This window comes from Pantherophis guttatus, chromosome 1 (assembly GCF_059756535.1).
Source record: "Pantherophis guttatus breed Tessera chromosome 1, ASM5975653v1, whole genome shotgun sequence".
Lineage (NCBI taxonomy): Eukaryota > Metazoa > Chordata > Lepidosauria > Squamata > Colubridae > Pantherophis > Pantherophis guttatus.
This window is the reverse complement of record NC_142063.1, coordinates 206,914,822-206,986,910: the sequence shown is the minus strand read 5'-3', so window position 1 is coordinate 206,986,910 and position 72,089 is coordinate 206,914,822. Positions and strand designations below refer to the sequence as shown.

Below are 72,089 nucleotides of genomic sequence, written 5' to 3'. Positions count from 1 at the left end.
CTGGCTGGCCCCAGAGTGGGGTGGGAATGGAGATTTTGCAATACCCTTCCTCTGGAGTGGGGTGGGAATGGAGATTTTGCAGTATCCTTCCCCTGCCATGCCCACCAAGCCACGCTCACCAAGCCACATCACACCACGCTCACCAAGCCACGCCCATAGAACCGGTAGTAAAACAAATTTGGATTTCACCATTGCTTTGAAGTTCTCTTTATATGAGCATTCCTACCATGTGATTTAGTTTTTATCATCAAGCTATTGTTGGAGTTTCTTAAACTGTAAAATCTGTTGTTTAGTTTCTGCTTATGGTAATGGATTGCTGCTTTCAAGCCTTTGCTTTCTTACGTTATGTTTGATCTGACAGTCATGATTTTATTTGTGTTTTATTGTACAGCCTCTCTAGGCTTTTGTTATTAGTCATTAGCAGGATGACTAATATACTTTATGAGTAGAGTACAGTACAGCAGAACAAAACAAAGCAAAACAAAAAGTCCTGTTTGTAAGATGAACTGAAAGCAGGAATAGTGATATAATTCTCTGAAAAAAGGAAGGCGTCAAAATCTGATACAGTAGTATGGAAGTCGGTCAACTTGTTTCGGTTCTAGATACCTGAATATCCCTAGAATTATACGAAAATAGCCTAATTATGATTCATTTTCCTAAGCCCAGATATTGTCAGTAATTAGCTGACCAATTAAAAAACATATTAACAATTTTTATCAGCGAATGTATCGTCTCACTGGATGGACATCAGCAGGCACATTACCTGTTCTTTCATTTCTCAGGTGCCAAGAATGATGTAGTGTTGATTATCCAGGGTGAATTTTATGCACGTTTTCTGCAAATCAAATGGGAAGCCAAATAAATACCATCCCAAGGTACGGGATGAACTTTGTAGTATAATTGCATGCACTGGCAATATGGTACTCCATTAATACCGCAATAAATAAAGCATCTCATTTCGCTTCATTCATTTTATAGCTACTTGCATTTTCCAATTGATAAGAATTGGAAAAGCATGATAGAATTAATTTGCCGCTGGCTAATAATAGAGGTAATTAAATCCAGACTTTAAGGGCAAGCCTATATAAGTTGCAAGCACCCTCATTATCTGAAAATTGGGGAAACAAAAGCCATGGAGAGGTGATGCCATAATTCAGCAGAGATTGTATCTGGGTCTTCAAAGCCCGTTTAAGCTAACAAGATACAGCTTGAAATCATTGGCATCACTTTCTTGCGTTTGTATTGATACTGAATTCTGGCAAGACTACAGGTAGATTAAAATCAGTCTTGCCACAAAGCAAGGCACCCCTGGAATTCAACAGCGTTTACATATGCTAAATTCAACTGAAGTTTGTGAAGAGATATGCTGTAATTTATTTTAGATGGCTACTTAATAGTGGCTCCTCCCCCACTCAACCCTTCTAACAAACAAAGAAGAAAAAACCCTCTAGCAAAGGAGTGTCAAACTCAAGGCCAGCGGGTCGGATTCAGCCTGTGGGGTGCTTAGATCTGGTCTACAGGGCCACCCTGGAAACAGCAAAGGATTGGCCCACGGTGCCTCTGCTGGCAGAGGATTGCAGGAGGCCATCGCAGCCAAAAACGGAGCTCGCAAGGGCCATGGGCAGCCCTCCTGAGCTCCATTTTTGCTAGCAGAGAGTTGCAGGAAGTCGCCGCAGCCAAGAACGGAACTTGGGAGAGCGCCCGGGCCACCACAGGTGCCCCAGACATGAGTGACATTGAGCTGGCCACATCCACTCTGGCCACGTCCACCCCGGTCCCCTGAGATAAACAAAACCCTGATGCAGCCCTCAATGAAATCGAGTTTGACACCCCTGCTCTAGCATGACAAAAGGTATGCAGTCTCAGAAAATGCCCAGTTTCTAAACCACCAGTTCAAAGGAAGATGCCCTATTGAGCTTATTTGCCAGGCTAATTCTGAAGCAAAGAGAGAGAGGGGGGGGAGAGAGAGAGAGAGAGAGAGAGAGAGAGAGAGACTTGTCTGGGCAGCATACCTAGGTGTCCATTTTTTCTGGATCCAAGGACTGAAGGAATGCAAGCCATGTGGTTTTGAGGAAGCCTAGTTTTTGTTTTTCCAACAGTCCAGGCAAGGGAGGTGAAAAGGATGAGCTTTTTTAAAAACTAAATTTGAGATATTTCACTTTACAGACAAAGGAAAGCCTGCCTTATAGATTTTCTTTAGCGTTGGGGTTTTGGGTTGCGATAGAAAGAATATTTGAATTGGATTTTTGACTTCTTTTTTTTTAAGTAAGAGAAATTATCTTGTTAACTGTCAACCGTGAAGGGAATTGGGAGCCAGCTGGCAATGTGCTTTCCTCCCACCCTGAGTTAGGAGAAAACAGACTACAGGTAGACCTCGATTTACCATCACAGCTGAGCCCAAATTTTTGTTGCTAAGCGAGACAGTTCTAAAGTGAGTTAATCTTTTAATGATATACAGAATTCCAGACATGCTACAAAGCAGAATTCCTTTGGATGCCAAAGGCATTGCCCCAAAATAAGAAGGGTGGGTGGCTCTGGCTCAATGTTCTGCTTTGTTGGGAATTTAACCAAATATAAAGATAAGGGAAGATCTAAACTGAGAGGACTGGTAGTTAGGAAAGATGGCATAAATGCGTTCTGATATATGAATATGTTGAATATGTCATGACTGGTCATCATGGCAACCAAATCCAAATGTTCCCATCACTTACCTTACCTCAATTGTTCTCCCCTTTCCCTGTGAATTATGTGAATTATCACTGTCTGATATATTATATGAAATAATACGGATTAGATTCATGTGTGTGTGGTGGTGATGTAATTCTGAATAGTGCTCTGTCTCTCTGTCTCTCTGTCTCTCTGTCTCTGTCTCTGTCTCTGTCTGTCTGTCTCTCTCTCTCTCTCTGTCTCTCTGTCTCTCTCTCTCTCTCTGTCTCTCTGTCTATCTCTTTGTCTCTGTCTCTGTCTCTCTGTCTGTCTCTGTCTGTCTCTGTCTGTCTCTCTCTGTCTCTCTCTCTCTCTCTATCTCTCTCTCTCTCTCTCTGTCTGTCTGTCTGTCTGTCTCTCATGTGTTAGTGTGTGTGTGTGTGCATGTGTTACTGCGATCAATTCCTATTTCTGTCCAGGGATCAGATATTAACACAAAGACATCCATTGACAAATCTCAGTAATTATCAGATGATTGACAATGATTATAAAACAAGAAATCAGATCCAACTTCAAGGCTACCTGGGTGTGCCTTTTCAACTGCTCAAAGCAGCCTCTGTCCTAGTTTATTATTTAGCACAAACACTCTCATCCTTCTTCTTTTTTTTCATGTATAGTTTTAGCACTTATTGATGTTAGAAGAGCTCCACCTGGGCTTGATGTTAAGGATAACTAGAAAATGAAGTACTAGCAGCAGCAGTGGTAGTAATATTGATTTCCACCATTGGCTACACAGACTGAAATCATTATTAAGAGCTATGGACTGGGATGTATTGTAACTCATTTTAAGTGACTAGCTCAGCCTTCACTGCAATAGTTGCTTGTTGTTATAAGCCTTGCTCAGTTTAGGTTCTGTTGACAATGTCAGGATGGGGGAGAAGGGCAATTGCAGCTCTTATGTTCTGTCTGGGAGTCATCAGATTCTGATACTGATGATAGTAGATGGATATCAGGGTATTTTATTTATTTTATATATCAAATTTGGAGACTGCTCGTCTAACTCATAGAGAGACTCTGGATAGAAGATGAACTTACACTGTGGCTTCTGGAAGACTTATATCGGCTAGTCAACACTGAGAGCCATTGCTTCTCAGAATCTGCTGCTTCATTGCACTGACAAGACCAATTTAAATTCCAGAACTTATTGCCTGTATTGGCATCTAACACTGTGCCATGATACTTAATACAGATTGAATGTTCTGGTTCATGGTTAATGGGTTTGACCTTAAGACAATAATAAACAAATGGTTATTATGGTGTAGGATGATGTCTACACCAGTGGTGGGTTGCTACCAGCTCACCCCGGATTGGGCGAACCAGTAGTGGCGGTGGTGGGAGGCTCCGCCCATCCACCCGGATGCTTCTGCATATGCGCAGAAGTTTCTGCGTATGCGCAGAAGTGTCATGCATGCATGAGCGACCTGGTGGCAGACTAAATTGAAACCCACTACTGGTCTACACCCATCCTTTGTGTTCACATTTGAAACATGGGAATGCCAGGAAAATTCCCCATCCTTTTTTATCTGCTGGCTGGCAGATGAAATAGATCTATTAGATATAATAGCTATGATCTAAATCTACATCTATCTGTCTATGTTGTACCACCCATTAACTGGCCATTTCACGAATCTTTTTAGGACCTTTAGTTCTGTTGAGGAATGTGATAATGTTATTTCCTACTCCCTGCCTCACTATTATTCTTTTCTCTTAATGTTAGGCAGAATAATAACAAAAATAAACACTCGCTCCATATATTTTTAACCACTCCACTAACGTACACATTAAAGTTTGCTTACAAAATGTGTACTTGGAAACTGCAGGATTCCAAGTAAGTTCAGCGGTAGAGGATTTCTTACTAGAAACGGAAAACAAATTGTCCCATTGTGGTCAAAACATGATATTTCAATTCAATTTAGCACCGAAAAGTTTGGGATCATAATTAAATTGGAATTTCTGAACTGTGGATAATGATCAGCAGAATAGCTAAGCATGCAATACAGAACCATTGGAAGAATTTTAAATAGCGTGAAATCTTTATTTATAAGCGTGTGATATCATTAAATTGGAGGGGAGAATATAAAATATATATTTCAGGGTTGGTAACTCGGTATTTCCATTAAGAAATATTCATTTTTATAAACCACCCTAATCTACCCTTCTGATGATTTGGATTTTGCATAATCCATCAGTCAAACGTCTGGGGTTACTAAAGTTCAGCTTCAAAATAACTGGAGGGCACCAGATTGCCAACCACAGTTCTAAACCATCCCTTAAAACATGTACCTAAAACAGAAATTGGCAGAAAATCAAAAGCGGCTGATTCTCTCTAATGGAAGAAAAGTTTTTTTAATAAGTTGAAAGTGCAAGTGAGTAAAACCACCCACGAGTTCTGTCAAAGTCAACTGGTCTATGCGAAAAGACTTCTCTTGCTTGACAAGGGAAAATGGGAAAGATTACTTAGGTTGCCTATATTCTAGACTGACAAAAGAGTCAGGCGGCACTTTAGAAGTCTATAAAAATCAGAAGTTTGCATGTTTACTAGAAAGCATTGCAATTTTAAATGGCCAAATCCTAACTTATTTTTGGGGGGAGCATTACCACAAAACCTTTCTCTTTTAAAAAAAAATATATGGCTGATGTATCCAATCATTTATACAACTTGGATTGTGCATACTTTGAATTGTTTTAACCAACATCCCTTCGTATTTAAGGTCTGGCATTTGTTGAATTGTATAAAACTTCCAAATAATCCAAGCCTTTACAAACAAGGTATCAGATGTCAGTATATTTGATAGAGAAAAAAAAATAGAAACTCTAGGATGGATCCATCCTTTTTACTAAAAATGTCTGCTCATAAGCAGGAATTATCTCGGTGACCTCGTTTTAATACAGCCACTTTATTTGATCCGTGCAGTGATTTTGGAGGCTCAGAGCCTCCAAAGCTCTAATAGCTGTAAGTGAGCAAAATGGAAGTAGGGGTGGGAAAATATTTGAATCCTTTATCCATCCATCCTCCTTTTTTCCTTAAATCTCCACAATTCATGTGGGTTGCAGTTTATCATGTATTTACTGCAATACTTTGAAATAAATGCCAGGCAAAACAATTCTTTCAGCCTGTTTCTAGCATTGAGAGGGGAAGGGCTGCTAAAAGAACAGTCCCCTTTTTTACTGCCCTACTGGGCGCCTTTTTCCTCCTTGACTTCCATAGACTACAGTACAATGGAAAGAATTAAAAACTTTACTGAGTTGCCATAGAGATGGGCCATAGCAGCAGGTGTCAGGAAAAACAATGACATTTTGCAAGGAGCAATAGGCACGCCCACTGCAGCTCATCCTTTTCCCCCTTGTTCCACTATTAGAACAATTGTGTTGTTAGATCATTTGGTCAGCTTGCTGGGGAATTGCTCACAGCTTGGTTGTCGTTCTGATATACTTAGCTTCTACAGCAGAGTAACATGCTTTCCTATAACCTCTTAGCCTGCATTTTGTAAAGCTTGGCTCCAACACTAACCCACACGCAATTTCAAGTTTACTTTTCTTAGGAGAGGCAGGAGGACTGTCAGGCCAAGCCCAAGAGCAACATAGAACAATCAAGCCAGATTTCAATTCTTTATTTCCTTAAGCACAACAGACAGAATCTTGCCAGACTAAATTTCATTAGTATCACTCCACTTGATATATCCTGGGAGATTCTGTTTCATATCCAGCTCTGGGCTAGGTTGCTTCTTGTCTCTTTCCCTCCCCTCCTTGGAATGTGCTCCCTCTTACCTGCTGCTTCACTGTAGACCATCACAAAGACAGCTTGAGGCCTCAGAGTCTTACATGGCATTTACAAGCCCTGAAAATTCCTTTATAAATTACTATCTAATTGTAACTTTAAGGTAAAAGCTTATAGTATTTAAATAGCTTTAATTCCAACTAAATTGTCATCACATTTAGATGACAATCCATGATCACTGATTCTTTGCCTTCCTATTTCTTTGGAGTACCAAAAGTCTACATGTCCCTCTTGTTTTGAACAGAATGTATTCATGATGCTGAGACTTTTCTTCTAAGCTCTTAATTGTTTGGGTGGAAACCAGTGGTGGGTTTCAACATTTTTTACTACCGGTTCTGTGGGCATGGCTTGGTGGGTGTGGGGTAGCTTGGTGGGTGTGGCTTGGTGGGCGTGGCAGGGGAAGGATACTGTAAAATCTCCATTCCCACCCCACTCCAGGAGAAGGATGCTGTAAAATCTCCATTCCCTCCGCAATCCAGGGGAAGGTTACTGCAAAATCCCCATTTCCTCCCGATTAGCTGGGACTTGGGAGGCAGAAAATAGATTGGGGTGGAACCAGTCAGAATTTTTACTACCGGTTCTCTGAACTACTCAAAATTTTTGCTACCGGTTCTCCAGAACTGGTCAGAACCTGCTGAAACCCACCTCTGGTGGAAACCAACCTTCAGATGGGGGCATTATCTTCAGGTTTGTGGTAGATTAGGACTGCTGTGTAAGGGACCTTTGATCATGCTGCACAATAGATCATTGTCTAGGCATCTTGAAGATACCTTGGGAAAAGTTTAGAAGCCAGAGGCTCTGGAGCTGTGCAAGATTACTGGGAGAGAAGCAACGGAGACATGTTGGGAACATATTGGATGTTCTGTTACTTACCTCAAGAAGACTGGAGCCTCTTTCAGATCATTTTTTTTCACTCACTGGTGATTTATAATGCTAATGTTATTCAATTGTCATGCTGCAATGAGGACAGACTTTATGTTCTTTCAATGATGGCCGGGTATAGCTGTAAAGACACCGTAAGTGCCTGTAAGTGAGGAACTGGCCTAAAATCAGCACTGGCTTTTATGTACCTGTTTGTTTTCCAGCTGTTTACTCCTTGCGGTTGTAAATCTAAGTGAAATCTTTCAGGAATCTTGCCTTTCTTTGGAACAATCTCTGTTCTAGTGATCCTGTAAAGAAAAAAAAAAGCTGTTTGCCCACTTGGAAGAATGTCAGACATAACCTTTTAATGAAATTCAAGGAAGAATCAGAAGATTAGAATGTGAAGGACTCTTCTTCCTTTTAGAGAAGCAACAATTTATTCTTAATGGAAACATGAACATGCTTATAATCACATTTTTGAATGTTGCAGGGATCCTGCCTTCTCTTGTCTCCTTCATTTTGAAGGATGTGCTTTGTTTATCTTTTTGGAGGGTGTCTTCCAGTCAGTGTTGATTCCTGGCTCTGTGAGTCCCCAGTTTTCTTGGCAAGATTTCAGAAGTGGTTCACCCTTGCCTGCTTACCAGGACTGAGATGGAGAGACTGGCCCGAAGTCACCAGCTGGTCTTGCACTTAAAGCAGCACTAGAACACATGGACTGCCACTTTCTAGCTTGGTGTCTTACTGCTATTCAAGCTGGCTCTTTTGTTTGCCATGCAGAGTGACTTATTTAGACTTCAGTCCTGCAGGTTATGAGCCTCTTTCTAAATAGAGTTGGAATTAACCCAACTGGGTTTTTGCTTTTAAAAATCAGATGCTTAATACCACGACTGATATTTTTTTCAGAAGAAGCGGGGAAGACAATCTATTCTTTTCTAGTGCAGGACAAATTCAGGTTATTTTGCTGCCTAAGGCAATAACAAAACAGCACCTGTCCCTCATGGTTTGTAAAGTGACTGGATTGGACACTTGGTTGAATCTTAATTCAGTTTTGTACAATATTGTTTTATTGCCTAAATACCAAGGCAGAATGGATTAGATTAAGAGAGCTGTGGCCAATTGTGTCACATGCCCTGTTCTATCCCCCTTGCACCTTGCTTCTGTCCCCACCACTACTGTCCTTTGCCACCAAAGATGCCAATTCACCATGGACAACCATTTGTCTGCAATGGTATGGGGTTTCCCGGTTGATCAGGGGGTTGGAATAGAAGATCTCCAAGGTCCCTTCCAACTCTGTTATTCTGTTATGGTTAATAGTAGGCATAATGGGCACATTGCAAAGGCCCTCTGCCTTCTCTAAACTCTCTTCTCGTAACTCTACTGTGTCTTCTCACAACTTCTGGGAAGAACCTATTTGATTGTGCACTTACTGCCATTTTAGTTCAAGTACATCCTTCTCTAACCCCAGCCAATTCAAAGGAGACAATCAACAATCCTCATGACCCTTTTTTGCAAGAGCTAACTGGCCAGTAGAATGTGTACTAAGGCTGTCTGCCTTTTGTTCTTAGTGAACATCACTATTATTAAGAATTCAAGTCTTTACTATGTTTAGCAAGGTCAAAGTGCTAAAAGGGAGTTGGAAAAACAAAGGAGAAAGGAAAAGGAAAGAACTGAACAATTAGTTCTAAAAAAAACTAAATTGAGTCAGCCTTTCCAGAACATATCACACCCAGCAAAAGACCCAACATTCAGGTCATAGTCAAATCAAATTCTGTTCCACATCTAGACTTCCTAGACTTCTTTATATTGAATAGAATAGAATAGAATAGAATAGAATAGAATAGAATAGAATAGAATAGAATAGAATAGAATAGAATAGAATAGAATAGATTTTTTTATTGGCCAAGTCTGATTGGACACACAAGGAATTTGTCTTGGTGCATACGCTCTCAGTATACATAAAAGAAAAGATACGTTCGTCAAGAATCATAAGGTACAACAGTTAATGATAGTCATAGGGTACAAATAAGCAATCAGGAAACAATCAATATCAATATAAATTGTAAGGATACAAGCAACAAAGTTACAGTCATACAGTCATAAGTGGAACAAGATGTGTGGATATTGTTGGATATATCTACTCCAGGTTTCTTTTTAAAAGCCACCTGAAAGAGGAATCTTCTATTCCTGATTGGTTCCTCAGATTTTGATATTGGTGGGGTTTAGATGTCCTTGTCCATTTATTGGTTAATCAGATTTGATTGACAAGACAGGCTTTTCCCCTTCAACTCTTGCAATGTCTGAACCCTATTCACTATAGTAGGCCAACCTTGGTTTTCTAATACATTAATGTTCATCTAGCACTTAAAAGAAAAGACATCTTTCAAATATCCCATTGAAATAAAAGGGGAGAGTGACATATCAGGTGTAAGTATCAAAAAAAATTCACCCACTCTGATCTATAGGATTATCTGAAAGAAAACAAATATTTCATGAAATACGTAGCTTCTGTTTCTTGTGATTTTTTTTAATTCTTTGCTTTTGCCCATAATAAAAAAAACACTTTCTTCACTCCTCTTTTTCCATCACTACATGACTGATCTGAGGGTCTTAAGCAGCATGATTTATACAAAAAGACATATTTGTAAATCCTACAAAAGTCAGGGTGATATATCAGCACTTAGAAGAGTAGGGGAGTTAAAACAGTTTCTGAGCTCTCAGCCCATAGATCATCCAAAGTTGTCAGAAATATGTTCCTATTTTTCTCAGAAAACATTTATCCAAAGCTTCTGCTGTTGGCCATTTTTGGAAACAGATTGAGAGCCGGGAGGATTATTGTTTTTGCTGATTCACACCAGTAAGCCTCATGTTGAAGTGTCAAAAGGGAGCAGAAATGGCTTTTTCCTCATGAAGGAAGTGATAATCTTCTCCCTCCACCTTTTTATTTTTGAATTGCATTTATTTTTCTATTGGATTTGGGCCCTTCCTTTTCCTAGATAAGTAGGCCTATGATCTTATGTAAGATAGGGTCTTTATCTAATTTCATCAGAGTGTTACCTAAGAGAACCTCAAATGTGAATAGGGATTTGGATTTCCTAGTTCATCTTCATGACCACTATTCTATCTAATTTTCTTTCTGGTTTCTGACTCCATCCCCATACATAGAGGATGGGTCAATATTAGCAAGATGGTGGACAGCACATTGTGATGCAAGCTCAGAGTCTTTGAACATACATGCCACATTGACAGATGTACAAAAATGATAGAGCTTGTCTTGTGATGCTCTATTTACCTCCTTGCTGACTTTGACCCACTTCTGCAGACACTGCTGTCTGACACCAAATGTAGTTCCAACCTCTCAAGCCCACATTCCATCTTTCCATCCCTTATCTTGTTTTGGTAGACATTGTTGGTTACTTAAGAGGCCAGAAAACAGAGAAAAGTAATGTATTTTTTTCCAGAATATTCGTTTTGCCCTTCAAACAAGGGGGCAGCCTGCATGTGGCTCCCAGGCCTGTCTTGGAATGCCTTCTGAGGAGAATTATTGAAAATACAAGATAGACATGGAATGCCTGAAAATCTGGGCTATAAACTGTAAAATAGGCTTAATCTGAAAAAAAGGGGGGAGACAAAGAGCTGTCTTTCCATCTTGTGGGAAAAGGCCTTATGTGTGAAACAACTTCCCCCCTCAAATAAACATTTGGCTCCTACTCTCTAGGCATTCAGAAAAACCGTCTTTTTTGGGGGTGGGTCAAACTTTCAATTGCTGATTAATTTTATTAATAATTTATTTTGTAGTCTTTACCTTTTGTACTATGAGTTTCTGAGTCCTCCCTATAAATTAGTACTCAAGTCAACTAAAGTTATTTGAACAAATAATAAATAAATATCACATACTCCTGTCCCCAAGCCCAAAGAAACCCCCAAAGCCTTCCTCAAAACCATAAAAATCAAAGTAAGTAGAACTACATCATATGCCTAGGAATGAGGGGAAAAATGAAAACCTTATTCCTGGTCATGTATATGTCATGCTTCTACTTATTTTGTATCATTCTTCTATTCATTACAGATCTTGACTTTCTCCAAAACGTTAAATGTCGCCCCCAGCAAACAAAAAAATATCTACCTCAGCTAAATCACTTGCAGAATGTCATAGAATGGTGAACACAGTTAAAATCATTGAAAGTTTTCCAGACGTTCTCTTGGACTGTGAACCTAGTACTATTGGCAGAAGTCCTTTAAGATCTTCTGCCAGCATCTCGTTTTCCATGCCAGCTGATCTGTGGCTCACTATATGTATTTGGATGGGGAGAATACGATGCAGAATTGTTATTCTCAATAATGGACATACTGTTTCCTTAACTCAGCCTTCCTGATCTGGTGCAATTCAGATGTGTGGAATATTAATTCCTGTAATTCCCAGCCAATGAAATCATGAATGTAACAGAGGATCATTGAAGGTACTGACACAAACACAGTTGAATCAATGCGCATCAGAGCACTATGCAGTGACGTGTAAGTCCTGATCAATAGGAGCTCTGTATATAAACAGTCAGTTGAACGGCTGGTATAGTTGAGTTGCAGAAGGCTGGGCAACTGCTGGGTGGCCTCAAAAGAGATAGAGAAAACTTTAGAGTTACGCTCTGGATTTTTGCAGCCTGGATCTGGTAACCATAGCATCGACTTTATACCCGAAGTGGATAAAAGGTAAAGGTAAATGTTCCCCTTGCACATATGTGCTAGTTGTTCCTGACTCTAGGGAGCGGTGCTCATCTCCATTTCAAAACCGAAGAGCCAGCGCTGTCCGAAGACATCTCCGTGGTCATGTGGCCGGCATGACTAAACACCAAAGGTGCACGGAACGCTGTTACCTTCCCTCCAAAGGTGGTCCCTATTTTTCTATTTGCATTTTTTACGTCCTTTCAGACTGCTAGGTTGGCAGAAGCTGGGACAAGTAATGGGCCCTCGCCCCGTTACACGGCACTAGGGATTCAAACCGCTGAACTGCCAACCTTTCAATTGACAAGCTCAACGTCTTAGCCACTGAGCCACCGCGTCCCCACTGAGCCACCCAAAGTGGATAGCAGAAGTCAAATAAATTAAGTCAATTTGAACAAATAATAAAAAATCACACGTAGGATGTAGCTCTAGGATGGTATTCTTTCTTAGCCTAATTTTATAAGTCCTTTGCAAATTGAAAGCAGAATCCTTCCAAGAAAGCTCTCTTCTTCTCTCAGTAGCCTTTGAAGAAAATCAGGGTGGAAAATGCACATGAGAAAAGAAGGTGCCAGAAATGACAATAGTGGATGATGATGATGATGATGATGATGATGATGATGATGATGATGATGATGATGATTCAGACCCAGTACAGACAGGCATCAAGTTAAAATGTGATCCTTAAACGAAAACAAAATACTGTCCATCTGTGCCTTAAACAAAGACCTGCAAAAAGAAAATGAATAAATCCAGGACTAAAGGTGGTGGGAGGAACTTGCCCTAATGCAAACTTAATGCTTGATTGTGAACACACAAATCCAAGTTTTTCCTCTGGGCACATCAGCAAAACTTACATACAGAAAAAGCTCTGGGAAAAGCAATTTCAGTTTAAGCCGCTGTCACATCCTGCTCATCTGAAACAATATATACATTATATGAGATCTGTGTTCATAAATAAGCGAACCGAAGAGGCTAAGACTGCAAAGTGTGCTAGAACATGTTAGTAAGCATTTGGGATGACAGGGATTTTGAAAACCAAAATAGTTAAGAGGATGATAATTTGCTTTGCCACAGTGACCGTGAAGAATCTATTCCCAGTTCTTATTACTGCTCTGCTCCTATTTAACTAATAGCTTGTGGGTAAAATGTTTCGTCATTATCCATTTTTGTTGCAGACTATATTCATTGAACTCTTTTTGTCAGGGGCACTGCATTCAGAATTCTTTGTATTCCATGCAATGGACTTTAAGTCTTCATATTCTTTTTTGCCTTTAGTCTTAACTGTGATGTATATTTGTTTAGTATCAGGAAGGAAACATGTAACTTCCACACTTTTTAAAGGTTTTGGCACACCAGGCCACATTTATTTCAATGTATTGCGTCAGGGGTTAGAACGGATGCATCCATGGGAGGGAGGGAGCTTCTTCATTCTATAGGTCAGAGGTGGCAACTATGGCCCCTTCACAACTTGTGGACTCCAATTCCCAGAATTCCTGAGCCAGTTGAACTCCACAGGTCATAAAGGGGCCATAGTTGCCCACACCTGGTATAAGTCATTGAATGCTATCATTTCTCATTGTGATGATAGCTGATGGGCAATTTTTTTTATCCACACATTATAGATGCCAAAATACTCCAACATCTCTTGATAATATCTACAGAATGACCATATTAAAATAAGTGGTCAGCATCTCACAAGACTGCCAAATCTTTCAAGATTTTATTCCTGATGTCTCACAAACCTTCAGTAGTTTAGCACGAATCTGTGGAGGATATTTGATGGAGGAGGGTGATCTTACAACATATGGCAATCTTAGGAAAATTTGGTGATTCTTGCAGATCTTTATAATATCAGTCTCCTCATTCTCAGCTTGATAGTTGGTTGCAATGGGATTTTTTCCCCCTATCTTTGTTGTTATCCCAAGTGGAGTAAGATAAAATAAGAGTTAGAATGGAACATATATGACTGGAGTAAGGTAAAATAAAAGTTAGAATATGAACATAGTCTACATATAAACATATGTGAATGAATGGGTGCATGTTTCTATGTGTTTTTTAGGGGTCAATATTTTTTGGTTTGAAGTATGTATTGTGTGCATAAATCTGTGCAAATGGGCTATATGTGAAATAACAACAATGTTTCCATGAATCCAAATGTTGTAGTGGATAAAGTAAGCTTTGTGAACCAAGCAAATTACTATTTATTCAACAAGTCAATACACAAACCATGCCTCAGCATGTGTGATTACAGCTTGTGTTTAAGTGTGGAAGTGGATGTGGAAGTGTGCATGTCTGCACATAAAAATGTGTAAATGTCCCTCAACATCTTTATTTGTTCATGTGGCCTCTTCAACAGAAATATTTCAACTAGGTTGTAAAAATTGCTTGCACCTCCATATTTCCATGAAAATGCATAAAGTAACTAATGTTGACGTGCTTAAATTTGATTGATGAAATATATACTATGCATGCCAGCAGTGTGTAATAGACATGCCCTTTAATAATCTTCAGATGATGTGGAACTATGAAAATTTCTCCACATTACATGGATATTTTAAAACAATGACATAATATGACACTGAGCCCTGGTGGCGCAGCAGACTAAAGCACTGTTATTAATATTCAGCTGCAATTACTGCAAGTTCAAATCTCCTCAGGCTCAAGATTGACTCAGCCTTCCATCCTTTCTAAGGTAGGTAAAATGAGGACCCAGATTGTGGGGGCAATAAGCTGACTTTGTATAAATATACAAAAGTATGAAGGCTATTGCTTAGCGCATTGTAAGCGCCCTGAATCTCCGGAGAAGGGCGGCATATAAATCAAATAATAATAATAATAATAATAATAATAATAATAATAATAATAATAATAATAATAATAATAATAATAATAATAATAATAATAAGAAGAAGAAGAAGAAGAAGAAGAAGAAGAAGAAGAAGAAGAAGAAGAAGAAGAAGAAGAAGAAGAAGAAGAAGAAGAAGAAGAAGAAGAAGAAGAAGAAGAAGAAGAAGAAGAATTTGGACAATTTGGACAGAAAAACAAGGAAGCTTATGACAATGAATCATGCCTTGCACCCTAAAAGTGATGTTGACCGATTATATTTACCAAGAGCAGAGGGTGGTCGAGGACTCCTACAAGTAAAGCAGACTGTGGAAGAAGAAAAATGCAGCTTGAATGGTTACATCCAGAAAAGTGAAGAACCAATGATTAAGGAAGTAAATAAAGGAGGCCTTTTAAAGACAACTAAAACAAAAGCAGAATTTAAGAAAGAAGTAACTGAGCAGCGAGCTGAAAATTGGAAACACAAAGCTCTGCATGGCCAATACCTGAAAAGTATTGAAGGCAAAGCTGACCAGAAACTAACTTGGAACTGGTTAAGATCAGGAGTACTGAAAAAAGAAACAGAAAGCTTTATTTTGGCAGCTCAAGAACAAGCCCTAGCCACAAACTGTATGAAGGCAAAAATTCAACATGTTACCACCAACAGCAAATGCCGCCTCTGCAATGAAAAAGAAGAGACAGTTGACCACCTGATCAGTGGGTGCAGCAAAATTTCACAAACTGACTACCTACAACGCCATGACCGTGTTGCTAAAATCATTCACTGGAAATTGTGCCAGAAGTTTGGATTTGAGTACAGCAAAAACCACTGGGAACATCAGGTTGAGAAAGTTTTAGAGAATGAGAAACTCAAGATCTTGTGGGACTTTAGGATTCAGACTGACAGGCACTTGGTCCACAACACACCTGACATAACAATAGTTGAAAAGAAAAAAGTATGGTTCATTGACATTGCAATACCTGGTGATGCACGAATTGAAGATAAGCAGCAAGAAAAAATCACAAAGTACCGGGACTTACAAATTGAAGTTGAGCGACTGTGGAAAAAGAAATCGTGTGTTGTCCCAATTGTAATTGGAGCCCTCGGAGCAATACCCAAAGGGCTACCCCGCTATTTAGAAATTCTAAATTTGCCGGACTTGAACATTTTGACTCTACAAAAAACCACCTTACTCGGAACAGCTTACATCCTCCGACGATACCTTAACAGTTCCTAGGTCCTTGGTTAGGACTCGAGCTGCTGAGCTATTAACCAGCCTCAAAGGCTGTGAATCTCACTAAAGATTAACCAATAAATAATAATAATAATAATAATAATAATAATAATAATAATAAGAATAATAAGAATAAGAAGAAGAAGAAGAAGAAGAAGAAGAAGAAGAAGAAGAAGAAGAAGAAGAAGAAGAAGAAGAAGAAGAAGAAGAAGAAGAAGAAGAAAAATAAGAGCATAATATACGCTCTTGTCCACTGTCTCAAACTCAGGGATGTTGTTTTTATATCGTTTGTATTGAAAGTTTTAAAAATAAGAAAAGGTAACACAAATCAAATTCAGAAGAGAAAATGGTTGGTGAAATAAAGTTGTAATGTTGTCTTTTCCTCATTCAAGTCCACAAATGCCCTGAAATCAATCCACAGCTTCAAGTCAGAACCTGATTTTTGAAACAGTGTTTATCATTAATAAATAGGATGCAACAACAATGCCAACAAACTCAAATCCTTCCTATATGGTTGTCTCAGCCTTCCAGCCTTCTGAAGTCGGTAAAATGAGGACCCAGATTGTTGGGGGCAATATGCTGACTCTGTAAACCGCTTAGAGAGGGCTGTAAAAGCACTATGAAGCGATATATAAGTCTAAGTGCTATTGCTATATAAGGAAATGGTAGCTCAATAAATAATTCTTTATTAGACTAAATCCAACTTTTCCTCAATGAACTCAAAGTTGGCCACAGTTCCACCTTTATTTTCCCTCCAGAACCAGTGGTGGGATTCAGCCAGTTTGCACCTTTTCAGGAGAACCGGTTGTTAACTTTCTAAGCAGTTCAGAGAACTGGTTGTTGGAAGAAATCTTATTTTGTTTTTTTCCACTTTACAGGGCTAATCCTGTAAGGAAGGCAGGAAGGAAACATTCTGGTATTGTTTCTAGCCTAATCTTTATTGCCCTGCTTACAGAAACTGCCTCTCTGGGTAACCCTTATTACATTGTAACAGCTAAGGCGAAGCATCCATCGACATGAGTAATGTTGAGTTGGGCACGCCCACACAGTAACATGAGCACCAAGCCACGCCTACCCAGCTGGTCATTAGGGCAGAGAACCGGTTGTTAAATTATTTGAATCCCACCACTGCCCAGAACTCTTTGAGGTCCATTGAGCTGAAAGGAGTACTTAGCCCAAAGATACCAATGAGTTTCCATGGAGGAGGGGCTTAGTACCTTCACTGCTCTAATATGAAGCAGTATTTCTGAACCTCAGCAACTTGAAAATGCATAGACCTCAACTCCCAGAATCTCCCAGCCAGCATGCTTTAAGACATCCATGAGGTTCAGAAACAGGGCTAAAGTCAAGTATTATGAAATGCATGAGACAAAAAACCAGGAAACAAATTCAGAAAACCCTCACTGGTTTCAGCCTCTGCACTACGTCAGGGATTCAGTTACTGGAATGGTTTTGTAGCCTCATGTTAATCTCATGTTTACTTTGTAAGGGGACTGATACGATTCTTGATGCCATGTTTATTTTTTCATTTTCTCAAACCTTTAGTTACAGTACAGTATTGGAATGAGTAACCCAAGATGAGATGCCGAGAAAACATATGTGCTGTTAAAAAAAGATTGCACTGAAAAATTCACCAATGTGACTTTTCTCATATGGTGATGGAAAACTGGCAAGCAGCAATGCCCCTTCTCTGTCTCTTCTAAGTATTTGTTTAAGAATAGTGCCATCCTCTAGCACAGGGGTGCCAAATTTGATTTCATTGAGGGGCGCATCAGGGTTGTGTTTGATCTCGGGTGGCTAGAGTGGGTGTGGCCAAGGTGGGCATGGCCAGCCTCCATGTGCAGCCCTCCTGAGCTCCGTTTTCGCTGGCAGAGGAACCGCGGGCCAGTCCTTTGCTGTTTCCAGGGTGGCCCCGTGGACCAGATCTAAGCACCTCGTGGGCCGGATCCAGACCCTGGCTTTGAGTTTGACACCCCTGCTCTAGCAGAACTCAATAATACCACCTAATGTCTGCCTGGGGCACCGAGTCTTTTAATCTATCCAAACATTAGGATCATCAAAAAAAAGTTTATTTCATCTCATGAAATGAAGGACACCCTGGCTATTTGATAAACTGATAACATTTAAAGAACAAATCACAACCAGAATGCATCACTACTTTGTTCTAGAGCCTATTAAAAGTCATTTGGGCATGTTATTCCCCTTAGATTTTCAAGAAAAGTCTCTGATAGTGGAGGCTTCCCTTCTGTTGAATAAAATAGTTTTCATCAAAACATAGCAAAGGAAAAAGAAAAAGACCTTCACCTGGTTTCTCACAATTCTAAGACAGCTCAGTTTTTGTTTTTTTTATCCAAATAACAGAACTCCATACTAAATGCATTTGTACAATCCTACCTTGTCTACTTTGGCCTATATAGCATCCCATCCAGTAGTGGGTTTCAATTTAGTTTGCTACTGTTTCGCTCGTGTGCTCAACACTTCTGTGTATGCACAGAAGAGTCTGGCTGGGTGGGCGGAGCCTCCCGGCGCCGGCAGGAGGCTTGGATTGGCTACCGGTTCACCCAATCCGGGGCAAACTGGTAGCAACCCATCACTGATCCCATCAGTTCAAAATTTATCTACAATAAAATAGAAAACAGTGTCTGGGTTCTAAATCAATTTTATTCAAACTATTCTGCACAAGGCCGGTGTCTCTACTGGAAGTTGCAAGCAGGATGTAAAATCAGTGCATAGGAATCTGTTATCAGGAATGAGTGCTGGGTGTTAGCATAAACAAAGCAGGTGAAATCAGGAGATACAGTCACAGATCAGTGAAGCAAAGTAAGGTCAACATCCAGGAATCCATAGCTCAAAAAGCAACTGTAAGAAGCTGAAGTACATAATGGAGATTGAGTTTTGACTTGTTAATTCTTGGCACTTGACTGAGTTTTTAACAAGACATACATAGGTTTAGGACATCTCCTGCAGCTATAGCTACTCTGGTTCCAGCTTGTTCTGAATTGAATTAACTGTTTTCACTTGGCTGATTTAGTTGACTGAAAACTTTCCATCTTTGGCTTTCTATCTTTATCCATGTCTTTGTTCTTATGGACTTTGGGGCATCTAACTTTTTTTCCCTCCTTTGGGTCAGATATAAGCCGATTGAACTCCTCTTCCGCAGTTTCCACATCAGATGGCAATTTATCTTGAATTTCATCCTTCATCCAAGTTGTCAGAGTGATGTTTGAAACCAGCACAAGATTGCCTCAAAAATGTCCTCCAGATGTTTTTTTTAAAATTCAACTTTCATGATTTCCAGTTGCCATGGCCTGTGTCCAGAGATCTGGAGACTTGTGGTCCAAAATGTCTAGAGGGCATAAAAACGCTCATTCTTCATAGTACAGCCAAGAAGTTATAGTTAGGAATCACCCTTCTGGAGTGTTTTGACATATCTGCTGACTTCAGAAATGGGATGTGCACAGTCCCATAGTCATTTTTAAAAATGGCATGTGCTAAACTTTTGAGCATATAAAATGAGGTACTCAGCAAAGGTGATCAAATAAAGGCTTAGCTCTTGCAAGTTATTTGAACATTTCTTTCTATGTAGGCATAAATTGCAGAGAAGAATGAGTAATGCCTCTACTTGCCCTGCCCCCCTAATATTATAGTTCCATAAAATTATGACTAACAAAGGAATAAATAGCACATCTGCTGGGATCATCAAAGCAGAGTCAAGAACTTTATAATTGCATTCTTAAGTGCCCATTGAACACATCAGGGTTTATTTCTGGGCAAATATGCTCACTGTTAAGCATAGGTGATGCAATTTTCCATGCAAGTAGAAGAGTTATGACAACAAACAGTATGATTAGATTTTATCATGCTTCTTTGTTCTTCCTATATTTTTCAAGAGCTATAAGTCATTGTTATTCCTGACTCTCTTAGTTTTTAAGTTTGCAGTTTTCACATAGAATAATTGTTTTCTTATTTCTCTTATAGCTTTTACAGTATCAATAGAACTGTAATTTCTGACGGCACAGAAAACGACCCAGTATATTCAAAAGTAAATTATTAGAAAGCAAATTTGCAGTGGTAACAGTCAAGAAGGAGGGGATTTCTTTCACTGATGGAAGCATCTCATGAATAGAAATCCACTTTTGATACCTTTTCAGCAGGAACAAATTCAAGGTCCTAAACATTTATGCTTTTTGCTCTGGCAGGAATGGGCAAGCCATGACCATCCAGATGTTGTGGGGCACAACACTCTATCACTGTTATTCATGCTGGCTTGGAGAGCAGACTTAAGCTATTATTTGCTGTCCAGAATGATATAGCTGAGCAAACCAAGAAGCGTTGCCACTAATTTTGATTTATTTCTGAGTACCATTTATGGCTTAATTCCACGTCTGCTTAAGTCGTAAATCATTAGTGTCAGTGAGCCATTGGGGCTCTTTTGGATGCCAATAGATATAACTTTAGGAAACTGTATTCCTCTCTCAGCTCAGCAGTGGTTGTCTTGGGAAATAGTTTTTTTGGCCTTAATTCCCTAGCTGCAATGTTAAAGATTTATTTTATAATCCTGTTAGCCAAAGGACCTATAACAGAGAATTCGGGCATGAAAAACTAAGCAGTGTTTGATCTTAAAAGGTCTGTTTTTCCTTATTCAGTATGATTAAAATTCTTTGTAGGAAAACTGCTGAGTTTTCATCCATTTTCTAAAGGAAGCCTTGCTGAATTCAGAGGTCCTTACCTTTTGGTTCTAGTAGTCTCCGTTCTAGTTGCTTCACCATTGTAGCTTGCTGTTATCACTTTGCAACACTTAAGAGTAACGAACCACAATGCCTATTATCATCTTCTCCCCAGTTACTTTTCTGTATTTCACTTCCTTTGAAGTTTAAAATTGCTGTAACAACTAACTGTCCAACAATCGTTCCTCCTGTTTTATTTTAGTTGATTGGCCAAATAAACAATGGAATAGCCACTTGACTTTTAGGCATAGTTAGCCGAATGTCATGGATGATGTTAGCATTTTTTTTTACGCAATGTATGAATTAAAATCTTAAATCAGGGAAGGAGAGGTTGATGTGGGCATGTTGTGTTTTATGGAGTTAAACGACACTTGCTTTGTAAGTCTTAAAACAAAGTCCTTTTTTGTCTATATGGGGAAAAAGGGGGAAACCAGCAAACAATGTAGGTAGTCCTTGACATATGGCCACAATTAAACTCCACATTTTCATTGCTAAGCGAGACAGGTAAATGAGTTGTGCAACCTTTTGGCCACAGTTGCTAAGCAAATTGCTGAAGTTAAGTGAATCATTTCAGTTGTTCCCCTATTGACTTTGCCTGTCAGAAGCCAGCTGGAAAGGTTACAGAGGGTGATCATGTGACCCTGGGACACTGCAGCCATCATAAATACATGCCAGTTGTCAAGTGCCTGAATTTTGATCATGTGACTATGGGGATGCTACAAAACCATTATAGCAGGGGTGGGCAACTGTGGCCCTTTTACAACCTGTGGACTTCAACTCCCAGAATTCCTGAGCCAGTTTGGCTGTTTCAGGAATTCTGGGAGTTGAAGTCCACAGGTTGTAAAAGGGCCACAGTTGCCCACCCCTGCATTATAGCATCCTCACAGTCACATGATCAAAATTCATGTAAGTGTAAAAACTGGTCAGGAGTCACTTTTTTCATTGCCATTGTAATTTTGAACAGTCATTAAATGGTTGTAAGTCAAGGACCACCTGCACACAATACATAATCTTATATACTGTAGCTCTTTTTAAAATAAAAGAATTCTTTTTTCCAGTTTAGTCCAACAACTTTTATTGTGTATTTATTCCAGCTCATCTCTCAAAGGCAAAATATAGCACAGAAATATACTTTATTATGTAAAATACGTTTCCAATGAAATATTCAGGGCAATATACCGTATGTTGTATCCCGAATGTAAATCATTATTTTAAAATTAAAAGCCTTCAATAGAAACTACAAGGAAATATAGAAAAACTTTAAAACAATTGTATGGTTATCGTCAAGTCACAAAAGTAAACTAAAGAGACAAATCTGTGGAATTCTATTTGGCGTTTTGATATAATGACATAAAAAGTACAAATCAGATATCCTGTTGAAAAACAGAATTTTAAAGATTCTTCAGGATATCAAATGTTTTGCAACATTATCACAGGATATCAAATCCAATTACACTGTCACAAATCCATACATTCTACGGTGCTTGTGCAACCAACCATTTCTAGTTTTGATTCTGCATTCTTATTGAATCACTTATCTGTGATTTTGACTGATTTTGACTCTCCCTACTTGACAGGAGAACAGGCAATAGCATAGGGCCGGAGAAACAGGTGAGTCTCATTTTTGGCACAGCCAAACCCACAAGACCTCTGGGAAGGCCACAGCTCTCTCTTGTCTATATCTACTTGTCTTCTTTCTCATGTTGCAGGTTGTTTCCCCGACTGACCATAACTCAACTGCAGTCAAGATGTTCCTCAGCACTAACCTAGTTATATTTAGAAAAAAACTACACCAAGATATTCATGGTACCCCTTGTCTAGTACTGTACTGCATGTAATACAACATTTCTAAATTAGGGATTGTTTTTAAGGATACCATTCTGTTTAGAATAGGTTCAATGTTCTACAGCCCTCTTAGGACCAATGTCAAAAATACTTGAGAAGTGATGAATGTAGGCTTTTGAGAAGAGTTGGTTACAGCTGGCATGGAAGAAAGGGATGTTTGAAATAGAAAAGAGGATAATGAAAAGAGGGCAAATGGGTAGGGGCCACCCTTTTGCTGTGCATTTCTCTCCTCTTCAATTCATCGCCCCTTACAATAACAGCTTTCAACAGGAGAAAATTGTCCATTCTGATTGCAGATGAGAAAAGATAAATAGTACCCATCCTGAACAACTAACTTCTTTTTTATTTTATGGCACCACCTTATATTTTGTTCCAGACACGTTTGTTATTTACTCCTCAAGGGAAACGTTTAATACTGTATTAGTAGTGCTTAATCATTTCATTTTATTTAAAATAAAGCATTATATAATTATAAACGGAACACTATGCATTAAACATGTACATATTTTAAAGTGCTTTAATTGCTTTTTTGCATTCGCTCAGTTCTAGATTCAGAAAGCAATCCAGACAGGTTAACGAGTTATCAAATATTTGGTATTATGGCTTAATTCACTTTGTTGGGGCTGGGTGAAAAACATAGGATGTTCATATAAAAAGAGTACGCTGTCAAATAATTAATTAGCTCTTATCTAATTCAACCATCATATCTAATTCAACTATCAAAACTGAGATGTTGCTGTTCATTTTCCTAATCATGCCACAAGCATCGGGGGCTTGGCACCTAACAAATGATACTTTTTGTCCCACCGAACAATAATGCGAAATACAAGTCTTTAACATCAAAAAGAAACACCCTTCTTAACGCTGATGATGGGACTACCTCCAAATTACAAAGATATTAAAAACAGCCATCATTCACATCATTATTCTGGAATCTCTTGCAGACGCTTTCCCTGCCATATTCTGCAGACATTTCAAGCTGGCTCCATTATACCACAAAAACCTACCATCTGATCAGAAAATTGAGAGACAAATAAGGCCATTCATACAGAAAGCACTTAGGCAGGCTCCCAAGGATCTAGACTCAATGCATTATAACCCTTAAAGGAGAAATATGACTCTGAAAAATGCTTTTATGCATGTTCCTTGAACTTCAGTGATATTTTTCCAAGAAGTTTTGAAAACTATCTGGAAATAAACAACTTCTATTCAACAACAACAATTCCAGCCTAGTGTCAATATTTAATCCAACTGTGCTAGTTCCTTTTATTAATTTTGACCTCCAATATTTTTCAAGCTAAATAATAATCCATTTGCTCAAAGGTTAGCAATATTCTTTTTATCGGCTCAGTTCTGGCCACAGTCTTTTACATTTTTAAAAACAAGGCATTGTTAATTAAAACATTGTGGCTCTGTGGCAAAAACTTCATAGCTTTTTACAGAATTCTAATCCCAATATTGTTCCATTGTTTTAAAACAAACCAATGGAGCCAAAGGACCAATCAAAAGGGCAACCAAGGACACAGGTCCAAGGCATGCTAGACATCCAGGATGCAGGTGGCAGATGGAAATCCTTCCTGTGAAAAGTCCACGAGCAGCAAGCGCTTCAGAAAAGGCTTGGTTCTGCACTACTGAGAGATTCATTTTCCTTAATGTATTTGAGAATGTCCATCTCATCCATGTTTTGGATCTTCTCTTCCGCCGGCTGTCCCGTTCTGGTTGGAGAAGATGAGAATTTTTTCTCAGGTATCACCGGCTTCCTAGGTATTGCTGGCTTAGATGCCACGTTGGGTTTGGGTTTAAGCTTGGGCTTAGAGCTCACCTGCAACATTTTTTCAAAATCATCTTCCACCCTGAAAGAAAAAAGAAAGTATTTTATTTGAGCAAGTCCAACATGATACAAGTAGTCCTCAACTTACAACAGTTTGTTTAGTGACCGTTCAAAGTTACAACAGCACGGAAAAAAGAGACTTATGACCATTTTTCACACTTAAGACCATTGTAGCATCCCCATGGTCATGTGATTTACATTCAGATGCTTGACAACTGACTCACATTTATGACCGCTCTAAGTGTCTTGGGGTGTTGTGATGTGATCCCATTTTGTAACCTTCTGACAACCAAAGTCAATGGGAAAGCCAGATTCACTGAACAACTGGGTTACTAATTTAACAACTGCAGTGATTCACTTAACAAATGTGGCAAAAGAAGTAATAAAACAGGGCAAAACTCACTTAACAAATTTCTCCCTTAACAACAAAAATTTTGGGCTCTATTGTGGTCGTAAGTTATTTATTTATTTATTTATTTATTTATTTGTTTATTTATTTATTATATTTATATACCGCCCTTCTCCCGAAGGACTCAGGGCGGTGAACAGCCAGGATCAAATACATAAATATAAAAGTTAAAAACAATTTAAAACCAGATTAAATACTTTGGCTCACAATTAAAACAACCCATTAAAATCCAATTTAATATTTAAAACCGTTAAAATTAGGCTAGCCCGGCTTGCTGGAATAACAAAGTCTTCAGGGCACAGCGGAAGGTGCGCAAGTCTGGGATCCTCCGTACCTCCGGGGGCAGCTCGTTCCAGAGGGCAGGAGCCCCCACTGAGAAGGCTCTCTCCTGGGGGGTCGCCAGTCAACATTGTCTGACCAACGGCACCCCGAGGAGCCCCACCCTGTGGGAGCGTACTGGCCGGTGGGAGGCTGTCGGTAGCAGAAGGCGGTCCCATAAGTACCCAGGTCCTAAGCCATGGAGTGCTTTAAAGATGTTAATCAATACCTTGAATTGCACCCGGAAGACCACTGGGAGCCAATGCAGCTCGCGCAGGAGAGGTGTTACATGGGAGCACCCCGCCACTCCCATAATCACCCGCACAGCCGCATTTTGGACCAGCTGGAGCCTCCGGATGCTCTTCAAGGGGAGCCCCATGTAGAGAGCATTGCAGTAGTCCAGTCGGGAAGTGACGAGGGCATGAGTGACCATGCACAGGGAGTCCCGATCCAGAAAGGGACGCAACTGGCGAATCAGGCAAACCTGATAAAAAGCCCCCCTGGCCACGGCCGTCATATGCTCTTCTAAAGGCAGCCGTGCATCCAGGAGGACACCCAAGTTGCGAACCCTCTCCGTGGGGGGGACCGTGCGAACCCTCTCCAATGACTCGCCCCCAATAGCCAGCGAAGTTGAGGACTATCTACTGCTCACTTAATCTTCAGGTGGTAAACAAGTACAGATAGTCCTCAACTTACAACGCAACAGTTCATTTAGTGACCATTTAAAGTTATCAAAGTGATTGATGACTGTTTTTTCATACTTATGACTGTTGCAGCATGCCCGTGGTCAGGTGATCCCAAACTAAGACACTTGGCAACTGACTCGTATTTATGACGGTTGCAGTGTCCCAGGGTCATGTGATCATCATTTGCAATCTTCTGACAAACAAAGTCAATGGGGAAGCCAGATTCATTTAACAACTGTGGCAAGAAAAGTCATAAAACAGGGAAAAACTCAGTTAAACACAGTTTCACTTAGCAACAGAAATTTTGGCCTCAACTGTGGTCGTAAGTCAAGGATTACCTGTACACTCTTAGGCTACCAGGAAAGTAGGGAAAGAGTTTCTCCAATATTCCTGATTGTAGCTGCCTGGAATCATTCTAATAAAGGGAGCATAAAGTTTGGGTTACTTTTCCAAGACCGTCCCAAACAACATGGGAAGGATGTTCAACAGCCATCTCCCAGTCACACCTACCTTCCAATATCACAAGCCCAAGAATTCCTGTACCTTGTAAGGTTTCATCTTGTAATACTTGAGACACCCTTGGGACCAGAGGATAAAATTAATATCAGGCAATTTCCTGGGCATCTGAATCCTGGCAACTGTCTAAATCAGAGCTGGGCAGATTTTTGGTGGCCATGAGCTTTCTATCTTTTGAAAGGGAAAGACCTGCACTCAGAGCAGCTATGCTGCAAAGTGAAAACACATCTCAGTTGCCCCTAAGTGGGACTTTCCCCCAAACTTTGTTTTACTACGCACTTCCTTTTTTAAAAAATGATATTCAGCTTATTTCTTACTGTACTTTACTGTACATTAAAGAAGGGGTCTCCAACCTCAGCCGCTTGAAGACTTGAGGACTTCAACTCCCAGAATTCCTCAACCAGCCATGCGGCTGAGGTTGGAGCTCCCTGAATTAAAGCTTTTCAGTATATTCTATCTCCAAATGGCAGAAAAGGGAGTCCCTGAAGCTAAATATGACCCCCAGCTGTCAGACTGACCATCCTATTCTAAACAGAGGAAAATGTAGGCTAAGATGAGGTTGATTCTTTTCCCCATCCTGAATGACAGGGCAGTAGCCAAGCAGATTTTTTTCATGTCTATATCCAGGTGCTTTTCTATTTTTAGTTTGTGCAGCCATGTGAAAATATTGCCCCAATACAGTTGACCAGGCTATTTTTGGTAACATTGTCTTATGCTCAGACATATGATTGTGTTAAGACCAGAAATAGCATTACCTATTCACAATCATTAAATTATCGGTATGTCAAAAAAAGCATAACGAACGTGGACATTGCATTACCGACTGTTGGCATTTAGAAAACTCTGCGTGGATTAGTTACAGAAAAATCCTGATGAATGGTTAATCTTATAAAAGAATGAGATCTTTAAAAATCCAGGCCCAATATGGAAGTGGGGACTTTAGTTTTTGGCAAGAGAAATGCAACTTTGGAAGGTATGAATTTCATTATATTTTATGGAGTCAGAAAAACAAACGAAGCGTAGCAACTGTCTGAAAATATTAAGCAATGTCATCCGATGGAAAAAAATGTGTAGCTGTTATTTAAAAGAGATTTATAAACAGCTCAGACATCTATGGACTATTTTTATTTAAAGGTTTCTAAACAAAGAAATCTACGTTCTATTTTTAAATCTAAACACATTAAGTCCACTTTAAAAAAGGAAACACATTGTTTGAATATCTTATCGTAATACTATCGTGATTTAACTTCGGCCTACTCTTAATGGAAAAATATCTATGGCTTCTAAATATGCCAAAAAAAAAATGGAAACACAAGATAATTGCTATGTAATGTCCAAAGACTATAACACACCACAGATGTAGTACTATTGAGCCAAAAGAGATCCTACAATGGGGAACTGCATCTCATCCATAGAACAAAAAATAAATTTATTCATCTGTACAAAGCCACTGTATCTAAAGTATTTGTTTTAGGGATAAGAACACATTTGGTAAATAATTGCATTTCTGATATGAAAGCCATAAGAAATTATCTCAGTAATCACGTATAATGGCTCAAAACTTGCAGTGTAAACACAGAAACTTATCTGTGTTGAAAATATTAATGTTGAGCCCCCAAAGAGTACTCATAACTAAGAAAGATAGATTATCATTCAATCTCACCAGATTTATTGCAAAGAATAAAGAATGACATTAACAGAGTCCTGGAAAGTGGTCATCAGCCCCCATTTCCTGTATTAACAAGTACTTTTAAGATGGTGTCTTAATTTATCGTATTCCTAACTGCCTCTTGACAGAAGCGAGATGTTATTACTTATATGCCTGATAAAGAGGAAGGAATCTACAGATGTCTGGTTCTGCAATATTTTGCAAACATCCATTCTCATTCTCAGGTTCAGAGAATTCCATTACACTTAATATGGACACTGCAGGTAGTCCTTGACTTATGACCATAATTGAGCCCAGAATTATAGTCATAAGCCGTCCACCATGTGACCACACCCAAGTTTATCCTTTTTGTAGCAATCGTTAAATGAATTATTGCAAACCCATTAGACATTAAGTGAACCCATTGTCTGCAATGGGCATTTCCCCCCAGAAACTAGAAGTAAACACCAATTTCCAACAACAACAAAAATAACCCACTGTAAATCATAGTCATGTATGGCTGATTGCCAAATAACCAAAAAGCTATCGTGACCATAGAGGAGAGGGGGTAGTCATTAGAACTTTGAATCAGGGTTGTAAGTAGCACTGGGGAGGTCTGTTACAACTTTGAGCATTTGCTAAGTGACCCATTGTAAGTCAAGAATGACCTATACCTGCTCGATCAATGAGACCATGTGAAGCTGCTGTAAGCTTACCATTCTCTCCTCACCACGCTTTCCACTTTAAAGAGAAAGTGTTTTTCTACAAAAACAAAATATCCTTCCGACCTGTAAGGCTGGGCTCACTTTTCTAGCGGGTCCTGTCTTGTAGAAGGCGGCTTGTAATTTTGCTGACACGCTGACTCTCCATAAGTGAGGATTTTGATCAATTCTTCAATTTCATCTTAATTCTGAATTGCTACAGTTCTCTCATTCACTGAATATTTATCTGGCTTTTACATAAAAGATCTCCTGATATTTCTCGGTAGTTAAAGTGTGAGCCCTTTTTCCATTGACAAAAAAGTCCCCTGTTCCCAGAGCAAAAAAAATAACATACTGTAAGTAGGCTTTAGCTAGCCACACAGTAAGAGTGATTTCAGCAGGTATAATTCTCTCCTTACTCCTATAGCAACTTGACCTTATAATCTTCTCTAATGAAATTTTTTTATAAAGCAGGCATCTATTTGTAATTCAAGAGTTATGGTGTTTATTCATATATTTAATCAACCTTTCAAGGCTACTGTATTTCCCGGCATCCACCTGTGTTTCTCTGATGAGAAAGGAGGCAGAGAAAATTAAAGAGCACTGAGGAACTTGTTCAGAATTGTGAGATCAATAAAAGGTTCCTCACCGGTCTATAACAACAGCGATCAAGTTGACCTATCAAATCAATTGATGTTTGTAGCTCTGATTCCTGAAAAATTGTTGGCTGCACTTTAAGAGGAGATTGAGGTTTGTTGTGACACTGGCAGATTATGTTCAAACTAGCATTTTTTCTGAATCCCCACCATGCTTCGTTTGTAATTGCTAAACGTTATATGATAACAGGCAAGGCAAATATTTAGTTTAGTTTAGTTTAGTTTAGTTTAGTTTATTTGATTTGTATACCGCCCTACTCCCGAAGGACTCAGGACGGTGAACAGCCAAGCAATAAAATACATAAATACACAAAATTTAAAACCAGATAAAATCTGGTTTTATATCTATATCATTATAGAAGCCAGGTTGGTGTTTGTGTGTGTGTGTGTGTGTGTGTGTGTGTGTGTGTGTGTGTGTAGGCTCCAGTCAAGTCCCTGGCTTGAACATTAATCCTGCAAAAAAATGTTTGAAATTACAAACCCAATGATTATGATAATTGCAGTTGTCAAGCAAACATCAGACATCAGTCGGGGGGAAAAAAGCCAGATTCAGATAAAGTATGATTTCCTGATAAGATAGTCAACTGAAAATTAAATTAATCCCTACTTTAAATCCATGATCTCTATCACACAAGGCAGCATTTCTTAAATAGGACTGAGGCAGAAACAGGAACTTGGGTAAAGGATACAAGGAAAGATTTAAAATGAAGTTGATATGCTTTAGGATTATTGTCTTCTGGTGCCAAGCAATGTCTGAACAAGAAGGTCTGTTGGGTTCTTCTGCCACCAATAGCCTCCCACCGACCAGTCCGCTCCCACAGAGAGGGTCTCCTCAGGGTGCCATCGGCCAAGTCATGTCGGCTGGCGACACCCAGGGGGAGGGCCTTCTCTGTGGAAGCCCCAGCCCTGTGGAATGAACTGCCCCCGGAAATTCGTAAGATTTCTGACCTTCGCTGCGCACTCAAGACCCTATTGTTCCGCCAGGCTGGGTTAGCAACATAATTTTATATTGGATGTTTTAAACTTTTGGGGTTTTAAATTAAGCCAAATTTATTTAATACTTTTAAATTATTTTAAATTGATGTCTATTCTGTTTTTAAATAGGCTGTACACCGCCCTGAGTCCTTCGGGAGAAGGGCGGTATAGAAATAAAATTATTATTATTATTATTATTATTATTATTATTATTATTATTATTATTATTATTATTATTATTATTATCTTTAATCAGTTAATGGTCTCCTGTGTAGAAGTAATTTTCTAAGGTAAGCTAGTTAGAGTGAATTCCCAGTTCTCTAACAGGTGTCCTCAAAATGCACTGGATTATCAAAACCCTCATCCATCCATTATACTTTGCCAGAGGCCATGGTTTTTCACACTTCAGTTGAACCTGTAATCTGCAATCAGGGAACATGAAGGGCATCCAAGTGTGGACACCATGCTAGAAGACCTAGGGTTAGAAAACAAGAAGGTCCATTACCAAATTTCCTGTAAGGATCAAACTAGAGGCATACAGGGAATCCACAACTGAACAAAAGAACATGACCCTTCATAGTTGTGGAATTTGAGCAACTAATGTTCAGAGATATGCTTCTGCTTCCACTTCTGGAAATATTTTGTAGCTATTGTAACTAGTAACCATTCATAGCATTGTCTTTTACAAATATATCTAAATTAATGAACGAAAGCCAGATGGTGTAGTGGTTAAGGTACCAGGCTATAAAGTGGGAGATGGTGAATTCTAGTCGCTTCTTAGGCACAAAGCCAACAGGGCGACCAACTTTCTGCCAATCACTTTCTATCAACCCTAGGAAGAAGGAGGCAATGGCAAACCTCTTTTGAAATCTTGACAAGACAACTGCAGGGATTTGTGCAGTTGGTTACCAGAACTCAAGACTGACATGAAGGCATAAAATAATAAAATAAATGACTAACATTATATTTGGGGAACAAACTTCTATATTTAATGTCATTATCCACTATATGAAGAAGAGTTTCCTTTGTTCTGTCCTGAATCTGCCATTATACAGTTTCAAAAAATAACTTCAATTTCTGTCATGAGAAAAGGGCACAAATTCTATTCTTTTTCTCCATCCATCATGTGTCGTTTTATAAATTTCTATCATGCCCTCACATTTGTTTTCCTAAACAAACAAACAAACAAAAACCTGCACAGTAACTTTTTACCTTGGGAGAATTGTTTCAGATTCCAGAGAAAAAAAGGAAATTATATAATATAGAGGCTAATATAAACCAATACCTAGAATTAATTTAGGACGTCTTCATTTTCCAACCTTTTTTGTTAGCAGAATATTATTCCTGATTTCTTAATCTGGTAGGACTGGAATTTCCTAAAAATGTTTTTAATGCACCTGTTCTACTGGTAGTTCTAATTTATCTTTAATATCTAAGTTTGGTACAATATTCATGGAACAGCTTTGTGCATCTCATTCAGCTTAAGTCAGAAACTTAAGTCAGAACAGAATCTTGGTTTTGATTAGAAAATGGGCAGTGTACAGTAATTATTCCTGAAGATGCTGTGTTAAAAATAAGAATGCTGCATTTGAAGAGGATATAAATTCTTTGAATCATGCAAATTCAACTTTTTATACTTTCCCTATTTATGGAAGCTATATGTATGTGAATGCATGAATCCTTCATTCTTGAATAAAAGATCCATATACAGCTCCGCTATAATCTAGTATTTGACCTATTTATCTAACAAGATATGCCCTTTAAATGCTCTCAAGATGAATCTCATTTTCAAAGTTAGATTTTTATTAAAGGTATTTTATACTATGGACTATTTATAAATTTTTATTATTTTCTGTCATTGCCCTATTAAATATACATAAATATTGAGCTGAAGTATTTCCTTTAGACTGGTATATACTTTAGAATGCATATTGTCTACTTTCCTTTATACACAGATCATCTTCCTTTAAGAAAAGGAAGAAGTAGACTTTATAAACAATTCTAAAGAGAGTCTCCATATATCCCTTCCTGTAACACTGCTAAATACCAGTGCCTTGAGGGCTCATAAAAACTAATGCACTATATATAATCATGAGTTCAATTCTCAATAGAACGTTGAGTTTCCTAGAAAGATTTGTGGCTTTGTATGTCTGATGAATACCAAACAGGCAAACTTGGCCATGGCATTGCCAGCTGGTGGCCATTTCAAGTAAAAATAATAGAAGTATACATTGTGTAAAAATAGAGAAATCCTGAGGGATGAGATGGCAATCATGTAAAATCTTGTTTATAAGGATGTGAAATAATGTAAGATTGCGGTAGTGGCAAATATCTGTACCTCAGGTGGAGGATGAGAGTGGAGAATCTTTCTCTGAGCTTGTGGGTTGGTTTCCGAAAGTTTCATTACCAGACTAGGTAACAACAGAATTTAGCGAATGTCAGTGTTGGTGTTCTTCTGCTTATAAGGGTTTTATGTGGTCAGTAGGTCTTGTGATGGGAGGGTCACATCATGTTAGGGTCTAGTGATGAGTCTTGTGAGGAGGGGTCAGGTGTGGGTCATGTCAGGTGAAGGTCTTGTGAAAATGTAAGAGACATACATTTCTTGAATGAGACCTTAAAAAAAGGTAGGCTGTATATGCCATTTTAAAGATGTTATACATTTGGATGTGTGTATAACAGAGTCTCATAATTATATGTGGCCAAACAATATAAACTTCCTAAATGGTTTTCTTTCCCCACTTCCCCAATCTTGCTCATATACCAATTTCAGCTACCCCCTTTCTTTCTTAATCACAATGGAAATATATATTGCAGCACATGCTTGCTTATCCATTATTTTGTAGAAACCATTACAAATATCCCGTAAACAACAAGAGAATACAAGGGAGTGGAACATTTGTCCTACTTTATGTGTGTCAGTGACAATCCAGAATAGGCTGTCAAGTTTCTTACCCAGGTTAGCAAGTGATTGTTCCTCCCATTCCAAGCTACATAAGAAGTACAGATTGCAGACTTTCAGGCTTATTTTACTTGACTTATTCAGAAATGATTTGACATAATATACATATGATTAGTGAATGATCTGGTTCCCAGAAATTCATGTTTAATTCACAGGCCTCAAAAAGTAGGATTTTCTTACATGAACAAATCATCCATCTCAGATTATAAGAATAAAACATAAAGGGGCGGGGGGGGGGGGGGGGCTCACACATGAGTATATATTTTTTCCAGCTATATAATTGAAATAAAATAGAGTTATACCTTGGAGACTTCATGTCTTAAAAGATCAGATGTGCTCTTAAGCATAAAAAAAGCATTAACATTTTCCTCTGAGCAAACTAAGGTAAGTGTCTCTTATACAACATGCTATTACAAAATGTTCCATTATAAACAATGAAGAAGAATCATGTTTCCAAGACACTTCGTGCAATAGAGTGTTTTTTCTTCTTCTTTCCATTATGAACAAGTTATTAAAACTCTAAAATGTTTCTAACAGCCTAACTTCCATTCTCTCCTCCCACCCCAAATTTAAATGCAAGTGCCTCCCTAGTGTTGGTGAGAAGTGATTCTACAGAATTTCAAAAAAAACTCTAGTTAAAATGTGCAGCATAGCTCAGTAAATTGAAACTGTAATATGGAATTATACTATTGGTGAGATCCAGTCTTAAGTCAAATTATCAGCAGATTTATTGAAATCAGAAAGACGTGAATTAATTGTGATTAATTTACCATATTGATTTCAATGGATCTGTTATAGGAACAATTCAGTCTGCAAACAATCCAATGTTTTTTTTTTAGAAAGCAAAGAACTGCTAGAAAAGTAATTGCTTAAAAGTGTTTGGTTTATACCTGTAAGAAATATTTTCTCTATCAAAATGCAAGAACTTATATGACTTCATAAATATCTAGAGTCCCCAATTACTCTTCAGTCTCTATATACTTCAGACACCAGTGTAGAGGTGCGGTGGCTCAGTAGCTTAATGAAATTGCAGATGATCTCTGCTCCAGCGATTCAAGTCCTAGCATTGTATGTCAGATGAGCTCCCATCACTTGCCTCAGCTTAACAGTTCAAAAACAAGTTCTATGCAAGTAGATAAATAGGTACCACTTCGGTGAGGAGATGAGTTGGTACTCCATTCAGGCAGTCAGATTCCTGCCAGCTCTGAACCTTCCTGGTTGTAGCACCCATTTATGAGGCAGCTACAGGGAAGGGAGAGGTCCTAGGATAATGCTGCAGGAAAAGCCACTTTTCTTTCTTGGGAAGAGAATGTGTCCTACAACAAAGCTGGTAATTGGCAGCCAAACAACTACTCTGCAATAGCATTGTGGTTTTCTGGCTAATGTAACACCATATGCCAACAACAACAATAATAATACACCAATGGAAATGTAGTGTTTTTGAACTTAGTAGAGAGAATTACTATATATTTGTTGCATCTAGTATACTCCTATGTGCAACCATTGTATTTTTCATACTGTACATGGTTTAATTCAGAGATTATAAGAATCTGCCTACAAGCATTATTATGTGATTTGTACCCAGGTAATAGTGTCTGTCAGTCTATCTATCTGCCTGCCTGCCTGCCTGCTCCCCCCTCTATCCTTCTATCTTTCTATCTATCTCCCATCTTTACTACTTTTATAAATAACTCATGACGACAAACATATCTAATAATCCTTCCTCTTATTTTCCCCGCAACAACAACCTTATGAGGTGAATTGATTCAGAGGCATGTATACCTGAGCTGAATAGCCAACTTATGCAGAACAGAAAATAATGAACTTAAGTCACAATAAAACAGATTTTGCTTGAACTTTAGGAAAAACTTGCTAAGAAGAGTTCAGCAATGTAACCAATTACTGAGGGAGGCAATGATCTCCCTTTACTAGATTTGTTCAAGAAGTGGGTGGACAGGTATCTGTCAGGAAATTCTTTAGCACTAATTCCTTCCCTTAGTACAGAGCTGGACTCAATGTCCTTATGGCCTTTTCTGTTACTGTGATTCCTATAGCTGGAATGAACAGATTAACTCTTGACTATTGTACACAATTCCTTTTAGCTCTGAGGAACTGCCAAGGAGAAGGATGGATGGAAGTTCTGAAGAGACAAACATGATGATAAAGAATAACTGAAGAACTACAAGAATGGAGGAATCAACTATAGCTAAAATCCATACCTACTCACATTTATTTATACAATCCCAGTTTTGAAAACAGTGTGGCGTTAGTAGGCTAAAGCCTAGAAGTTGTCTTCCAATCTTGGGCGGTTTGAGACAGACAGGCTTGAGGAGAGACATCACAAGCACACAACACCAAATTTATCATGCAATTCAAATGAATACCTCAATAGTTCTTCCACGTCCTCAGCAGGACTAACATTTAACAGAGGTTCTCTGTCTTCAGTGGCTGTCAGCAACAGCAGTGGATCTCCAAGAGTTACCACTCCACCAAGATCTGGTCCTTCAAATAATTTCACATCTAACGTTTAAACAAAAGACAGGCAGAATCAGGCCAAAATACAGTTATAAACAGCAACTATAGTCTAAATAGCAATAGCATTTAGACTTATATACTGCTTTATGGGGTTTTACAGCTCTCTCTAAGCAGTTTACAGAGTCAACACATTGCCCCCAAAAATCTGGGTTCTCAACTTCAGAAGGATGGAAGGCTGAGTCACCCTTGAGTCCGGTGAGAATTGAACTGCTGGCAATCAGCAAAATTAGCTTGTAATACTGCATTCTAACCACTGTACCACCATGGCTCTAAATGAGTTGTGTGGGCAAAGAATTTATTGGAGTTGTGTGGTTGCAAGAAGAATTAACATAGAACTAGTTTCATATGATCCGGTTTCATGTAAGCCCCGCCCACATAGAAGAATAAAGAGGTTTGCAAAGTAGGGAATATCAGATTCGATTGATCTAATGTCACATTGCCATGAATCCTGAATTATGCTAAGTTGCATCACTGGCTTCCACTGCCAAACTATTTTGAGAGGAAATCAACCCTGAGAGAATAACATTTTATGATACCAATTCGCTTTTGTAAAGGAAACAGAAAGAATGACCCTTATTCCTTTTTAAACATAGAATTATTTCATTCATTAGGATACCAAATGAAGCATATACTAGGCTTGGAGGAAGCTTTGAAAAATTGCTGCAGTACAATTCTCTAACTAAGAGAATTGGTTAGGGTTAAGAGAATTAGCCTAACCAAGCATAACCAATGGCCCATTCCAGTTTTACACAGTAAGCTGAAAAGTTAAGCAGATACTGTATATCTTATAGATGGGATACAAGTATTGTTTTCTTTCTTTAAATTATCTCAGTATTTTTAAACATTTTGCATGAAGGACTTATGTAATAGTAATAATTAGTATGTTGAACAAGGACTAAGTTCAAACTCCCCCTTGACCATGGAGGTTCACTATGAGATATTTGGTTATTGATGTGAGGATAAGATGGGGGAGTGGGGAGAATGATCCAAGACATTGATTTGATCTGCCAGAGAAAATTCATGGTAGAAATGCAATAAATAAACCTAGCTAAAGAAACTAGTTAAGGAATTGCCACTGTGAAATAAGTAACTATATCCAGAATCTAAGACAGAGTTTTACAACCAAAGATTCCATGTTTTGTGACACTTTAAAAAAAAATCCTATAGAGTATATAAATCAAGACACTTGACTATTCATTAATACCTTCTTTGATTGCCAAGATCTTCTTGTTGCCAGGGGATGAAAAATCTTCAGACGTACCAAATAGTTCTTCTCCCGGATCCACTTCTCCATGAAAAATTGTTAACTTCGTGTTACCTTCTTGAGCAGGAGAGGATGTGGGCTTCTTGAGTTTTTTAGATCTAAAAAATTAAATAAACCAGAAATTACTAAGAACCTTCTGGCAGGAAGGATTTCAATTTGGGACATTGGTATTAAATCTTTTTCAACCATGTCATGACTTTGATTTTATTAGCCATGAAAGAAGAAACATGCTGCCATTGCTCCCTGGTTGAACTGTTCCCTGGTTCTGAAAGTTTATTGAAAAAAAATAAAATAAAGAGTCCAATGTTAATTTGGTCCTTGATCTGCATGGCCTATTGCCATTTTGGAGTAGTGGTTATAGGGCACAGGCTAGAACCAGAAGACTGTGAGTTTTAGTCTCACTTTAGGCACAAAACCAGCTGGGTAACCTTGGGCCAGTCACGCTCTTTTGGCCCTGGAAAGCAGGCAATGACAAACTATTTTTGAAAGCTTACCAAGAAAACTGCAGGGACTTGTTCAGGCAATTGCCAGGAGACAACACAAAGGCATGTGCGCATATATACACATATATACACTGAATTGTCTATACCAAGACTGTCAAACTCGGGGCCCGCAGGCCTGATGCATCACGTGCTGGCCATGCCTGGTTTAGTGATGGGGGAAATGTCATGATATGTCTTGTGACAACACGAGTTTGACACCCCTGGTTACACTATAACCAGGGAGCCGTTGAAGGAACTCTTTCTACGCCATCTGCTTTAAATATGACATATGAAAGATATTAATGGGAAGAATATTTATAGTTGATCATGAAATAGTGTGAAAAAAAATAAATGCGGTAGTAACAGCCAAATTTGTCAAGTCTTTTTAAAAACAAAACCAGAAAATGTTATTCTACTTGAAAGAAAAAGAAAACAATACAGATCCTAAAAATATGTTGACATGTGCCCCACAGCAAAGAATGGAAGACAATTCCGAGAAACATATTTCCATATCTTCTGAAAGTAATGGTAGCACACAGTTGCAGAACACAAGGAAGGCATAGCTTAAATTAATTCAGCAACGCATTTATTAGCCCATTAAAACTGAATATTGTAGCTGGGGAAGCTGGGGACAGATTTTGTGAGGCCTTTTTTCTTTTTTTTCCTCAGGACCACAAGATATAGTGAATCATGATGCTACATCTCCATAAATGAGGGGTCTCCAATCTTGGCAACTTGTAGACTTGTAGACTTTAACTCCCAAATTGTGGGAGTTGAAGTCCACAAGTCTTAAAGTTGCCAAGATTGGAGACCCCTGCTGTAAATAGTATATGTCATAATCCCACCACAAAATGAGTGGCATATACATTCAATAAATAAATAACTAAACCTAACTGAGCTGAACTCTACAGACATAGACTTAAGAATGAATGTTAAACCTGGAAATTTATTAAGAGTACTACTACTAAACTAAACTTGGTTATGAACTAATTTTAACCATTACTGATAGGGAGTGTATTGCTGCCAGATATCTTACATCTTTCTTTTCTATAGGTATCAGTGATGAACAATTTGGTGACTGATAGTAACTAGCAATGTACATTTCCTAAAGTTACTTCAAAACAAGGAAGCACCGGGCTTCTTAAATCTGTATGTAGATCAGAAGTTCCTTCTGTCACAAGCCAAATAAGAGTATCTGTCAGTGGCATAAGATGTACAAATGCAAGAACAAATCATATTAAGAATATGTCCAACCCCAAAGCCAACAGCGGTTAAAAGAATGCATGCTTCCAAATAAGGCTGGTTATGCTGCCGAGTTCCAGTAATGGGGATTAAATTAAGGGAGAGAACACAGAACAAGATGATTGATCAGAAATGCCCATTTATCCAGCATGACATCGACAAAAGGAGCTGAGAAAGCATAACATGTTCCGTGGGAAGAGACAGATGCCTACCCAGCTGTCAGGGCTCACTCACATAGCACAGTTTGTAACTTCTCCAAGTGCCTCTTCTTCTTTCTTTCTTTTTTAAAGTTGAAAGATGGAAGGCTATTTCTAGGGGTTTGTTGCTGCTGGACTAAACAAGTCATGAGCTTCCAATTATCACTGCCATTCCAGTCATTGCTGATTCATTGCTGGTACTCTGAGTAAATAAAACTGCAATGTTCCCAAAAATTGTTCACATTCTGCAGGAAAATGATACTTTAGTACTAAAGAATGTTAAGAACAAATATATATAGACACAATTATTTCCATTTGCTGAGTAACTTCCATTGCTTCGGAGATATTAAGAATATTATTTTTAAACCATATTCCTTTGATTTGTGTCCCTTTATACAGCATATGTCTTCTTATCAGAAGAATGAAAAATAGTTTTCCAAGATACTTCCCCATTGATTTTGTTCAGTTGCTCTATATACATGATAAAGCCAATACAGGTTAGAATCGGTTCACAGTACAATGCATATGGAATGTCTTTTGATAAGGTCATCTCTCTTGGCTTATAACTTTCTTGCAGAAGAAAAAGGAAGAGATAAAACTTACTTCATAAGCTGCCATTATAGCATGAATTTGCTTTGAGGATGATAGGAAATGCTTAATTACAATGATTAGAAATGATAGTTTCAATGTTAATCAAACTCTTAAAACTCAGTAAAAGATAAAATCTTGTCCTAAGCAGGGACTGCTCCTCAGTCCTCTATTCATTTATCCCCTCTGAACGTTGCAATATTTTGTTTTGTAAAGTAAAATTAAATCAAGCTAGCTTGGATGTCCTTTGCCACCTAAGGGGGACCTGAAGAAAAGCAGGATTTTTTTCACATTTCCCTTGCAGCGTGTCTCATGATACATCTTTCACTAGAAAACCTTAGGTTGCCTGAGTCTTCGACGATACCCTAAAGGAGAACTGGAACAGTTATGATTCAAGAAGACCCAAAAGAAGTAGGGAGCTGTGCACAGCTACAGGTAATGGAGAGAGAACAATAGAATTTTCAGTGTCAACTATTCCATTTACACAGAGGTAGGAGGTCTATTGAGTCCATGCCTAATAAGGAGAGAACTAATTATTACAACCTTTGTGATATGTTTATTTGAACCAGGTCTTTTCAAGCATTACTTAAAATTGGTAGAGAAATAATAGGGGAAGATCCTACCGTAAGGCAGCTTGTAAATGCCCCATTCGGCAATATATCATAGAACTTCATAGTAGGAACAAGTGAGGGTCAAACACAAAGCCACTTGCTTCCTTGTTCATGATTTTCAAGTACAGGTGGTCCTCGACTTATAACAGTTCGTTTACTGACCATTCAAAGTTACAATGGCTCTGAAAAAAATGACTTATGACCATTGTAGCATCCCCATGGTCATGTGATCAAAATTCAGACACTTGGCTACTGACTCATCTTTATGACGATGCAGTGTCCCTGGGTCATGTGATCCCCTTCTGCAACCTTCTGACAAAGACAATGGGGAAGCCAGATTCACTTAACAACCGTGTTACTAACTTCGCAACTACCGTGATTCACTTAACAACTGTGGCAAGAAAGCTCATTAAATGGGGCAAAACTCACTTAACAATTGTCTCATTTAGCACAGACATTCGGGGCTCCATTCTGGTCATACGTTGAGGACTACTTTTAGTAATGCCTGAAAAAAAACTGCAGCAGCATTCAAGAAAAGGGATGGTCCCCACCTGCAATATGAGGATAACAATGCTAAACCTGAATTCACAGTAAAGGGAGCTCAGCACATCGGGAGACAGCCCCAAATCCTTGAAATGGGAAATATTTATATTGTTCCAAGAAACGTATTTGGAAAATGTCATTATGCAGCAATTCATAATACATATACAAGGTCGGTTGCTATCTTGATTATATTTTTATACATAACTTGAGCAAACCTTGGTATCTTATGAATATTCAATTGATAGATAGATCCAACAAATACAATTCATAGGACTCACATTTAATAAGCTAAATGACAGACCTGTTAAGAAATGATATCTGGGATTCAAAGGGCTATCAAATTGAGGCCAAGGGGCTGGCCCGATTGAAGATGCTATGACCTGGTGGAAGTTGGGTCCTTTCGCCTCCACCCCACTCTCCACCCTCTGAAGCATAGATTCCTGGATATCATAGATATCAGCCACTTGCTTTTCAGGCTCTCCTCATTCCATATGAGGCTTACCATGAGTAAATGTCTATGAAGATTCTCAGTCATCCAGGTCATGGTTGTCCCAAAGGTGCTTTTTCAAGAGGCAACTGGATTTTCCGGTTTTTCTTTGAAGACGTTTCGCTTCTCATCCAAGAAGCTTCAGAGCTGAAGAAGCTTCTTGGATGAGAAGAGAAAAGTCTTCAAAAAAAACCTGGAAAGTCCAGTTGCCTCTTGAAAAAGCACCTTTGGGACTTACTATGAGTAGTAGAAAGGGGGCAAGTAAACAGAGCTAACCTAGCCCTGTAAGTGGATTTTCAGAGCTAGTTGCACTGTCCTTTGAAATCTGGCCAGGGTCTGTGCAATATCTACAGATCTGAAAAGGACAGGACAAGCACAGATATTGCTCTTCAGTCTTTTCTATGTTTCTGTACTTATCTGTACTCTACTGTTTGTTACTATTTTGGCCAGGCAGTCAAAAAAAAGTAAGGATGGAAAACATAATATCCTATTAAAATACAGATAAACATAACTCTGTCAAGGAACCAGACTTACTTATTTTAAGATTTTACAATGTAAATTAAGTCTGAGTTGGCACATTGCAACCATGAGAACCACATCGTACTTAAGTCTGCAATTCTACACATGCTTTTTTTGAAACAAGAGGAAGGAAAACAGGCAACACAATGCTTGAATTTACAAGCCAAAATTTACTAAAAGGTAAGTCATAGCATATATGAGGACCACCCAGATTGTTGGGGGCAATATGCTGACTCTGTAAACCACTTAGAGGGGGCTGTAAAGCATTGTGAAGTGGTATGTAAGTATCTGCTATTGCTATATTCAGTGCAATCCCCTTTCCAGGAAACAAGCACTGAAAAACTAAGAAAACAACTTATGCTTTAGTTGTTCCATTGTAAGAACAGTGGGGAAACAATGTGGGTTTAGTTAGGTTTGTATCACATTTATAGTTGATTTTTGGTTGGTTGTTATTATCTGACATGGGGTAGCTGAGAAGGTTGGAGGCAGTGGTGGGTTTCAAAAACTTTTACTACCGGTTCTGTGGGTGTGGCTTGGTGGGTGTAGCAGGGGAAGGATACTGTAAAATCTCCATTCCCACCCCACTCCAGGGGAAGGATACTGTGAAATCTCCATTTCCTCCTGATCAGCTGGGACTTGGGAGGCAGAGAATAGATGGGAGTGGGGCCAGTCGGAATTTTTACTACCGGTTCTCTGAACTACTCAAAATTTCCGCTACCGGTTCTTCAGAACTGGTCAGAACCTGCTGGAACCCATCTCTGGTTGGAGGTAGACCAAAGGGTAACAGTAATGACAGATAGAAGTAAATACGGTGAGAGATGGGACATGAACTGTTCCAAGGAAAGAGAGATTGCAAATTTCTGCTTCAGGGCCCCAATTTCAACTCAGCGGCCAGATATCCAAATCACCAGCTACACTGGGATCAAGTTCATGCTCTTGAATGCCAGCTCTGTCTGCAATAAATTTAACCACCCAATGATTTTTCCATTTAAGCATTTATTTGCACTGTATTACGGCTAATTGGCTGCTGCTGTTATGTGATGGATATTTCTTGTGTGGCAACAAAAACAAGGAAAACCCAGCTGAAACAAAGAGCTAAAGCAGGCATTCCAATGACTCCTTGCTTTAGTAGCCAGTGACAACCAGCAAAGGATACTAAGATATACCAGAAGAGTACTGGCCAGGTCAATGCCAATGTGTTTGAATGACTTTATTCGTAAGAAGGAGTGCGTACATTCACAATCATCTACATACACACCACGAATAAGGCTTTTAAAAGCCCAAGCCGACTGAAGCTTATTAGAAAGGGAAAGGGGAGGGATGAACAAAAGGCAACTGAAATCCACTCCCATTAACACTTTCTACTGTCAACAAAAGAGCTCTGTGAATCGAATGATTCAACGTTTCCTGTTCCTCACAGGCAGAAGCCTGGGAGCACTTGATGAGGTAATGCACATTTGGAATTCTTGGGGCGGAAGAGCTGAGTCATGCTATTATTATCAATCCCCTCAGACAAAAGAGGCTTCAAGGTCTCCCCTCCCCAGCTCCAAAGCCGGAGAAGAAAGAAGGCACGGGTGCAAATATGCTGTGGCACATGTCGGTCTGTACTTTGAAAAAGGTACCTGCTTATTGTTCCCAAATTGCAAAGGAGCTGCGAATATTGTCCGCAGCTTGACCTGCTTTAGAGCAGGGATCTCCAACCTTGGCAATTTTAAGGGTTGTGGACTTCAACTCCCAGAGTTGAAGTCCACAAGTCTTAAAGTTGCCAAAGTTGGAGACCCTTGCTTTAGAGCACAATAACCTCTCAAAATTCAATATTTTTTTTTTCTTTTCCCAAGTCTCCAAGCCTTCGGTCCTTTTGATGAAAAACTCACCTCATCGAAAATCAGTCTTTCCCAACATACTCGGTTTTTCTATGTCTAAGAATGAGGACTCAAAAGGGCTGCATTTGGTTTTAAAAAAAAAAAACATTAACCACTTCCATTCTCTCATTAATCCACTCAAAGAAACATTTTCTCAAGATCATTTGCTCAGACTTCATTGAACATTCATGGTATCACACCATCCCATTTCATATATGAAATGGTATAGAGCAGGGGTTAGCAATCTGTGGCTCTGGAGCCGCATGTGGCTCTTTCACCCCTCTGCTGCAGCTCCCCGTCATTCAAAATATGCGTCACAACCGCCGGCATGCGATTTATTGAGCTTTTCAACCCCCGGTAGGCCAATCATGGATAAATCCAAGAAAAGAAAAGTTTCAGAACAAAAAAACTCAGGACGTTTAATTCGACTACATATGCTAGTTTTGTGGCCGCACAAGAAATACTCAGGCACGGGAAGGGTTTTGTGACTCACAGCGTTTTCTTTTCTATGGGAAATGGGTCCAAATGGCTCTTTGAGTGTTTAAGGTTGCAGACTCCTGGTACAGGGTCTCCTGCTTGAACAGGGGGTTGGACTAGAAGACCTTCAAGGTCCCTTCCAGCTCTATTCTGATTGACTGATTGATTGATTGAGTGAGTGAGTGAAATGAAGCTGCAAAAGATTGGCTGATTGTTGCTAAATACACTACAGAAAAAAGAAGAGAGGTAGAATGCCTACAAAAGCAGCTGTAGAATTTAAGCTACAAATGTGAATTTGTGGATGTCTATCCAATCCTGCCCCGCAAATGGCTGCCAGTGGTTATGGCATAGCAAAATAGCCACCTCCTCAAGTACCTGAAATAAGAACTTCTCTAGATGTCAGGAACAAGGTTTCTGATAGAATCATAAGGGGACATTAGAGGTGTTCTAGTTGAACCCCTTACCCAAGGCAAGAGTCCTAATACGACTGACTTGCCTTCTCCCATACACACTCATCTTTACTGTGAATGTCTAGATCTATTTTCAATGCAGGGAAGAGTGTGTGTGTGTGTGTGTGTGTGTGTGTGTGTGTATGTGTGAGAGAGAGAGAGAGAGAGAGAGAGAGAGAGAGAGGGAGGGAGGGGGAGAGAGAGAGAGAGATCACCACCACTGGAAGTTTGATATGCTACAGCAGATGAACATTTTTGTAAACTTAGTTGTTTTTTTGTAGACCATAACATAATTATTTTGACAGGCAAACTCCCTGACCAAAGCAGATTTTATAGCTTTGAACAAATAACTGATATCTCTCAATTTCACTTTTTCCTACTTTGTACAATTGAAGTAGCAAGCTAGAAACACAATTCATGGAAGGGCAAACACAATAGAAACAGAAAAAAAAAAAAAGTAAATGTAGGACATTAAAGCATTTTGCAAGTTTGGGGTTTTTTTTGTTTTTGTTTTTGTGGGATCTTTTAAGTATCTGTGACATTGAGAAATATTTTCCCCCACTAAGCATTTAAAATTATTGCCCTAAAAATGCTTGCTGCGAGTTTTGATAGGCTTTCCTTGGAAATGAGATTTATTTTGAGGCTGAAATATTTTGAGGGAAATGTAATGCTATAACTGATGGACCTTTAGCTCACTGTATAATTATGTTCAGATATACTAGCTATAACAGCTATAAAAATATGCTTTCCTGCTGATTTAGGTTGAAAGTTCAAACAAAGCAAAGCTATACATGTCCTTTTTCTTTTCTGAACGCTTAAAAAGGATATCCACAGGCCCAAATGTAGGGTTGCCACCCAGGGCCGGATTTAGGTGAAAAGAGGCCCTAGGCTATTCCACTTATGAGGCCCTTTCACCTATAGTGAAAGTGTAATTTTAATTTTGCTAACAATTTGAATGTAGGGAATGTAGGCCCCTCTTGATCTTGAGGCCCTAGGCTGAAGCCTAGTTAGCCTATAGGAAAATCCGGCCCTGTTGCCACCTTTCCTGGATTGACCTAGAGACTTTAGTTTGAATCCCTTATTTCTGGAATATGTGTGATGGTGGGAAGGAAATTCCTTTCCTGCACCCAACAATGCTTGCTAGGTGATTTGTCAATATGGATTTACTGCTCGTTCAAAAATTCGCGTCCTCCTTTATTGTAATTAAAAATACTCTGCCTGATAGATGATCATTCATTTCCAGACAGGTGTTAATAAGTGATTCCTCTTTCAAAGCTGTCTCTTGCAGATACAAGGACAGGGCACAGGCCCTTCTGCTGCCCACACCAGAACAGCTATGGAGAATAGCACTTAAAGGTTAAGGCAGAATGGCCAGGCCTGAATCAGCCTAAAGTGGCCAATAGGAACTGAATGGGTCCCACTCATGATGGAGTAGCTGAGAAGCACAACAAATGCACCTAGATAAGAAAGGAAACCTCAGTACAGCTACAGATGACTTAAAGCTACTTTAAGTGTGAACTGATCCATTGCCATGGAGTGAAGTATCATCAGTTTGCTGCTGCTGCTACCTAATTACATATCTCCACCCTGGTGAATCAAGTGATGCCATGAATGTAAGTCCTGGTGCCTGGAGGCTGACATTCTGGATAGGGAACAGCAAGCTTCAGCTGAACTCTGTCAAGACTAAGTACCTCTGGATATGAGGACTTTATGGTTCCAGGACCTGGCCATCTTTGGTGGCAATCGTGGTTAGGAGGAGCCTTACACAACTTCTCACTTCACCTAAGGGTTTTGTATATTTGTTTTCCATACTATTTATTTCTTAGTGTGGATTGCTGTGTGCGGTCTAGAGTCACTGTTGACAAGATGGACAACTATATAAATTTGATAAATAAATATACATACTGAGCAGTAGTGGGATTCAAACAATTTAACAACCGGTTCTCTGCCCTAATGACTGGCTGGGTGGGCGTGGCCATGGTGGGCGTGGCAAGGGAGTGTGACAGGCAGCAGTCGGCCTCCTGCACCCTCCTGGGAGCAAAAACAAGCTGCGGGGGGAGAACGCACCGCCCCGCCCCACACCTCATTTTGGGCCTAGGTGGCCTCCCTGAAGCCTCCTGGGAGCGAAAATCAACTGTGAAGGGACCGTGCTGCCCTCCATGCCCCATTTTGGGCCTAGGAGGCCTCCCTGCACTTATCTGGGAGGCAAAATGGAGTGTGTGGGGACTTCTGGGAGGGGCTGGGAGCGGCGGGGCCCGCCAGGAATTTAACTACGAGTTTGCTCAAACCGGCGGAATCCCACCACTGATACCAAGGCTTACAAACTTGGTTTTATTCATGTATTTCTTCTCCTATTTCCCCCATCCTGCATACATGCTGCTCTAAAACTCTAAAAGGGTAAATCCAGCAATATAATATATTAGTAACTGGTGTTGAAAGAGTGTTCGCCACTGTAGGAACAGTCTTCCCTTGAGACCAAATCAAGAAATAATGAGAGTTAATTGGGGCTAAAGTACTATTTGGCACTGCAGGAACAAACTTCCTGCAAGAGCACTCTAATATTTTTTTTTAATCGGAACTACTATCTATACTCAGGGAAACTTGTAAAATCACCACAACTCTGTGATAATTGCTTTTACCTGGTACCTGTGGTGGTCTTTTTTTCCATCACAGAGGGGAGAATTATTGGGTTAGTGTGAATTGGCATGTAGGTGTTTTTTGCTGATCTGTTATCAAGATACATTCTGCCTATCAGCTTACAGAAACGGTCATTTACAATAAATGGCAAAATGCACTGAAAGGAGGGAGCAGGGAAGCCTGAGGAGGTATTTCTGTATTTGCTGGGTTCTCGCTGGGTTGTGTAAATTAGACCAAGAGCTCATCAGCACTCGAGTGGATTTAAACACCTATATCTTTCAACATTGTCATTATCTTGTGAGAAAATCTAACAAAGTTGAGTGATTCTTGGATGGGAATCTATGCTAAAATCTCAGGGCTGTAGTCTAGTTTGGAAAGGAGCAAAATCTACCCCCCCCCAAAAAAGATAATAGCCACCCACTTTTCTACTGTCCAAAGAATCAGTGTGACTCAGCCCATATACCCAACAAAAGTTGAGTATGACATAAACTTGCTTTTACCTGGTAACATCTTTACGTCCCACCAGGGACTATAGAGAAATCACAGTCCATAGTATATGCCCAGACAATTCGATCTGTCAGTGCTGATGCACTTCCTTCCAGAATCAGGGAAGTGTCTCTGCATCAATGCCTGCCTTCTGGAATGAGGTTCCCACTGAGATCCAGATGGCTGCTAGCCTGCTGGTGCTTCAAAATGACTTGAAGGCTTGGCTCCTCTCCCAGGCCTTTAGGGAGAGTGAATGAAACCCTCTTGCATTTGTTTGGTTTCTATTTCTTTCCTTTCCTTTTCTTCTCTTTTCCCTTCCTTTCTTCCTCCTCCCTCCCTCCTTTCCCTCCTTCCTGTCCAGTTTTTATCATCTTTGTTATTATTTATTATTTATTTTTGTTTTTATATTCTTTTTCTTGTAAGCTACCAGAGTTGTTGATTTTTTTAAACAAAAAAACCCACATTTCATAAAAGAGAAGCCAAGGTCAAGTGAAAATCATAGTATTGAATTGACAAAAGCTATTAACCAACTGTGGTGGTATTGACAAATGTCTGGGATTGGACGTATGGCCACGGCTGACGTTACTTGGTCCTAGTTAATGGTCATCTCCCTTTCAGGACTTGGCTTGTAACTTGGATGTCAAAAGTAAAATAACAAACCTACCTGAACAACCCAAGCCCCTCTGAGCTGTTGGCCAAAGGAGATGCAGGCTTCAATTTATACAGGTAGTCCTTGACTTACAACAGTTCATTTAGTTCGAAGTTGCTACGGCACTGAAAAAAATGACTTATGACCACTTTTCACACTTATGACCGTTGCAGCATCCCCATAGTCACGTGATTTACATTTGGATGCTTGATAACTGGTTCATTTTTATGACCACTGCAGTGTCCCAGGGTCATGTGATCACCTTTTGCGACCATCTGACAAGCAAAGTTAACGGAGAAGTCAAATTCACATTACAACAGTGTTATTAAATTAACAACTGTACTGATTCACTTAACAAATGTGACAAGGAAAGTTGTAAAATGGGGCAAAGCTCACTTTTTTTTTTTTTTTTGATTTATATGCCGCCCTTCTCCGGAGACTCAGGGCGGCTTACAATGCGTTAAGCAATAGCCTTCATACTTTTGTATATTTATGCAAAGTCAGCTTATTGCCCCCACAAACTGGGTCCTCATTTAACCTACCTTAGAAAGGATGGAAGGCTGAGTCAACCTTGAGCCTGGTAAGATTCGAACCTGCAGTAATTGCAGGCAGCTGTGTTAATAACAGGGTGCTTTAAACCACTGTACTACCAAGGCTCCTTAACAAATGTCTCACTTAACAACAGAAATTCAATTGTTCAATTGTGGTCATAAGTTGAGAATTACCTGTACATCAAGATAACCTTTTATTTTTGTTTTTTAGGGTATCATCCAGGCAATTAATTACTGAATGAATTTATTACAAAAACAACACCATACTCTCCCGTTTTCTTCTACCATTTAAAATAACTTAGAAACTACTTCAAAAGCCAAAATTGCTTAGGACAGCGTGATGACAAATGCCCAAAGCAAGGCACTTGTTCAAAACAACATCGATCAATATTAATGCAATTAATTGCTGACCTCAAAATGAATTGTGACTTTCAAACTACAAAGTGGCATTCTAAGGGCTTCCCAAACGCCTCCACCAAAACCTCTCTGTCTCACTCAAGCCTGTCCATCAGCAACCACAGGGTTCTCAACAGAATCGTGAAAACAGCACCACAGCATTTGCTGAAAGCTTCAGCCCTTTCATACATATCTGTGAGGGTGTGCCAGATGTACGAAAGGATAGATCTTGCAGGGCGATGCCACAATGCTGCTTTTATCAGTTTGACACACACCCTTGCCTCAAGCCCTCAGTTGTAACAAACCCTGTCCCTTAGAAAAGATGGAAGATATTGTCTCCATTGGGAATATTTGCTTCGAGGCACACCTGACGTACTCTCAAAGGGCAGTTCTTGAAGGCTTCCCTTGTTGCTCCCTACATCAATAGAGAAGATCATGGGTGCATGTCCTGTATCTTCTCAGTGGTGCAATGAAATATCTGCAAGCACACAGCTGAGTTCAAAGAATACCAAGGACCCCCAGGGAATATTCCATATCATTTTGTTAAAAGGTAAACGTAAAGGTTCCCTTGCACATATGTGCTAGTCGTTCCTGACTCTAGGGGGCGGTGCTCATCTCTGTTTCAAAGCTGAAGAGCCAGCGCTGTCCAAAGACGTCTCTGTGGTCATGTGGCTGGCATGACTAAACGCCAAAGGCACCCGGAACGCTGTTACCTTCCCATCAAAGGTGGTCCCTATTTTTCTACTTGCATTTTTTACGTGCTTTCGAACTGCTAGGTTGGCAGAAGCTGGAACAAGTAAACAGGAGCTCACCCCATTATGCAGCACTAGGGATTAGAACCGCTGAACTGCCAACCTTTCGATTGACAAGCTCAGTGTCTTAGCCACTGAGCCACTGTGTCCCTCTCATTTTGTTGCTACCTTGTAAACATTTAAAGTTTTACAGCCCAAATATGATAGATTATTTTTCTTTTGTTACTTTACTATATAGAAAAAGAAATTGTGGAAAAAATACAAAAAGAAAGAAAAAGGAGGAAAACATTTTATTATACGAGAAGAGCTTAGTGTTTTAAACAACATTAAACCCTGACCATATGAAATATTATTATTAGTCTTCCCATTATGTTGATCAAGAGCCATCTCATAAATAGAGAGTAAATATATCCATCCATCCATCCAAGATTGTAAATCCAGAAAGAATTGTCTTTTCAGCATAAAGGTATACTTTTTTTAACATACCTCATCTCAGAAAATGCTTATTTCTTAATTCAGTGATAAATTTCAAATTTTTAGATGTGCGTATTTCCTTTCAGGATAAGTGAAATTATACAAATTACATAATCAGAATAAGCAGCAGCCAAAGAAATTAAAAACATAGGAAAGAACACGACAGCCAACTGAATCTAGTTTGCAGCCATACCATTCAATACATTTTTTAATATCTTTCAGTTCTTGCGATCCATCTTGCTTCCATCCCATCCATGCACCATTTTATAATTGGTTTTTGTGCTTTAATTTTTTCGACTCTCTCTTTTAGGAGATTTCATCAACTTCTCCAGCTACAGCCTCCTTAAATTTCTCTTTCCCTCACTTTATTCTTCCTCAAATAATTGCTTTGTGCTTCACTCATCATTCCTTTTCCTTTTATGACCAAACTATCTCAAGGTATTTACTACATTTTGTACTGGCTCAACATTCATTCATCACCCTTTCATTCTTGACTCTATCTCTCCTTACTTTATCATACACACTTAAGTACCGAATTCCCACTGCAGTCAATTTAATGTTTCTCCTTCAAGACTCAAATCTCAGCTCCAGATAACAAATCACTTAGGAGTGAAATACTAAAAAAATAATCAAATAGGAAACAAGTCTGATGTGAAGTTGAATACACACATACACACCATGCTATGAAGGATTAAATGCTGTAGGGCCATCAAACTAAACTTCAAAATATCAGCTTATTAACACTTTCCATGTACAGGAATTAAATTTAGTTGGAGTAGCGTTAATGTAAAAAAGGATCTAAGCTTGATTAAACTTTCTAGTCATAGTTATCTAATCCACAGATAAATTAAAAACATATTTAATACACTTATGGAGAACATCAGGGAATGTTTAGCAGAGCCATAGTAACAAATCCTATATAGTTAATAAAATGTTTAATCACAAGTATTAAAAATATCCTTCCAGCTCAATCATTTCTCATTCTGCCACAAATTTTAGAGACTCCTAATCTAAATTATTCTATCTCACACAGATTTTGAATTTCCATTAATATATACTTGATATATATTTGTTCTTCTGATCTAGAGTGAAGACCTTTCTCATGCAGGAAATATAAACTCCTAATAAAACAAATTAACTTTAATTTAACTTTAATTCTACAAAATTTACATTCTACAAAATGACTAAAGATGACACAAACAGAAAAAGTGCATATTAACAACCCAATATTTGAAGAAAAAGAAAAAAATATTCATTTAACTGAAACACACTCAAAACCAAAGAAGTTGAAAACTAAGAAATTTTAAAAATCAACAAAGAAATAAGAGACTTTTTTTTTTTAATTTGATTTATATGCCGCCCTTCTCTAGAGACTCAGGGCGGCTTACAATGCACTAAACAATAGCCTTCATTCTTTTGTATATTTATACAAAGTCAGCTTATTGCCCCCACAACTGGGTCCTCAATTTACCTACCTTTGAAAGGATGGAAGGCTGAGTCAACCTTGAGCCTTGGTGAGATTCGAACCTGCAGTAATTGCAGGCAGCTGTTCTTAATAACAGGGTGCTTTAGACCACTGTACTACCAAGGCTCTTGGTAGTAAAAGAAAATAGAAAGCAAAAGTTAAAAATTGGGAGGGGATAGAAACTATTTCTACTGGGGATTTCTTAGCTGACGTATATTGAAAATACAATAGAATATGATCTCCCACAGTCGTCCCATGTGTCTCTAAAAAATATGGACTGTAAAATTAAATTAAAATAAATTAAAATTAAATTCTGAAAAAGATGGCTACTTCTTTGCTGCAGGTGATCCCAGAATAATAAATTTTTCTATATCTTTTAGATCAGAAATTTTATTTGGCCTAATTATTTAAATCCTAATGCTGGACTCTGGAAGAGTTCTCCTTCCAGAGGTTGCGAGTGCTCCATCATTGGAGGTTTTTAAGAAGAGATTGGATAGCAATTTATTTGGAATGGTATAGGGTCTTCTGCTTGGACAGGGAGTTGGACTAGAAGACCTCCAAGGTATCTTCCAATTCTCTTATTCTGTATTCTGCATCTAGAGTATGCAGGGAGGAAGGGAGGAGAAGGTAAATGCAAAATCAAACCCAATGATGGGTAAATTGATTTCCTTCCAAAAGTTTTGGATTTTGATTCAAACTAGATTCAACCAACAAGGCCAGTGCAAGTGATCCTGAATTATAATGCAAAAAAATCTGAGAGGTGTCAGCTTTCATGTTTGCTCCTCCAGCCTAATCAAGGAACTTAAGCAGGTGACTACATATCTCTAGGCGGCCTTGGCAAAAGCAGCTCATGCCCTTGTCCTCTCCCAATTGGATTACTGCAATGCACACCACACAGGGCTTCTTTTGAAAAGTACTTTGAAAACTACACATGATCCAAAGTGCATCAGCTTGCTCACTGATGGATAAGATCTACTGTTCACATATTAATACAAATACTTTACCAGAATGCTTCCCGGTACAATTTAAAGTGCCAGTGTATGAATGGCTTTTTAAAAAAACACCCCAAAAAATTCTGTAAACTGCTTAGAGAGGGCTGTAAAGCAGTATAAAAGTCTAAGTGCTATTGCTGTTTAACTTGGCCTTTGGGTACCTACATAGTCACTGACTTCAGTGGTTCCTACTGATCCAGTAACATATGGATACTTAAGATTCCTCCCCCATATGAGATGTGACATCCAGAAGAAATGTTTATTGTTTTTAATCAGGAACCACCTCCCACCTAGTTTTATCACTACTGAGCTTTAAAGAAGCCTTAAATACTGAATAGTTTAGAAGGGCATTTATTTAATACCGGCCATCAATATGTCTTTTATTGTTGTTGTTACAGAAATGGGTGGTAAGAGTTTGACAGTTTTAAAAAAATTATTACTGTTCTTGTATTTCTATATTACTATTACCTTTATTTTGATTTATTGTATGCTGTCATGAGACTGGAAGGGTGCTTGTGAGCGTTAAGAAATACATAAAAGTGATACTGTCATAAAATATGGAAAACTATCTTGTTTCATATATCAAACATCTGACTTCTTGCCCCTGGAGTTTCAAGGATTCCCTTTCCCCTTGATAATTTGTACAGCTGTTAAAACAATACTATTCCACCATGCTTTTGCAAAAGATTAAAGGTTTCTACTGGCCATCTAGAGCAGGGGTCTCCAACCTTGGTAACTTGTGGACTTCAACTCCCAGAATTTCTCAGCCAGCTTTGCTCTGGGAGTTAGTCTTAAAGTTGCCAAGGTTGAAGACTCCTGATCTAGAGAATTTCTATTACTTGTATGTCTTTCTTTCATTTTGCTTTTTTATTCTGTTTGTCCACAACCTTGATTGTGTTAGCTTACAAAAAAAGTGAAATAATCGCATTTTCTCCGACTCTTTTACTGGTCACCATCTCTTAACTAGGAACACAAGGTTGATGAATGATCCAAGGCTGTTTGAACTTTCACCAGTCAGTATGCAAAGTACATGCTCCCCCTCCCTTTATTTCAGTTGTTTTGCATTTCTTTTAATAACCCTCAGAACAACTATTGGGAGTTCTAAAATGTTTTTTTATGAAATTAATTCTGAATTCATCTTGGCTGCAAAAACTCAGAATTTCGATGACAGCAAAGAACGGGGGGGGGGGGGACCTAACACTTTGGGGCTGCCTGATGGTCATCTGTAGTTTTACACAACCACAAATACAATAGCTCTAGGATAGGAAAAACAAAATTGAAAAAGGCATACTTGAGGACACCAAGTGGATCCACGTCACTGTCTTCCTCTTCTGTTTCCTTTTTGGCCTCCTGGCTTTTAAATGAACTGAACTGAGAAATGACATCAGGTATTTTTTCCTCTTTGAAAAAATCAAAGGCTTCGGTTTCGTCATCCTCTTCTTCCTTCTTGGGAAGGTTTTTACTCTTGACATCAATGACACTAGTGGATCTGGTTCCTGAAAAAAAGAGGCAGAGAAAAATTAATGCAGCGGTACACAATAGACACAGCTATTATTCCTCTACATGAGTATTACCAACAGCTACCCAGTATTCTTATACTGGAAGAAAATGGACCTTTTATATGTGAAAAACAGTATATTTCCACACCATGTAAATAATTTGTGGCAATAAATATATGTTACTTAGGGAACGTTCGAACCATAGTTTTCTATTTCCATATTCCCCAGAAAACAATCTGAAACTAACATTCTCACATCCAGAGAACATGTTACTGTGCATTTGTAGTATTATATTGGTAGGGAAGCAAACCAAAAGTATCCTCCATTAAATATTTGTGACAATGGGAATTTAACATAGATTTTAAGTGGAAACATTTTGCAAAGTTCCAAGAGTTGATCCATGGCCTATTTATTAAAACTTCACTCAGTGTAAAGAACATGTTTTTAATTTACCCAGAAATTCCAGTAACTCGGGGCTTGATGCGAGAGCCACATCTTTAGAAATCAAGCCCATAATCTCATTGAAGGCAGCTCTTCGTTCTCGAATATCAGATTCGCCAACAAAAAGCACTTTTCTTGGCAAAGGTGGTAGAGAGGTTTGTGGGTAACGTGTGACAAGTTTTTGATAAAACTCATCAATATCACTGTACTTCTTAGAAACCTGTAACGTAGGGAGAAAAATATTCATTTTTTAAGTGACAGGCATAAACATGCAACAGACCAGACTAACAATTCTGAAAGAAGATACAAGATTTCCCACACATCATATGTGGGCAATTACGCTAGGCCAGGAATAAGTATGGTCAATATTTTCAGGGCTTTTTTTTTTGTGTGTGACCTTGAGTAAACTACACAAATGCGTTAAGCCTCTCAGAAGTTTAATAGATCTCTTTTAAATTTTATATCTTAACACACAACTAAAGGTGCCAATTTATTGCCAATCTTGAGTGGTGCTGTGGGTGAGATAAATAGATCTGTGCCATTTCCCGTAGATTTCCATTCTTGCAGTACGTGAACTTGGTGATTTCAACATATTGGACTATTAATATTCTAAAACTGATTGTATCACCTAGAGGAAAGGCTTGGGAGAAATGGGTCTTTAGTAGGCATCTAAATCGAATAGGATATGCTTCCAAATATTGGTGATGAGGAAATTATTCTAAATATTGGTGAATCATTCCAAAGAGTAGATACCAGTATAAAGTTCACTTGCAAGTTACAGTAAGATGATACTCTAAAACAGGGTGTCAAACTTGATTTCACTGAGGGCAGCATCAGGATTGTGTTTGACCTTGGGGGGGGTGGGGAGTGTTGCCGGGGGTGTGGTCAGGGTGGGCATGGCCAGCTTGACATCACTCGTGTTGGGGACGCCTGTGGTGGCCCCGGTTTTCGGTTGCAATAGCCTCCTGAAGCCCTTTTCAGGCCCTCCCGAGCTCCATTTTCACTGGCAGAGGCACCACGGGCTGGTCCTTCACTGTTTCCAGGGCAGGCCCACCGGCCAGATCTAAGCACCCCGCGGGCTGTATCCGGCCCGCAGGCCTTGAATTTGATACCCCTGCTCTAAAAGAACATAATCATATGTATGCCCCAGTGAGTACTGGCAAGAATCAGGACAGTGATCAGGGCCCCAGGCAATTAGTTCTTTTGGATCCAGAGACAAAAAACAGCCTACTGAATAAAGGGTTTTGAAGGTTTATTATTAGCTCGAGCTAACAGATCTAAAAGCAAGCATAAAAAACAAGCAGGTTAGCTAAAATGAGCTCTAAATTTCTAGATTTTTCTTAATATGAAGGAGAAATCAAAATATGTCACTAAACTATCTGGAATAACCAAAAAAAAAAAAAACCTATTATTTTTTCAAATGCTAAGACCTATAGCAGATGTGATAGAATTAATGTGGTATCGTTAGAGTAATATTTTTGTTCTCCCACTTTTTTTTTTTAATTGGAGAATTTGCTTCTTTTTTCAAGAGAAAGGATATCAAGGGCACAACAGATCTATTTGACTGGTATTTGAAACATTACAGGATGTTTTAGAGAGCCGTCACCAGCCTTTCCATAGAACCTTGCTGGTAGAATTGTGCAGCCTTTGTGAATTACAATAAAGGGGAAGGGGCTAAGAATCATATGGGCTACCTACCCTTGCCACAAAAGGTGGGTGATCTCCATTAAGCATCTCTTGGGCCCAGGAAGGAGAGTAAAATACTATTGGTTACAGCCTCTGCTTAGATCTTAGGTGAGGAATATGCTCAGCAAAGAGTTTTGAAAGACCACATGAATTCCATCCTATTATGGTCATACTAAGGGCCAGTGTAAATGGAACAAAAAGTGAATAACACAAAAGACTCTCTTCATAAATAAACATTTTGCTTCTGATAGTGAGTGGTCAGTCAGGTTTTTCAGAATTCATAGAAGCTAAGACAAACTTCCTCCACTCCTATCCTCATATCCTCAGTTGCTTTGGCAAGGGAGAAACAGAATGAAATGAAGGAAAGGATGGGTACATACTAGCGTGTGTTGCAGATTAAGGGAAAGGGGAACTATTGCCCAAAAGGCCATTTTTGCCTCCATGACTAAAACATGGCTTTATAAATAATTTACAGGATGGAATGGAAGGGGTATTTATCACTTTTGCTGACTACCACAAGCCTCAGGAGTTTTGCCTTAGAGGACAAGTTTACATTATAAAGTTATTTTGACAGATTAAGCCCCGAGTCTGTTCCATCAGGACTATGTTCAAGTGTGATGAATATAAAGTCCAACATTTCGGTTGGATAAATCAAATGCAAAGGTACAGAACTGGAGACGTAAGGTTTGGCAGTAGCATATGTAAGAAATATCACCAGGTGAACATGAGTAAGTGTATAGTACAAGAGCTGAAAAGTTGGTCCATAGAAACATGGGCATACCGCATCCATTACAGGAGGTAGTAGTTTTATTGTGTGCTCTGTGTTGGAAAAGTGTCTTGGAAAAGTGTGTTGGAGTTGTGTGCTTAGTTTGGGGAACTGCACTTTAAAAGAGAAATGGAGTGAGTTCGGAGAAGAACAACTAGTGTTCTGGCAGCCAATCTCTGTAAAGGAAGAATTATATCAGGCACATTTAGATAGCAAAAGGGAAGATTAGAAGAGCTATGACAGCAGTATACAAATATCTAAAATACATCACATGCATAAAGGAGACCGACCACCTGTTCTCTGCTGAAAGTGAGCAGGATAAAGATCAATGGTTGAAAATACTGTATTTTTAAGCAGGAAGATTCAGGAGGAATACTGAGGAATTTCCTGATAGGAAGAAGTGTTAAGCAGTAGAACTGCCTATCAAAAGCAGTGGTGAGCACTGGGAGATTTCAATCAGGGGCTGGATGGCATTTGCTTGAGATTTTATTGATTCCTACACTGAACAAGGAATTGGACTAGAGGCCTAAACCAGCCTTTCTCAACTTTTTTTTCCCCCTGGAGGAACTTTTGAAATAATTTTCAAGTGACAGGGAACTCCTGTATAAAAATAATTATATCTACATCTCACAGAACATCTGCAGCAGAGGTGGGTTTCAGCAGGTTCTGACCAGTTCTGGAGAACCGGTAGTGGAAATTTTGAGTAGGTCGGAGAACCGGTAGTAAAAATTCTGACTGGCCCCGCCCCCATCTATTCTCTGCCTCCCAAGTCCCAGCTGATTCGGGGGAAAATGGGGATTTTGCAGTAACCTTCCCCTGGAGTGGGGTGGGAATGGAGATTTTACAGTATCCTTCCCCTGCCATGCCCACCAAGCCATACCCACCAAGCCATACCCACCAAGCCACGCCCACAGAACCGGTAGTAAAAAATTTTGAAACCCACCACTGATCTGCATGATAAGTAAGCAGAGTCACAGGAAGTAAAAATCCCTACCACTACAAACTTTAGCTCTCTGTGGCACAGGAAGTTAAAAGAACAAATGTTTTTTTTTTAAAATCATGATCTCTTGTGGAATCCTAGGGTTCTGCAGAACCCCATTGAGAGAGGCTGTTTAAGAAGATCCCCTTAAGATAAGACATTGTTTAATTCTACTGCCTCTTTCTGGAGTTGTGATCTGTTACAACTATTAACTCCAGCAATGTTCACAAAGAATACTCTGAATAAAGGCTCCATTGTCCACTGATAATTTATAAGCTAACTGAAGAAGTAAAGCCATTTTGTGGCTAAAAGGCAACTAAACAAGACTGAAAGCAAAGATAAAGCAGTATTTTAAACGTTGTATTGAGTCATGCTGTATCCTATAGTTCAGAGCAGCATTCATCTCATCAGAGAAACAGAACTAGATGGCGCAGTGGCTAAGACACTGAGCTTGTCGATCAGAAAGGTCAGCAGTTCGGCGGTTCGAATCCCTACTACAGGTCTCCTGCGTGAGCAGGGGGTTGGACTAGATGACCTCCAAGGTCCTTTCCAACTCTTTTACTGTTACAAATATAAAATCTTTGTTTCAAACATTAACCTGTAGCTTGTTTACAGAATTAAAACTTATTCTATAACATTATAAAAATCTTTTTACCTTACGTTATAGAATAAACCTAAGTTACATACAAATGTAGGAAAACCCTTTGGTTTCAAATCAGAGCAAAATGTTACACAACTGTCAGAGAAGCATCAATGGTTCTGTTTAGCATGAAATCATGATTTCAGATTTCAGACTGACATCCTGCCAACATGACTAGAGTTTCAACAGTGCTTGAGCGCCCTCTACTGGAACTGACCATGTTATCCCAATCAAAAGAAAGGAAATCTGATTTTCTTCATTTTGCTACAGAAAATCCATGTCTTTCAAATTAATATCAAAGCAGCTGAACGGAATAAGTGTGCAGAAGGTGTTTATGGTCTGAGTGATGTTTCTCAAGCTGTGTAAATCTGACAGTCATTACACTACTCTGTAGTGTTGCATTGCACTTTGCATTTTGGGATCTTGTACTACTACTGAATGGGACACGGTGGCTCAGTGGCTAAGACGCTAAGCTTGTCGATCGAAAGGTTTGAATCCCTAGTGCCGTATAATGGGGTGAGCTTCCGTTATTTGTCCCAGCTTCTGCCAACCTAGCAGTTCGAAAGCACATAAAAATGCAAGTAGAAAAATAGGGACCACCTTTGGTGGGAAGGTAACAGCGTTCCATGCACCTTTGGCATTTAGTCATGACAGCCACATGACCACGGAGATGTCTTCAGACAGCTTTGAAATGGAGATGAGCACCTCCCCCTAGAGTTGGGAATCACTAGCACAAATGTGTGAGGGGAACCTTACTACTACTGAAGCAGCACTTGAACGTTTCTTCCTCAATTCTGGTTATCTAGAACAGCATAACCAATATTTCTCCAATTAAAGTAAATCCAAACTGACATTGCTCATTAATTGGCTTACAACAAAATGCATACAACAGCAACATACAGTAAGTACAAACGCATACAATACAAAACACAACCCCATAGGCTCCAACATCAAATACCCAATAATATTATCTCTTCAAAGAACTTTGAAAACTTTGCTTTTTTTCCCAAGATGTGGCTTAGGCAGAGGTGTATATCCATCTGAATAGGAGTGTGTTTAATAAAGTTGTAGTATGATTGTTTCCCACAATTATGGCCCTCTTTTATTTCCTTATTTTCTTTATTAATGTCATCTATTTGGGTTGTTTTAATATGTACAGATTTATAATTTAAATTTATAAAACAGCTCTGTTGGGCAACCTTATACATTTAAATTATTAATCTGACTGGCAGTTTACCAAATACAGTGGGATTTAGTGCAGACCACAACAAGATTTCACTTTAGAGAATCTCACTTATTTCCAGGACTGGCTTTTCAAAAGATTATGATGAGCCAGATTTCTCAACCTTGACAGCTTAATACAAAGAAAAGAATACTTTCAGAGGAATTCATAAGTGGTTTTGAGAACAGGAGCTGGGAACCTATGGCAACTGCTGGAAAATTACCAACAAATACAGAATACAAAGTACTTCAGATGGTTTTGTACACTCTGGCTCACTCTGATTGGCTGAGCTCTGTGAATTCTTAGTAATGGCCATTCTGCCTGGGGAATTCTAGGAACTGAAGTCCAAACAGCTGGAGGACTCCCAAGTTAGGAAAAATTAACTTTGGACTTTCATTTGGCCTTGTTACAGAATCTGTTGTGTAAAGAGTAACACCAAGTCAGCTTTAACTCTTACATTGGGATTTAAAATTTCACATTTAATCTTACAGGACTGAAGATTAAAACAAGCAAAATCCTTCCATGTAGAATGTAAGCATATCAGAGAGAAATTCCCCCAACAATCCAATTGTCAAGGTAATAAAGCATCCAGTCATCATATGCTGCCTGATACAGGTAGTCCTCGACTTGCGACAGTTCATTTAATGACCGTTCAAAGTTACAACGGCACTGAAAAAAGCGACTCATGACCGTTTTTCACCCTTATGACCATTGCATTATCACCATGGTCATATGATCAAAATTCAGACACTTGGCAACTGACTCATATTTATGACCATTGCAGTGTCCTGGGATCATGTGATCCCCTTTTGTGACCTTCTGACAGGCAAAGCCAATGGGGATTCTCAAAGCCTGGATAGCTCAACAGACAGAGCTCTGTAATTTAACACCAGCTGTCTGCAATTAAAAGTAAGATCGAATCTCACCAGGCTCAAGGTTGACTCAGCCTTCCATCCTTTCTAAGGTAGGTAAATTGAGGACCCAGTTTGTGGGGGCAATAAGCTGACTTTGTATAAATATACAAAAGAATGAAGGCTATTGCTTAACGCACTGTAAGCCGCCCTGAGTCTTCGGAGAAGGACGGCATATAAATCAATTTTTTTTTAAAAAAAGCCAGATTCTCCTAACAACCATATTACTAACCTAACAACTTCAGTGATTCACTTAACAACTGTGGCAATAAAAGTCATAAAATTGGACATAACTACAAATGTCTCACTTAGCAACAGAAATTTTGGGCTCAATTGTGGTTGTAAGTCGAGGATTATCTGTATAGCCCAGATCCAATGTTACCCTTTTGCTAAGACCAGGCATGTGCCTAATACTTCATGAGAAAGGACTTTGGTGGCACTGCCATTAGCTATGAAGCTTCAAAAATCATACATAGCTTTATTCATATTCTATTCCACACACAAACAAATAAATGATTTTACTATGTTTGGATTTTGTCTTTTATTTCTTTTTCCCCTTTTAATTTTATTTGGGTTCCTTTATTATTGATCTATTTTCATATTATAATTCATAATATATTTTTAATGTATGTTGCCTGGAATGAAATTAATAAATTTTGTTTCTCATTGTTATGATGAGAACTCTTAATAGAATTATGCACAAAATACATTTACAAATGATTTCATTACCATAAACTGAACGTTGTCCTCGGGTTTGTGCTTGGCAGATTTGAACACAGCCAGTTGGGTAACTACTAAAATATTATATTCCACATGCCCAGACATCATCTTTCCTCGTATTTCTTGGTACTCTGGGACTGACAGATCTATTCCTGTATGGCCATTCTGAAGAGGTCTGCAGAGGTAAAAACATGAATTTCAAAGATAGACTATGTTTTCTTAATTCTCACACTGGTTTTTGACTGATATGTTTTCAGATCTGGGGGGGGAGGGGAAGAGATATCATTTGAAAGTAAAAATTACACAATAAGCTGCAATAGTTGCCTAATTTAATTATGGAGATTCTATAAATTAAGTAACCAAAACTTTCCAGCAACACCTTTGTACCAGTTCACAATTGTAATGGCAACCGTAATGCTACATTAGCTGCACGGGCTTCCATTTCCTTTCCAGGTGCTGATTATCATTTTAAAGTCCTACATGCTACAGGCCCAGGTTACTTGTGGGGCCACTACTCTCTGAGGATATCTGTCCATCCAATGAGGTTAGACAGTCCTCTCCCTTAAATGTTATCATCTGTTGGAACTTAGGTGGTGTGCCTTCTCAGTGGCTGCCCCAGACCTTTAGGACAGCCTCCCATTGGAAATCAGAGAGATCCCTACGCTTTTAGCCTTCTGGAAGACTGTGAAGAAGGAAGGACAACTCAGGAGTCAAAGCTGAGATAGATTTTGATCAACTTTATGCAAACGTGATATAAGGATGTAAACTTCAGTGGCTGTTTTAAGTGCATAGCTCAATCCCTATATTTCCTAATATTTATTATTATCATTCAGACAGAAATGATTTTATTTATTTATTTATTTATTTATTAAATTTCTATACCGCCCTTCTCCTTTCGGACTCAGGGCGGTGAACAGCCAAGAATAAAACATTTGTACACAAAAGTTAAAATAGTTTTAAAATAATTAAAGTTTGGCCCATAATTTAAAACATTTCAATTAAAATCAGTATCAATTTTAAAAACCAATATAAAATCAGGCCAGCCCGGCTAACTGAAAGAAATAGGTTTTAAGGGCCCGACGAAAAGTCCGGAGGTCTGGGATCACTCGTATCTCTGGGGGTAGATTGTTCCAGATTTTAAACTATTTCAGTCAACTCTATGTATTTGTTATGGTCGTTGAAATAATATATTGCATGATCTTGATTTTTTTAATAGAAATAATTATCTTAGAACGTATAAAGGATAACCCAACAACCATAAATCTGTATTACACAAAGACAGGCCAAGGCTTATTTTTGGGCTGAAGAGCTACATAAACTGACTCCCTTCTGAACATTCATTAAATAAGGAACTGGGAATCAGTAACAAATGTTACTTTCTTAAATCAGTTCTCAAGCACAAACTATGTGTTTGCCTTCAAGAACCTGCACCCTTCCACCTACACCTATCTTGTGATGCAGAACATCTCCTGCACGATGTTGTCATTTGGACTCTGGAATTCTGTTTTTCACAACACCTGCATGTTTTAGTACACCAATACATGTTTTCCACAACTAAGCCCCTTTCATTCCAACTTGGTTAGATCTATGATGACGGCAGAAAAACATCTCAGAAAATGCAGTGGCTAATTTTTGTCCATGCTGTTGCCAAGAAAACTGGCAAAGTTAATTTGTCTGTTTACGTCACCTTAAAGTTTGACCTGAGGGCATCGTCACCTTAAGCCTAACCACACGTAAACAAGTTATCTGTATTTTCCATTCCCCTTTTCTCTCTCTCCACATTAGAGGATGCAAACAGAAGTTCTCTCCAGCAAATATTGATGGCAGTTCAGTTTAAATAGCTATGAGGAAGGGATCCTTGTGAATTAACCCAAGCTTAATCCAAGTTTCCTATTCATTTTTGTCAATAAGCAATGCAGATAGCAGTATGCATAAATATCAGCATTAGTTTAACAGAGGTTTATTTATATCCTATTTTTATAAATAACTTAAGATGGCAAACATACCTAATACTCCTTCCACCTATTTTCCCAAAAACAACCCTGTGAGGTGATTTGGGCTGAAAGAGAGTGACTGGCCCAAGGTCATCCAGTTGGCATTCATGTCTAAGGCAGGTCTAGAACTCACAGTCCCCTGCTTTCTAGCCTGGTGCTAGGGCTATACTGGCTCTACCAGACCAAGTTGGCTTCCATATATAATGTATACGTTTGCAATAACATAAAGGAAGTCATTGGATTGAAGGAATGAAGTAAATCTTGGAAGGGGAGAAATCATGACTCTATAAATACTGCAGTGCCTGAATCCCCATCATCCAGTGCAATGGTGAGGGATGCTGGGAACTGTAATTCAGCAACCAGGGTTTCCTTAAAAGAAATAGTATCTTGAGCTTGCTAGGACCTCCACAGGCACTTTCAGGACAGGTTCTTTTTGTGGGGGGGAAGAACAATAAACAGCTACAAAGATGTCAAAGGAAAAAAATGAGTTGAATTTTAGCAACACAACTTTGGACTTCATACAAACGAGCCTTTTAAGTTGAGAGGCAAAGAAAGGCAGCATAAAAATGGCAAAATCTAGAGCTGCTTACTTATTTCTTATTTCTTTTGCACTTTTTAAACTTATTTCTTTTGCACTTTTTAACAGTAACCTGAGAGACCGAAAGCTAGTGAGCAAACCCCTTTGGAGCCTGCCAATATGTTTAGGCGCAACCGAGTAAATTTTGCCTGAGCAGACAAGTTTAAGACTGTTCAGAAAGAAAGAAAATATAGGGAGTCCTCGACTTACAACTCCAACTGAGCCCAAAACTTATGTTGCTAAGTGAAACATGTGTTAAGTGAGTCTTGCCCCCATTTGACAGCTTTTTCTTGCCACGGTTGTTCAGTGAATCCTTGCAATTGTTAAGTGAGTCACACAGCCGTGAAGTGAATCCGGCTTCCCCATTGTCTCTGCTTGTCAGGCGGTCGCAAAAGCTGATCACACCACCCCGGGGAGACTGCAACCGACGGTCGTAAATATGACCCAGTTGCTAAGCGTCTGAATTTTTGATCACACGGCCATGGGGATGTGGCAACGGTCGTTAAGTGTGGAAAAAACGGTCATGGGTCCCCTTTTTCAGCGCCCTTGTCACTTTGGTTACTAAATGAAGTGACGTAAGCCAAGGACTACCCGTAGTGCTCAAAGGCTTTGTCTTCCTTGCTTTTTTTTTTTTATCTTCCAAAAGAAACAGACCAAGGTAAACTTTGGGATGGGGGAGGAAAACAGCGAGGGCATATTATGGGTAGAAAAAACACCCCTCAACGGGTTTAACCAAGCCAGCTTTACTGGGAGAGGCAAAGAATTTGTGGGAAATGGAGGGAAAAGGGGGGGGGGAGGACAGGCGAGAGACGCGGCAACAGCTCCTCCTAGCGGCGAAAAGTAATTTAAAAAACTAAAAGCAAAGGGAGGCAAGGGGAGGAATGCAATGAGGGGCGGGCAAGAGAGACGACTTCCTTGGGTCAGAAAAGTAGGGCCGCTGGAGGGGAAGGGCGGGTTGGTCCCTCTTTGGCTTCAGTCAGCTGTTCCCAGGGGCGGTACCAGGCCGGGGACATTCATCTGATGGGCAAAGGAAGTCCTGACTTGGACGGGGAGGGCTTTGCAAGTTGTTTGTCTCCGTCTCTGCCCTCTCAGCCCCGGAGAAACCCTGCAGAAAAGCGTTGGGAGAACGGGGGAAAGCGATACAACCGGGATACAACGCCCCCTCCACCCCCTCATCCCTCCCCTCTGCCTTCTTTACCTAGTGGTGACGAACACGGTAGGCCCCGGGCTCTGTTGCATGGTGTCCCGCCCTCCGTGGCTTTCTCTTGCGGCCAGGCAAAGGCGCAACGATTTTTGCCTTGCAAAGCTGCTTTGTGTTGTGTTGCAAGCCTGGGAAGAGGAGATCCCGGAAGAAATGACACAACGATCCCCTTCCGTCTTTTCTTTTCCCGAACTTAATTGGCTTGCACGATCTTCCCCCGTTTCGATTCCGTTTGCCCTGCTCTCCCCTTTGCCGCTGAGTTTCGGCCAACCAATTAAAAGTTGGCCGGGATTTTAAAAGGGAACGCCCGTAGTCGGCAGGATTCGAACCTGCGCGGGGAGACCCCAATGGATTTCTAGTCCATCGCCTTAACCACTCGGCCACGACTACTCCTAGTGGTGGAAGTCTTGTAAGGCGACATTTTTAAATTCCTCCGTTGCACGAGAATGAAATACGTAGAGCAAAAGGCAAGGAGTGGCCTTTGTGCGGCCGCGGCTTAAACCAGGATGGCTTGCAAGGCTTAACAAAAGGCGGAGAAGTATAGCGAATGCGGTCGGTGTGTAGGTTTAGCTGTACTTTTTTTTTTCTTTTCTTATTTCATACCTTTAATTCATTCGGCATTTTCGAGCTTTGCATAGCATTACTTGCAAAGGCAGAGAGCTGCTTTGAATAACAAGTTCAAAATATATGAAAATATAATGCATCCCTCTAAAAAATTACCTATTTAATCACTAACTGCCTAGTAACAGACTTGTAAAATTAGTGTTATTTCCCGTGATTGAAAAATACTATCGGACCTTTTCTCATATAAACTATATGATCATTGTAGGTATTCTGTAGGTATTCTGTATTCTGAATGAAAATCTGTATGCAGGGCAGTTGACCTTCCTTTGCCTCAAGCAGAAAAGATTCTTGATCCAGTCCTCTTGATATGACCCAATTTCATCGAACAAGTTCTACTCAGTCTGACAACCTTTCTTTTCATGCTAGAGTACATGAAGTGAAGCAGGTGGAAATTGGGCTGAATTTACTCACCTGGGACAAGGATTCCTGATAGCCCCCTCCTTTGAAAATTAACTTGCCTGGGCGAGAGAAGAGGGTAGGTGGGTAGGTAGATTAGGGAGGGAGTTTAGGGAGGGAGGGAGGGAGGTTGGTAGGAAGATAGAGAGAGAGAGAGAGAGAGAGAGATGATGGATGGATAGATAGATGATGGATGGATAAATAGATGATGGATGGATAGATAGATGATAGATGATAGATAGATAGATGATAGATAGATAGATGATAAATAGATGATAGAAGATAGATAGATGATAGATGATAGATGATAAATAGATAGATGATAGATGATAGATTGATTGATAGATAGATAGATAGATAGATAGATAGATTGATAGATTGATAGATAATAGATAGATAGATGGATGATAGATGATAGACGATAGATAGATTGATAGATTGATAGATAATAGATAGATAGATAGATAGATAGATAGATAGATAGATAGATAGATAGATAGATATTGATTTCAACTTGGACACCCTTTGACTGCCAGCAAATCTTGACAAATCACAATGATTAAAAAAAGCCTGTAACTATACTATTAAGCAGGGGAGGGAGGGAATGTTTAAAAGCATATTTCCAGGGTCTCAAATAGATGGAAGTGCTTGATTTGGAGGCACCAGGAGCATGTCATCCCTGACAGGTTGAACCAGCCAGGGTGATATCATGGGAAATAGACAGTCCCTCAAGGTCCTGTGGCAAGTAGGGCTTTATAAGTCATAACAGAACCTTGAATAGCACCCAGAAGCAAACTACCAGCCGGTGCAGTTCTCAAAGCAGGCGTGTGACATAGGTATACCAAGCCATGATCATCACTGCCCATGCTGCTGCATTCTGGACCAGCTGAAACTCCCAAGCTTATTTATTTATAAGATTTGTATAGCTGCTCATCTTAGACCACAAGTCTGGGCAGCTCACAACCACAGTAATACTACAAGAACCATAAATTAAAAACCCAGTGCCTCAACAGTCCTCCCGGAATGCTCCAACAGCCATCCCATAGGGCCCCCATCACTCTACCTCAATGCCTGGGATATTGGAAGGCTAGAAGATTGGGTGCATGTTTCATAAGGTAGGGGAGCCACTGAAAAAGCACATTTCGGAGATCCCACTAGATAGCAAGATTTTAGGGAAGGGACCCGCAGGAAGCCCACCTATCTACCATAATGGGATAAGCAGCCCTTTCCCATTCTTCTAATTGTATACTGTGTCCAATGTTTCTTGCCCATGCTATCATCTGTCCTTTAACCAGTTCTGCTAAATCAGAAGAACGGGAAAGGGTATAGGAAAACAATTACAGTATGACAAAATCAGTAGCATATAAGGAGAATCATTATAAAATGTGGTACAGATGGTATCTAGCTCCTTCAAGACTAGCAAAAATGTACCCGAATGTAAAATCTGTTTGCTGGAAATGTAAACAAGCTTTCTTCCATGCCTGGTGGCTTTGCCCGGAAATCAAGAAATATTGGAGGAAAATAAAAACATGGATAGTAGAAATAATAGAGCAAGAAATTGAATTAGAACCAGAAATCTTTTTATTAGGCATGATTAAAGGGAACATTAGAAAAGACATAAAATATCTAACATTACATATAATACGGCAGCTAGATTGGCACTAGCACAATTGTGGAAAACAGATCGTTTGCCAACGGACCAGGAGGTAATTCAAAAAAATTATACATGTTCAGAAATGGACAAATTAACCTTAGAATTAAAAGACAAGGAAGACTCAAAATATTTTAAAGTATGGAATAGATGGTACAAGTGGATAAATCAAAAGGGATAAGCAGATACCCTTTAGGAGAGGCTATCTTCAAGGGCAGTCCCATGTATAGTGCATTACAGTAATCAAGCCATGAGATGCCTAGGATGTGAGTGATTATCTCAAGGGTCTTCCAATTATAGGAAAGGGCAAAACTGGGCAAAGGATTTCCTGGCCATCTGCATATCAAGCAGGAGCTACAAGTGAAGGAGTGAAGGAAAATCAACTACAAGTGAAGGAAAATCAACTACAAGACCAATTATCTCTGCAACAATGTTTCCTGAAAAAGGAAAGGTGAAGACAGGAAAAATAAACTGTTTAGAAGTAATGGGTCCAAGGACAGGCTCTTAAGGAAGGGCACAATTATTTTCTCAAAAGAGAAAATTTATATCGACGTTGTTGGCAAAAACTTAACACTTTTAGGAAAGACATTTTCTTACAGTGTATAATAATCAGTGATATAGTGAAATTAATAGTTTGACTTTAAATCTTCTGTTAAATATACTGAATTAACACCTTGATTATTAAAACTTCAATAGATGCAAGATTAGGTCTCCCTTTTTTAAAAAAAAAAAACCTAATGTGTCATCTTACTGATATCTGATTTCACCTTCATGACATATGAGTGAGGTGTCTTATTTGAAGACAATCATTATTGTTGCTCTTAAGCATAATCCTTCTCACATGGTGACTCATAAGATTGACGGGTATGCACAGAACATAAGGCCTTCTGGGTCCTGCGAATTGTGCCAAGCTTCTTTTATGCATGCCTTAATCAACTAATAAAGGCCTTTCTTTGTAAAACTGCCCTCGGTTGATTTTATAATTAGCTTGTGTGTCAAATGGAGGTTGTTATGCCTTCTTGCTTGTACACCACTTTGTGGGAGCATAGCTATGAAACAGCAGGAAGACATTCTTTTTTTAAAACAATGATCTTATGCATGACAGGTATTCAAATCTGTTCTTTAACATGAATTTCCTTATCCACAGGCTGGAGCCTGGACAACTTTTCATTTTGATGCATATAAGAGGTAGCACAAAAGTCTAATACACTGCTGTTATCTAGTAAGCCTCCAAATTTTTGCAGCTGAGATCTGGTACCCCTAATCTACAATGAATCCAAAACTGGTGTTTCATTAAAATCATTAAAAAGGTGGGGAGGGTGGGGGTAGGTAGGATCTGTTGTTACTCGATCAACCACCTATGTCATAAAGTGAGGGCCCAATCATGTCTGTATTTAAGCTTCCCAGCATGCCTTGCAAGAATCCTTAGTTCAATTTGATATTAACTCTGCCAACCTGCCTATCTGGATGTTCTCATTCACTCCATCTAATAAAATATAAGGCACAAATGAAGCATTAATAAAAGCTCTTTCCCCTGTTCTGGACTGCACTAATTTTGTCTGAAATGAAATCTTGAAAACTAATAACTGGCCTCTATTTTTTTTCTCTGGCACCAAGGTAAACTACTCTTTAACGTTTTGAACCTATATTGTTCACCTGGTTTTTTGTTGTTTTAACACAAAACTCTATTTAGTTGTTACATCTTCCACTTCGTCACAACACATTTCTTCTTCTCTGACAGATTGCTAGGTCGTACAGAACAATTAAAGAGAATCTGTAGCTATAGAATACTTTAATTGGTAGTCCAAAATTAACTCTGTGCACAGAAGGTATGATTGGGAGGGAAGGAAGGGAGGCAGGGAGGGAGGGAGGGAGGGAGGGAGGGAGGGAGGGAGGGAGGGAGGGAGGGAGGGAGAGAAAAAGAGGGAAAAGAAAGAAAGAAAGAAAACCAGCAAGAATCAGTGTTCCTTAAGGCTGCAGTCCTATCTGAGAAATAGACCCCACTGGCTTCCATAATAATATTTCTGGATTTTCACTTTGTAGGATTCCAGAGGTTACACAAATACTGGGAATATTTCCAAAGAAATGATACTTCATTTACCTTACAGGTAAATGCTAGATAGGTACATGTGGAATTACAAAAGCAGAACAAACAACATTTATGTACCTGGGTTTTGTCAGAATCTTTAACCATTAGAAAACTAAGGTTGTGCGTGTGAAGTAACATTGTTAGCATAATATGTAAGAATGACCAATCGAGTATAAATTGTTCAGAATAATATACTTGATTACAAAAAATAATTATAATTCTATTAATGGAAGATCTCAAGCCCAATCCAGAGCAGTATAATGAACTAGAAATGACTTAAATTGTGTACTCACAGCAACCAAACTAGTGTAGTCTGTTCGTACAATAATTTATTCTTTACAAGGAACAGATCTGGAAGATGCAATAGATAGTATGAGACACCAGATGATGCTGTTTCACAGGCTATGAACAAAGTCTGACTTCTGTCTGTGATCTTTTGCATCGACTCTGCCAATCAAGAGGAGTCCATTTGTATTCTGAAGCTTTCCTGGTTAATTTGTGTGAAAAGGTTTAATAGAAGTAATTCTTTTCTGTGGACTTCCTCTCCATTATAAGGAAAGTCTTGCCTTCTTCATCAAGTTAGTGCAAGTGAGTGGAATAGTGAACTTGCATTGCAGCTAAACTTCCAGGCTATGATGTCACTTTCTAACAGCACCTAGGTCATATTAAATTTTTAACCTTTGACAAAATCCGCCCATAATCATTATCACCCATAGTTCAGCTCAGAGTGTTTTCATTCAGATTCTCCCTTCAGTTCAAAACAAAACATGTTTTAAAAAAATACAATGATTATCAATAGAGAAGGTTTGTACTGTGGAGTTCTTGGAGCTGTCTCTGAGCTTGGTTGTTTTCTTGCAGACATTTTATTAGCCATCTGGGTAGCCATCATCAGTCAAGAAAACAACCAGGCTCGGAAAGCACTAAGAACCTCACAACGCAAAGGTTTGCTGAACAGAGCAGGATCTTTTCTCCAATATCTGTCTAAATCAACTTCCCCAAGGACAGCTCCTAGCCCTGACAGTTAAAAGATTTTGAATCTTCTCCTTCTTAATGAATTGATGGAGATCTTGCTAGTCATCAGGATAGTAAGTTTCCTATTTGAATCAATTTACTCGATGATTAATTCTGAGAAAAGATGGCAGAACATTACAGAATATTCTAAATTGATTAAATCCAAAGATGTTGCATTAAAAAGAGTGGCTTTTCACTTCTAAAAGTATATGATCAATAATAATTTGCTGCTTCTCCTTCCCAGAGAGCCTGGGATAATGTTTGATACAATAGGATTCAATATAGCATTATTTCTGGGTTTAACTCTAACCTATATGCTTGAAACTGATTATAGATAAGCCTCCAACATTATCGCCAGTACAAAATTTTCCCTTTTATTTCAAGTATGTTGAAGATTTTTTTGGAAGCTCAAAAATGTGCCTCAAAATGTATTGCCTCATTCTTCTCCTCAAAGTCAAGAAACCCAAATAACAGACTGTTATTGAACTTTTTTTTTAAAAAAAAAAAGCATAAATATATTCAATGATACAATAGAGAGATTACAGTGATGGTTTTAAATCAGATAGACTCATATTCAAATCCACACTCAACCATAAAAACGGTGTCACTATTATTCCTTTCTCCTTTTAATCTT

At 39.1% G+C, this 72,089-nt stretch overlaps 1 protein-coding gene and 1 non-coding gene across 2 annotated transcripts; both read right to left on the bottom strand.

The window, feature by feature from the left end:
• Positions 1-21,904: 21,904 nt before the first annotated feature.
• Positions 21,905-66,081, bottom strand: HS1BP3 (HCLS1 binding protein 3). Its single transcript, XM_034432187.3, has 7 exons — positions 65,682-66,081; positions 61,922-62,087; positions 55,001-55,208; positions 54,340-54,544; positions 37,130-37,287; positions 35,775-35,910; positions 21,905-24,544 (listed from the first exon to the last, which is right to left on the bottom strand). Exons 1-7 carry the CDS (start codon positions 65,720-65,722, stop codon positions 24,298-24,300), a joined length of 1,161 nt encoding a protein of 386 aa, XP_034288078.2. The 5' UTR covers positions 65,723-66,081; the 3' UTR covers positions 21,905-24,297.
• On the bottom strand, positions 65,993-66,074 carry TRNAS-AGA (transfer RNA serine (anticodon AGA)). Its single transcript has one exon. It is a non-coding gene; the product is annotated as a tRNA-Ser (tRNA).
• Positions 66,082-72,089: the final 6,008 nt, after the last annotated feature.

What these genes read in the sequence shown, in the direction of transcription:
- HS1BP3 (XM_034432187.3), bottom strand. Translation starts at nt 65,722, where the DNA reads ATGCAACAGAGCCCGGGGCCTACCGTGTTCGTCACCACTAG. An exon ending in CGAGTTACTGGAATTTCTGG is followed by an intron (nt 54,545 to 55,000) that starts GTAAATTAAAAA and finishes TCTTTTTTTCAG; the next exon opens with GAACCAGATCCACTAGTGTC. An exon ending in GACGTGGAAGAACTATTGAG is followed by an intron (nt 24,545 to 35,774) that starts GTATTCATTTGA and finishes TTTTTCTTTCAG; the next exon opens with GGTGGAAGATGATTTTGAAA.